The sequence below is a fragment of the Diceros bicornis genome, chromosome 18 (assembly GCF_020826845.1).
Source record: "Diceros bicornis minor isolate mBicDic1 chromosome 18, mDicBic1.mat.cur, whole genome shotgun sequence".
NCBI classification, from domain to species: Eukaryota; Metazoa; Chordata; class Mammalia; order Perissodactyla; family Rhinocerotidae; genus Diceros; species Diceros bicornis.
In genome coordinates this window covers 39,817,580-39,887,517 of record NC_080757.1, presented here as the reverse complement: position 1 = coordinate 39,887,517, position 69,938 = coordinate 39,817,580, and the positions used below count along the sequence as shown (strand labels likewise).

Sequence of the window (69,938 nt, the reverse complement as noted above, 5' to 3'; positions counted from 1 at the left end):
ATGGGATACTACTCAGCCATAAAGAAAGACAAAATCGTCCCATTTGCAACAACATGGATGGGCCTGGAGGGAATTATATTAAGTGAAGTAAGCCAGAAGGAGAAAGACAAACTGTATGATCTCACTCATAAGTGGACTATAAACCAACACATGGACAGAGAAAACTATATTGTGGTTACCAGGGGCTATGGGGGTAGGGGGTAGGCACAAGGGGTGAAGGGAGACATATATATGGTGATGGACAAACAAAAGTGTACAACCCAAAATTTCACAATGCTAAAAACTATTAAAACGTCAAAAAAAAAAGTCATGTTTTCCCAGAACACTTAATAGTACAGGAAAGTCCTCATGTTGGGTAGAGGAGAAAAAAGATAGAAAACTATCCCGTATAATTTGTCAAAACGTATTGAATTATAATGGTGCATTTTATTGTGTGTAAATTATACCACAATAAAGTAGGGAGGAAAAGCTGTCTTTTAGACAGTATGAGGTTCAAATATAAACCCGTGCTTCTCAAACTTGTGCTTACAAATCCCTTAGGGGTCTTGTTAAAATGCAGATTCTGATTCAGTAGGGCTGAGATGGGGCCTGAGACTGCATTACTAACCACTGCCCAAGTGATGTGAATGCTGCTGGTTGGAGAACTTGGAATAGCAAAGGTGTAAACTACACACCAGTTCATCTCAACGTGTGGTCTCTGGACAAGCAGCATTAGCGTGACCGGAGAGCTTGTTAGAAATTCAAATTATCAGGCCCATCCCAGAACTACTGACTTAAAAACACTTGTTTTAACAAGTGCTCCAGTTATTCTGATGCACGCCAAAATTTGAGAACCAATGCTACATGCATTGAAAGACATCGCAAGTTGCAGCAAAGTGCCAGCTGCTTTTCTCAGGATGATGAGATTTGGGTGATTTTTGTTTTCTTCTTTGCATTTTCCCATCGTTTACAAAAATAGTAAATGTTACATGTTTTTCAAAATGAAAATATAATTTTTTTCTGGTTATAAAAGTAATATATGGGTTCCAGGTCTAATATGATGCTGAACTGGCACCACTCCAGGACTCGATCTCAGATGTTTTTCTCTTTCACTCGTGCTACACGATTGCAAATCTGAACAGCATGTCTTCAGGCTGTGTTGAAAAACTCTGTGATGGTTAATCCTATGTGTCAACCTGACTGGGCTAAGGGATCGCTGGTAAAATATTATTTCTAAATGTGTCTATGAGCATTCGAATCAGTAGACTGAGTAAAGAAGATCACCCTCCCCAACGCAGTGGGCATCCTCCAATCCGTTGAGGACCTGAATAGAACACAATATGGAGGAAGGGCGAATTCACTTTCTCTAAGATGAGACATCTGTCTTCTGCCCTCTGACATGGGCACTCCTGGTTCTCAGGCCTTGGAACTCAGAGTTACATCATTGACTCCGCTGGTTCTCAGGCCTTCAGGTTCAGACTACATTACACCACCAGCTTTCCTGGTTCTCCAGCTTGCAGACAGCAGATGGTGCGACTTCTCGGCCTCCATAATTATGTGAGCCAATTCCTATAATAAATCTCTTTTTTTGTGTGTATGAGGAAGATTGGCCCTGAGCTAACATCTGCCAATCCTCCTCTTTTTGCCCAGGAAGAGTGGCCCTGGGCTAACATCCATGCCCATCTTCCTCCACTTTATATGGGACGCCGCCACAGCATGGCTTGACAAGCAGGGGGTCGGTGTGTGCCCGGGATCCGAACCGGCGGACCCTGGGCCACCGCAGCGGAGCACACACACTTAACCACTTGTGCCACCAGGCCGGCCCCAATAAATCTCTTCTTGTGTATATATATCTCATTGGTTCTGTTTTTCTGAAGAACTCTAATACAAACTCCATAGTCCATTTTGGTACCTAAAGAACTCAGGATGACCTAGGGTGGTGGGTATGCCAGCCTCAGTTCTGAGCTGCAGACGAGATCACATGGAGTTCCTCCTTTCTTTACTCGGGGATCATTCAGTTGATCCTGAGTCTTTCATTAGAAAGACTGATTTTTCCAATCTGTTCCTAAAGATATTCATAGAATACAGTCATGTCCATCACAAGAAGAGATCAATCTTAAATATGCTGTGTCTTTACTGGAGGGCATTATGTTAAGTGAATTTAAAACTCTTTAACATTTACCATTTAACATTTAAACATTTAACATTTAAAACTCTTTAACAAAGAGCAGTTCCTCACTGGCATGGTGTTTGCTGTTGAAGGCACTGAAGTCCCTTGTCATAAGGTGGTTCTTGCAGTGTGTAGTTCTTATTTCAGGCCACATTCGTGAGTGAAATAGTGACAGCAGACACACTCACACCTAGGGACTGTTGGTGTCACTACACTACCTAACAGGTAAGAGAAACTTAGGCACACACAGTAACTTGGCAATAAATGAGAGCACTGTAGAACAGTTTTATGAAACAATGTCCTTCCTACAAGTAGAAGATGTGTTGCAACAATGTCAAAAATACATAATTAAAAAATAATAAACGCAGAGAATTGTTGAGTTTTGCCAATCTCTTCAATTGTGAAGAATCAAAATGCCAAAAGATTGATGGGCACAATTCCACCAGAAAGCTTTCACGCCGCTGGCACTGGACCTACTGATAGGTGTTCTCAGGAGTGGAAAATGAGGGGACAGTTGGCAAAGCCGCTGAGCTGTGGCTAGAGTTCAACCCAGAATCACCTTCACAATATTTCTCAACCACATCAAAGTGGATGCTCTTGGGATGACTAAAGAGGAGACGATGATTTCCAGTAAAGCACCTTCTGAAGAGCCTTGTAGCCTTTACTTCTCTGTTTGTACAACCACAGATACAAAAAGTTCATAAGCTGTGCAGCCCACCAGCTGATTTGCATAAGGTTGGACAGTTGTAACTCCTGATAATGACATCTTTAGAACAGGAGGTCAAGTTTCTCTGAAAAACACAAAAAGGAATCAGTAAAAACAAGCCAACTTTGGGGGCCCCCCGGTGGCGCATAGTGGTTAAGTTCGGTGCACTCCGCTTCTGCGGTCTGGGGTTCGCAGTTTTGGGTCCCAGGCACAGACATACTCACCACTCGTCAGCCATGCTGTGGTGGCAACCCACAGACAATTAGAGGAAGATGGGCACAGATGCTAGCTCAGGGCCAATCTTGCTCACCGAAAAAAAAAGCCAAGCTAACTTCAAGCTGCCTTCAGATCTGGAATTACTTTTACTGGTCCAGTCACAGCAAGATTTCCAAAGACCCTGATGCTTTTCGTCCACATAAAGCCATCTTTGGTTTGACGTGAAGGCTACAACTATAATCTGGAGCAAAGAGTGTAGGCAGAGAATTTAATCAGAGGACTGCTGAAAGGCATGACACTGAGAAGGATGAGCAGACAAGGGTGAGCCTGTTGTCTTATGCTCAGCAGTCGTGGTCCACACTGCAGTTATGTGATAATACTGAACCTCTAGTAGAGTCACTTTCCAAGGTCTGGAACAGTGGCTGTGAGGCAGATTAGCAGGTGCTTTGTTTCAGTTGCAGCTTTTGGTAATAACATTTTGCATAAAACTCCCTTCTGACACAGTAGATGGGTCTCCAGTAATTGTGGAAAATCACAGTGTGAATAAAAGTGAGTGGGAAATGACCAATATTCCTGCTAAGTGATGCTCTGGCCCCTGTGTTAGAGCTGTTGTGATCTCAGATTCTGTGCTTTTCAGCAAGAAACCCACTTAAAAGAGAGAACTAAAGATATCACCTACCAGTATGATCTGGAATTGATCAGAACACGTACTGTGGTTACTGGGGAGAGATTTTCGATGCACCGTGGGGAAACTCTCTATCCTGCCTTGAAGAATCTCCATGGAAACCACTAATGTATCTTTTCTTGCTGGATGGAACAGAGGAGTTTGAACTGGATGGAGAAATGGTTGCATTACCAGCTGTACGGTGGTAGAATTCAAGGAGTGCATACTCAGCTTATGTGCTTTGTAACTGTCTTTGCTCAACAAGAGACATGAAGCAATAAGCATGAAAAGGCTGAAAATGAGAACGTAAACACATACCTTTAACAAATTCCAAAGCAAAAAGCATAGCATATTGCCTATATGATGGAGAGCTCTGGCAGACACTGCATTAACTAAGTGATCAATAATGAGACAGAATGACATACTATGCTCCTGATGTGACACAATGGGAAACGTATATCATCACCCATGTAGTAGTCTCACCAAAAAGACTTAACCCTGAACCTAATCGTGAGCAAACAATCAGACATATTGAATTATAAAACAAATTCCCACTGAAAGGGGTGAGCTCGGGGTCTCTGCTGACAAAGCAGACAGGGTCAACCACAGGAAAAGTGGTCCCAAACCTCAGTCTTGAATCTCCAACCCTGAATCTCAGTCTTGATGTTTTTGATTTAGAAATTCTCAGTCCACCTGACATGATTAAACAGTTTGGTAGATGACTCCACAATCCAGAAGGTAAAAAAAGAAATATAGAAATGGTGAAGTAATCGAACCCACAGTATTTACAATTTTGTGTTAAATTTAGAAATGTTTTATAATCATTCAGGATAATAATGTGTTTGTATTACATATTTTGAATGTCCCTAATGTTTAAGAGAATTTGACATTAGGGAATCTGACAGATTAGTCTTGTAATTTCAATTTAAAGGTATAATTTATTTTTAGATGTGATTTTAATTTAAAAGGTTTAAGAAATTCAATTAAATTTGTAAACACTACTATAAAATTGAAAAGAACTTGAATTACTACATTTGTATATTTGGTTTATTAGGTTTACCGGAGCTGTTTTAACACATATTAAGCTATTATTTGTTAGAGTTGTCAGTCAGTCCCAGCAGGCACTGGAAATGTTTGGAAATTTAATTAATCAGGTTTGTAATTAGTGTTCATCACTTAGGCAAATTTAACTTCTCAAAATTATGAGATAATTGAATATTAATTAAAGAACAAGTGAAAGTGATTATTCTTATTTTTATACTCAAATTATTAAATGTACAAATAGAATAACAAAATGTGTAAGTTGAACCTGAAGGTGTAAAAGGAAAAAGTTTTTTTCATTTAAAGTCTTAATAAAGTGGACATAAATTCAAACTCAAGGATATTGATTTTATGCACAAAAGCCTCCTTCAGACATCAAACTCAAATTGATAGGAGCAAGCCAAATTATTTCATAAAGAATGCGAAAGAGGCGAGTGATAAAGAGAGGCGACCAGTGTGGAGTGTGGGAGAACAAGAGGATGAAGGACGAGGAAGAGGAGAGAAACTTGCCCAGAGACTTGGAGACAGAGAGATGCGTAATGATGATTTCAAGAAAGTCTCTCTCTCTTTCATCCTCAAAAGAATTTCAGTACAAACCAACATTACTTTTTTCTTTTTAAATCAATTTTATTGAGGTACAATTTATATACATAAAATGCACCCACTCTGGGCTGGCCCCGTGGCTTAGCGGTTAAGTGCGTGCGCTCCGCTGCTGGCGGCCCGGGTTCAGATCCCAGGTGCGCACCGACGCACCGCTTCTCTGGCCATGCTGAGGCTGCGTCCCACATACAGCAACTAGAAGGATGTGCAGCTATGACATACGGCAATCTACTGGGGCTTTGGGGAAAAAATAAATAAATAAATAAAATCTTTAAAAAAAAAAAATGTACCCACTCTAAGTGTACAGATTGATGACTTTTGACAAATGTGTGCTCCTGCCATAAGCCACCAGCACAATCAAGATATAACACATTGCCATCACCCCAAAACGTTCTTCTGTGTCTCTTCCAACCCGACCTCAGACAGACACTGATCTGATTTCTACCATTACAGGTTAGTTCTCCCTATTCTAGAACTTCACATAAATGGAATCATACAGCATATATGCTTTTGTGTCTGGATTCTTCCATTTGGCATAATGTTTTTGAAATTCATCCATGTTGTGGCACATATCAATAGTTCCTTCTTTTTTTAATTGCTGAATATTATTCCATTGCATGGATTTGTTTATTCATCCATTCACCTGTTGATGGACATGTGGGTTGTTTCCAGTTGGGCCTACTATAAGTAAAGCTGTTATGAACATTAGAGTGCAAATCTTTTTTATAGACATATTTTTTCATTTCTCTTGGGTAAATACCTAGAAGTGGAATTGCTGGGTCACATGTTTACCTCTATAAGAAACTGTCAAACTTCTTCGAAGCAGTTGTAGCATTGTACACTCCTCCTCACGCTTTTTCTCAGTACTTGCTCGAGTCAGATTTGTTTCTTTTCAGTAAGAGTATTTTCACTGGTCTCAAGGTGGCCCCAATACATACTGGGAGTGCAAAAAAGATATTCCAGTAAATGCTATTTTAGCTGGAGGAAAAGAAGCCCAACCCACAGGTGACTTTGTCTTCTGCCTCTAGTAACTTTCCGTGACTTTCCAGGGCCTGGCCAAGGGCAGTCCTTTGGACCCAGGAGTATTGCTTTCAGGGAGGAAGTTACTTTGGTCCACCCATTAATTGATCTTGAGTTAACCTGATCCCACTTTGACCCCTGGGGTAATGGAGAGAAGGCAACCCCAGGCTACAGGCAGTGACTGTGATTGCTTATACATCTTGGCACTTACAAACAGAGGCTATTCAGAGCTGCATGGAGGAGGAAAGGGACTTTGGAAGATGACTCTTGATAACTCAAACCCTTCCCCTTCCCCACCCCCAATCCCAAAGCAGTTTCTCTCATCTGTTCCCTCTGGGCTTTCAAGGAAAGGAAGAGAGGGACTCCCAAGCTGCTTGGTTGCTCAGATGAGGCTGCCTACAGGGCGCAGCCACCTTCAGGCCCAGTTAGTGCCCTTACTGAGCAAGGATGCTAAGTGTACAACCTAGAAATAGGTGAGCTGGGGAAAAGAGACCAGGTGGAGGCCTCCAGTTGGCAGTAATGACTCCTCCACCCAAGGATGAGAAAGAGGGGATGGGACCTGGCAGAGGTGCATGAAAGAAAGCCCAGAGGTACAGTGGTTTGGAAGGGCCTGGAGACAACGTGACAGGACTGGCGAGACTTCTTCAGGGAGATGCTGTTGTCGGGGGAAGAGGGAGAATCCCCCTCTGCCCTTTTCCTTAAGGTTCTTATGGCTGGCCAAATAATTAACAAGACAAGTTAGCAGGAGAAAATAATACCAAGTTTAATAACATGTATACATGGGAGAAACTCAGAAATGAGCAACTCGTCCCTCTGTCTAAGCTGCTTGCTTAAGTATTGCAGCTAAAGGCGAGGAACGTGTTGGGGCTGGGTAGTGGTCTGGGACTTCAGAGGGCAGGATGACAATTCTTTACAGGGTCATCTATAGATAATGTGGTCAGGGAGAGACAGAGTTTTTGATAAAAGGGGCTTGGTGCCTTTCCTATTGTAACCTCTATCCTACATTATCTTTACAGCCATCATGATAGAAGATCTGTTCCAGGAAGGAGCCACCATGTCAAATTCTTTAGGCAGTTAGTGGGGAGGTCAAATGTCCCTCAGAGAAAACAATCAAGGTAAAGAGATATATTTCAGGGTGGCCAAATCTTGATCTCCCACAGTCCCGCCTTTGAAACTAAAAGTTTCACAGTCTTTTTGAAACTTAGAGAGGTTTCATATTCCAGAAGCTGAGTTGGTAGATTGTTTCATCTCACTGAACACATTTCTTAGTCCTGATAATAGATCAGTTCAATTAAGTTCCTTTTGGAAGGTGGTGATGCAGGTGGGCTCTCAAGGTTACGCCTATATTGTGGAAGTAAGCAATCAAGTATTTAATAGAAGCATTTCTGTGTAAACGAAAGAAAAACAAGGTTAATGGTTGGAGCAAGTTGTAAAGCAGTTTCTGAGTTTAGAGGACAGCCAGTTAAGGTTTTAGACGTCAGCGTCAAAGCATCTTTTGCAGTTTAAAATGTCTCTGATGGTGTCGTCAGGTCATCTATTAAGTTTATATCAAGTCCATCAGCTTCAGTTTGTAAGGCTTCAGGAAAAAGGGCAGGTTCCGTTTTCAGTGATTTCAAATGGAAAAAATCAAAAACGTTAGTTTGGACATCTGTAGCCAGATATTTCAGGAGACTAGAAGAAATCAGGATCCAGTCCAGTCAACAGATATAAAACAAAAACCTCAAAAGACAATTAACAAAACTAGGATCTAATATCCGCAAATGTATACTATAGTTTTTACTGAAATATAATTTTTCTTTCTAAAATCACCCTCATTTTTATTAAGATAGCCAAATTAAAACTAACTAGTTTGCAAAATATGTCTAGTTCCAATAGAGTTGGCCCAATTATTTACATAAGTACAGCAAGAATAGCAATTGATCACATAGGCTCTTTTAAATCTGCTTTGCTGGAACTTTTTATAAGGAATCTCAGATTGAACTTTAAAGGCCTCTCCAGGCCAGGAAAGCCAAGCCAAGGATTTTGTCATCAGACTTTGCCTGTAATACCTACAGATTTGGGTGAATTCCTCTCTTCTGAGGTTCCCTCACAATATTTCGAGGTTCCTTGTGCCTGCCAGATAAGTGACATTCTTTACTTATCCTGGTAAGTGCTGCTTGGAACATAAGGTACCAGGCCAATACTTCCACGTGGCTTTATTCCATAAAGTCCAATCTTCATTCCTCAAAAGCTGTATGGTTATATCGCAAATATGACGTTCCAGTCACAGCCTTGGTAATATAACCAGTGTTTCCAATTGTGTCCTGTTATAAGGAGAACAGATTCTTATTGAACTTATGCAAATAACTATATGGACATGAAAATAACAATACTCACTCACTAAGAGTTTTTAAATTCTGGAGGGATCAGGTAGAGAGAAAAAGAGAAATATTTCAATTTTGCCTACAAAAGTATCATTTACTAAATTGCCATAAATCATAGCTAGCTCAGGAGAAAAGAGAAAAAGTTTTCCTTAAATCTGAAAAAAACAAAACATTAAAAATTCAGCAATACTTCAAATGAAAAATCATAAAAATTATAATCATCCTTATCAGTTCATTCAGTCCTGTGTAATCCATTCTTGATCCCACTCGTTTTGTTAGCAGCTTCACGAAGTCATCAGTTTCTCCATCGGATTTCTGTAATTTTTTTACCAAGTTCAGTTTTATGATCAGAAAGTTTATCAGAAGCCTGTACTCCAGTGTAAATGTCAGAGTCCTTTCCATGATTTTTTTGAAGTTGAAACATTTTGCAAAAGCATTAGAGCAAAGAAATAATTCTGTAAACAACAAGACCTCAAAATGGCAATTGACAGAGAAATTTGGTTAATTTTGTGACATACACACTTTAAAATAATAATAACCAGAATTATGACTGATAACCAGAACAGATCAGAATTTCAGTAATGTTATACAGTTTTAAAACACCTATGTCAATAACATTTGCCCACATAATAGCACCTAAGCAGACTTATCATCACTTGTCTGACAATGCTTTCCATGTAATGTAACATACTGAATAAGCCTAATAAGTTAAGTATCTTTCTCCTTATAGGAAGAGAGCAAATTTCTTTGAGAAGTTCCAGGGCCCTTTGAAAATTCTCAAAGAAAAAAAGTAAAAAAAAAGACTTTATTTAAGATATGAATTTTGGGGAGCTTGTCAAAAATATAAAAAATCAAAGCAAACAGAGCATTAACAGTCCAAAAAGCCTTAATAGAGAGATCTCAGTCTTTTGAACACAGGAAATTATTTTAATAGTTTTTGTTTTTGTTTTTGTTTTTTTTTAGGTAGACTTACTCAAAGGTAAAGAAAAATCTTTTATAACCTCTTTATCAAGTTCAAGGAAATCATCCTTTTAAGAGAAATAAGACCAAATGATAATTTTGTGCCAGCTTACTTCTGATATTAAAACTCATTTACTTAATTAAATTCATTTTAATCTTAGCCAACTTGACCATGCAAAAATTCCTTTTCCAGAATTCCTCTTCCACAAACCTTCTATAACTTTCTTTTTACATTCAGAATTTGTCCCATGTCTTTCTTTTCCCTCCTAGTACTTGAGGACAAATTTATCTTTCTTAATCATTCAAACAAAATATTTTCATTCTTTGTATCTTTTTTATACATCTTACTTTCCTTGTACACAGACATATTTTTCTTAATATTTAGTAGCTTCAATCACATATACTAATTAGAAATTTTAACTCTTAGAAACCCCAATTTGTAAGTAAAAACTAAGTAAACAATTATAAACTTTCTTTTACATTAGTATCTTGTGGCTTGGAAAATTTATAAACACTTTATAACTTCTAGAAATATGTTACTTTATAATACAATCTTTTAATAAAACACATGTTTACCAATAGACCCAAAACACCTTTTAGTTCTCCTGTAATGAAAAGCCAAAAGTAGACAAACGTACATTTAGCAATCAATGTTTAATATCTTATGTTATTTGGAAATGATCTAGATACTCAATTGAATTTTTATCATAAAATTTAGCAAAATTCTAAAGTTTTAAGTTACCAAAAAGAGATTGGAAGCTGTAACCACCATAACACAAAATTATTGTTTAAAGTTCATCCAACATTCATCTTTTTCACAACTATTTACTTGTTCCCAGTAATTATTTAGATTGCCTATAAGACTTCATAAGACATCAGATAAAATTAGCCATCATTTAAGTTATTATTTTTGTTAACCAGTTCTGTAATAGAAATAACATCAGTTTTTTTTTCCTACAAAATTTCATGTAAATTTCATCACCTCTTATACCTTTAGACATAGTTTTCATTAAGATTTTTATCAATAGGTCTTGGTCTTCTAATTTTGGACAAGGGAAGCATTCCCAGTCAGACATTTTAAAACATACTCAGGCAAAGTTGATGTAACCTCTTTATATAAAATTAGCTCAAACATTCCAACCTTTATAATCTTTTTTTTTTTTTTTATAATTTTATTTATTTCTTTTTTTTACCCAAAGCCCCAGCAGATAGTTGTATGTCATAGTTGCACATCCCTCTAGTTGCTGTATGTGGGACGCGGCCTCAGCATGGCCGGAGAAGCCATGCGTCAGTGCGCACCTGGGATCCGAACCCGGGCCGCCAGCAGCAGAGCACGCGCACTCAACCGCTAAGCCACGGGGCCGGCCCCAACCTTTATAATCTTATCAACACTTACACTTTTACATGTTCTCAATTCAACTGTAACCTGAGTCAAGGTCTTAAAGCTAGTCAAATTTTTCCCTTCCTTTTTCTGGCCTTTTCTTAGGTACCAAATAAATAATTATGTGAGAGCTCTCAAAACATTTTTTTTCCCCCAATTTAGAAGTTTTTCCAATTCAAAGGATCCGTCGTCTGGCCATTGACGAGTAGGATCTTCATTTGTATATTTATTCCAATAGTGACTCGATCCAATAAGCCTTTTTAAGGAAAGACCCAGAGGTAATTTTCCACGCTTAGAATAAATCTTTACCATGGACGCAAGAGGCATCCCTGGTGAGGGCGCAGATGATGTAGCCCCCATGATCCACAGAATTCACTCCCAAAGATATTCAGAGAAAGTAAAGACCTTCATTGCACAGGCGGTAAGGATGGTGTCTCCAGTCTCCCACAATAGTGTGGGATGCCTCCAGTCACAGACCCGCTAATCTGTGACACCAGGCAGGTGATACTGGAATGGGATTTTTCCAGCACTAACAAGCAACGAAGGTTAAGACGACAAAAGCCCTTATGGACTGGGCCCTTTATGACAAACTCCCCTGAGAGCTTGGCACAGCTGGACAAAGAGACAGTTTGGAACCCCAGTCTACTCAACTGGCCACCAAGGTGCACCCTGGTAAATGCACCTTCCGTTTGGTGGAGACCAAGGAGAATGTTCTCACTGGTCACAAAGCCAAGTTCTCAGGACACAGAACAAGACAGAGACTACTCTGGGAGAAAAAGGGATCAAGATCAAAACCAAGAGTACTCTACCAAATTTAAACCAAGAGTCACTAAAAGCACAAGAAACTAGTTTCCCAAATATTTTCTCCTGCCAATCTAAATTTAGAAAGAGAAAAAAATTCTCACCACTTCCTTCTGCCGGAGCCCGCAGATAGAGATTCCGGGAGGCTGACGTGGTAAGAAGTCTTACCTTTTGCCGGCTTTCGTCAGGCGTTCCCATATCTCATCATCTGCAGTAGTCCAGGGAGAAGGCAGGTCTTCCAGCCAGAGAAGGCAACTTGCCAGCCAGTGTGGATCCTGCCGACTACGCCAAAACTGTCAGGGGGAAGAGGGAGAATCCCCCTCTGCCCTTTTCCTTAAGGTTCTTATGGCTGGCCAAATAATTAACAAGACAGGTTAGCAGGAGAAAATAATACCAAGTTTAATAACATGTATACATGGGAGAAACTCAGAAATGAGCAACTCGTCCCTCTGTCTAAGCTGCTTGCTTAAGTATTGCAGCTAAAGGCGAAGAACGTGTTGGGGCTGGGTAGTGGTCTGGGACTTCAGAGGGCAGGATGACAATTCTTTACAGGGTCATCTATAGATATTGTGGTCAGGGAGAGACAGAGTTTTTGATAAAAGGGGCTTGGTGCCTTTCCTATTGTAACCTCTATCCTACATTATCTTTACAGCCATCATGATAGAAGATCTGTTCCAGGAAGGAGCCACCATGTCAAATTCTTTAGGCAGTTAGTGGGGGAGGTCACATGTCCCTCAGAGAAAACAATCAAGGTAAAGAGATATATTTCAGGGTGGCCAAATCTTGATCTCCCACACTGTGCAGGAGTGGCTGGTGAGGGCAGACTTGGAGAACCCTGTCTGACTCCCCATCTCTGCATGGAGGACCAATACCAGAAGCAGATTTGTGACAGTGAGGGATGAATTCTCCCTTTTTGGGTGCAAGGCCACCTAGAATAAAGACTACATTTCCCAGCCTTCCTTGTGGAGGGTCATCCTGGCCAATGATATGTGAGCAGGTCAGTCATGCGGCAGCTTCCTGCGCTTTTGCTAAGAGAGAGCTATCCTTGTACCTATTTCTCGTACCACCTTCATCCCTTTCTCCATCCACTGCCTGGAGTCCGAATGACTCTGTGGATCATGGAGGAGGAGGGCCGCATCCAGGGGGGAATTTGGAAGGAACCTGCGCCCTTAAGGACTTTGGGGTGCAGTGCTGCCCCACCAGCGCTGAACAGCCCACCACCCTCCTCCGTTTATGTGAGAGAGAAATAAGCTTTTCTCTTATTTAAGCCACTGTTTAGTATTTTTGCTGTTACAGCCGAACCTACTCTTAAATAATTATAGAGCCAAAGGAGGAGGTAAGGCCTGACAGAGAAGCAGGTCCCAGTTGGTGATAAAACCTCAGAGGCTGAGGGCCAGGGGAGAGGAGAGAGGAGCTGGGCGGCCAGTGAACCAAAGGTTGTCGGGTCTGGAGGGTTTTCCAGCCTGGGGAAGAGTTTGAAGGGTCAGAAGTGTGCGGCTAAGGCGGGGGGAGGAGGACTGTGCAGGGGACTAGGAGGAGCAACAGGAAGAATCACCCAGGCCCACCACCCCCGACCCCTCACCTTCCCACTCAGGCCGAGCTGGGGGCAGGAAATTTCACCGCTAGGCCATTTTGGAGTTTTCATTTCTACCCAGGACTGGACATTCTCATTACAGATCTCAGTCCGGATTGGCCACTTAAGCGATCACAAGCCCTAGAAGAGATCAGAGAGAGCAGCTGAGGCATGGGACCCACCAGAGATCTCATCGCCTTGGGGCAGAGAAGATCTGCACCCTCCACAACCCTCCCCCAACTTCATTCATTCATCCACCCCACAAATGTTTACTGAGCATCTGCTACAGGCCAGGAACCGCTCTAGGTGTGGGGACAGGACAGTGAATAATACAGCACCCAAGTCCCTACCCTTGAGGAGCTTACAGGCTAATGGAGGAGACAGATGCTACACAGGATAGATAAGACAAATATGAAGTATGTTACGTAGCGGTCAGTGCAAAGGAAACAAAGCTGAGAGAGGGGATAGGAAGTAGGGGGTTAAATTCCACTTAGGGGGCCAGCCCCGTGGCTTAGCGGTTAAGTGCGCACGCTCTGCTACTGGCAGCCCAGGTTCGGATCCCGGGCGCACACCGACGAACGGCTTCTCCGGCCATGCTGAGGCCGCGTCCCACATACAGCAACTAGAAGGATGTGCAACTATGACATACAACTATCTACTGGGGCTTTGGGGAGAAAAGGGGGGAAAAAAGGAGGAGGATTGGCAATAGATGTTAGCTCAGAGCAGGTCTTCCTCAGTAAAAAGAGAAGGATTAGCATGGATCTTGGCTCAGGGCTGATCTTCCTCACAAAAAAATAAAATAAAATAAATAAATAAATTCCACTTAGGGCAGCTAGGGAAGGCCTCACTAAAAGGCCACATTTATGTCAAGACTTTTAGAAATGTTCAAGGGGCGCAGGGGAGAGAAAACAAAGCCGTGTGTTGACAATGTTGCTGCTATTAACTGACGGGTACAAACATGTATGTGCCTTATATGTGCATATGTGCATCTGTGCGACAGGCACGGAAAAGTGGCTCCACAGCCTGACGGGCCAGGCGAGGTGTCTGGGACAGAGATTGAATGTGGATCAGCGTGGGACAGGCCTCTGAGTCCAGCCCCAGATCTCAAGTATGGCCAAGGATAGGACCACGTGCCGCCAGCTCTGGGCAGCATCAGCGACACCTGCTCCCAGGCTGGACGGCACTATCTGGGAGGAAGGATGGGCCCCGGAGATTGCAGAGTCTCTTGTGTCTGGCCTTGTGGTATCAGGGGCTGGGGACAGTGCAGGGTGACCATGGCTCTCCACCTCCTGCCCCACCCTCGCCCACCACCTCTGCCACATTCCACTCCCCACAGGCAGATGGATCTGACTGGATTTTTCCATGCTAGGGAAAACCTGACCCAGCCTGACCCAGCAGGGGCCATGGGGGCAGGGCAGGGACCATTCCTGGACAGTCAGGGGAGACGAGGTGTGTCCCCGAGCCCCCATGGCTGGGAGCAGGGGTCGGGGTCGGAGAGCAGCTTTGCCAGGAGCAGGCGGAAGTTGGGGATGGGGAGGTTGGCAGCACCCCCACCCCACATCCTGTTTTTGGAATGTGAGGCACCAGCACGTGCTCTCCTTTGGACTTCGTCCAGAGCATGTCTCCCCACCCAGGCCCACTCCCAAGGGAACCCTGTGCGAGGGTGGGGAGGGCTCCCCGGCACACCCAAGCATTAACCCAGGGTTTTTGCAGGCTGGGCCGGGCCCCTGAGCCAGTGTGGGGGAAGGGCACATTTTCCGCCCCTTGCTGAAATCGGGGCAGGGGGTCCCCATCAGCACATGGAAAACCACACAGGCCCTCATGGCTGAAGGGGCAAGGAAATGCCACCAAGGAGGCGAGTCCTGGCGAGGCATAGCCCACCTCCAGTGCCTGCACCCACCAGCCCCACACAAAGCCCTGGGGACTGTCAGGCCCTGGGATACCACCTGGGAAGGCCAGCCAGGCTGAAGGGGGGACAGTTCCATGATGGGCTTAAGAGCACAGGCTCCGAACCGGTCAGGCCGGGCATGAGGCTGGCACCTGCTGTTTACCTGCTGCGTGACTGTGGGCAGGTGGCTTAGACCCTCTGAGTCTCAGCTTCCCTCCTGCCCGGGTTGTCAAGAGGATTTTTTTTTTTTTTCAGATTTTATTTATTTATTTTTTCCCCCCAAAGCCCCAGTAGACAGTTGTATGTCATAGCTGCACATCCTTCTAGTTGCTGTATGTGGGACACGGCCTTAGCATGGCTGGAGAAGTGGTGTGTCGGTGCGCGCCTGGGATCCGAACCCAGGCCGCCAGCAGCGGGGCGTGCGCACTTAACCGCTAAGCCACGGGGCCGACCCTGTCAAGAGGATTAAATGAGCTAATTCGTGTGATGGGCTCAGCACAGGGCCCAGCCCAGAGCAGATGCCCGTGAGAGAGGGAATGGTGTGCGGGCTGGGCAGACTCCTAGAAAGGCAGAGGGGACAAACAAACCACCTCAACCTGGGAACGTCCCCTCCCTGGCCACTCAGGTCACCATCCATCCTCCTAACCCTTCTCCCCTATGGGACAGCTTCTCCTGCCACCTAGAGCAGTAGGAGGTGACTCAATTTAGAGCCTTATGGGGGAAGAGAAGGCTTTCTCTCTATTGTTCACATTATAAAATAACATGCTCATTATAGTAAATCTGGACATCACAGAAAAGCAGGAAGGAAGCAAAAGCTGTTATTTAACTACCAAAGCCAACCACTCTGGATACCTTCATGTTTTTCTATATGGGGTTTTTTCCGGGCACGGGTTATTTGTTCTCTGTAACATGGTTGGGACCTTAGCATTAGGACGGAGAGCTGAAGGAGACATGGGGTCAGCTGGCCCAGCCTCCTCAGTTGACAATCCAGGAGACTCTGGCCCAGAAGAGCTCAGTGACTTATCCAAGGTCAGAGGTGGCAGAGCTGGCACCAGATCTATTAGGTGTCTGCTGCCTCTTAAAATACCAGTGCCCCCAACACCTGCACCAATCCTCCCTCCGGCCCTGAACACGGCCTTCAAAGGGGACGGTTGATAGTGGATCTAAGCCTTCCAGTTTGGAGGGACAGGCTTCCATGAGCCCCCTGGTTCCCTCAGTAAGGGGTGCAGCTCTGGACGACCCCCTCCTCCATTTCCAGATGGAGACAGCTGTGGGATGGGGGGGGTGGGGATAGCGGTGGGTGAGGGATGGAAAGGGAGGGCTAGCAGAGCCCAGAAAGGGGTGTGCCCTGTGTCTGTTCCCAAGGGTGGAGCCAGCCAACAGGGTCACCCTGTCCCTTTAAGAGAAGGGGGAGAGCTAGCCCCTCTCAGCCATCCTGTCCTGTCATCCATCCCAGCCAAATCCGAAAGGGAAAATGAAAGAGGGACCAGGAGGAACAGGTCCCAGCCATCTCCCAAGGTTCCTCGCTCAGCTCTAACACTCCAGCTCCAGCCACAAGGTAAGTGGGGTCGGGTGAGGGTCTGGGGGCCTCAGGGGCCCATGGGACCTATGTGAGTGTGTGTGTGTTGGGGGAAGCTCTGAGCAGATGCGGGAGGCTGGAAGCAGAGAGGCGCGCCAGAGGAGATGGGAGAGGGCTGGGCCCACATCCCACCACCTTGGGGTCAGAGTGGCAGGGGACACCTAGGACAAGGGATCCTGAAAGACTTATGGAAGTGGAGGCTCCCTTTGTGTCAGCCCCCCAATTCTGAGAGGAGTTCACTGCAGTAAAAAGGGTAAGAAAAATGGTAGGCAGAGAAAGAAGGAGGTGAGGTCCCTCTGGGTCTGCTGGCTCCCACCTCTCCCAGGGATACCAAATTGGGTCTGGAGTCCTGGGTTCGAGCCACCTTTCTTGCCTGTGGAGAGCATCCTTGAGCACATAAGGGCACCGCTGGCTTCTTGCTTGACAAATGCAGTCAGGGGTTGGCCCTGCTGATCTCCAAGGTCCCTTCCTACGAATCTGGACTCTGGAAGAGCATAGAGGCCAACCAAAGAGGCCCATGGGTGTCTGGCCACAGCACCAGGGTGGGGCTCCTCCCCAGCACCCACCGGCCCCAAGAAGAAGGGCACCCATAGTTGAGAATCACCTAACTCCTCCCGCCCCTGCCCCTTTGCTAATTCATTTGTTCCCACAAAATTCCTGCTAAACCCAGGCCTAGCTGACCCCCTGACTCACCCCGAAGTTAGAGAAGGTCTAATTGACCGCACCCCGATGAGCGTGGAGGAGTGGAGGGCCCTGATCCGGCCAGGCCTCTGACTGCCGCCTTGCGTCCCCAGCGCCATGGGGGAGTGGACGTTCCTCGGCTCGCTGCTGGACCCCGTGCAGCTGCAGTTGCCGCTCGTGGGCCGCCTGTGGCTGGTGGTCATGCTGATCTTCCGCATCCTGGTGCTGGCCACGGTGGGCGAAGCCGTGTTCGAGGACGAGCAGCAGGAGTTCGTGTGCAACACGCTGCAGCCGGGCTGTCGCCAGACCTGCTACGACCGCGCCTTTCCGGTCTCCCACTACCGCTTCTGGGTCTTCCACATCCTGCTGCTCTCGGCGCCCCCGGTGCTGTTCATCATCTACTCCATGCACCAGGCCAGCAAGGAGCAGGCCGGCGCGGACGCCGAGGCCGGGCTGCCGTGTGCCCGGGGCCGCCCCGAGGGCCCGTGCGCGCCCTGCGCCCTGCGCGCCCACCGCGCGCGCCGCTGCTACCTGCTCAACGTGGCGCTGCGCCTGCTGGCCGAGCTGGCCTTCCTGGGCGGCCAGACGCTGCTCTACGGCTTCCGCGTGGCCCCGCGCTTCGCGTGCGCCGGCCCGCCGTGCCCGCACACGGTGGACTGCTTCGTGAGCCGGCCCACCGAGAAGACCGTCTTCGTGGTCTTCTACTTCGCCGTGGGGCTGCTCTCGGCGCTGCTCAGCCTGGCGGAGCTGGGCTACCTGCTCTGCAAAGGCCGCCCGCGCGCCGGGCGCTCTCGCCAGGCGGCCCAGCGCGACAACCGCTGCAACCGCGCGCACGAGGAGGCGCAGAAGCTGCTCCCGCCGCCGGGGCCGCCGCCAGCCCTGCCCTCCCGGCGCCCGGGCCCCGACCCCTACGCCCCGCCCGCCTATGCCCACCGGGCCGGCGACAGCGAGGGCGGCAGCGGCCGCAGCAAGGCGTCACTGGCCACTGTCCGCCAGGACCTGGCCATCTAGAAGCGGCCACTGCCTCGGGCGGAGGGTGAGGTCAGAGGCCAGACGCTGCCACCCTGGGCCTCACCGCAGAAGCGAGAAGTGGCTTCCGCAAGAACTGCTCGCAGGACTCGGCGTGAGCAGGAGACACGCGGGGGACATGGCCCGCAGGGCGCATCCACCTCCCTGGTGCTCCCGGCTAAGCCGGGTCAGAGAATGAACTAAGGCAGCTCCTCGATGCTCTGATCCAGGTGGAACGGAAGGAGGCCGGGGGGCTGAGAGAAAGTGGATGAGCCGAGGGCAGAGCAGAGTGGAAGGTGGAGGAGGTTCAGATGGTGACCTGGTTGTTTCACTGGGGACAAAAACAACTGTGATGCTATCCTCTGTGTGGGCTCTCCGTGCCTGTGTGCACATGTACACACATATGTGGTGTGAGCTGTGTGTGCACGTGCACATGTAAGACCTGTGTGAGCCCTTTGAGTGTGTGCATGCGTGTATGAACATGTACATCACGTGTGGGCTCTCTGTGTGCGCACACCTGTACATCCTGTGTGGGCTCTGCGCATGCACATCTGTGCACATGTCCATCCTGTGTGGGCTCTGTGTGTGCATGTGTATACCCCCTGTGAGTTGTGAGTATGTGCATGCACATGTACGCCCTGTGTGAGCTGTGTCTATGTGTGATTTCTGATATGATGCTCTGTGTGGGTGGCCAGGACCCAGTGCCAGCAGTAGCCACAGTGGCTCCCTCCCTACCTGCAGGGGCATCACAGGAAAGTCTCCTGGGGGTGGGGTGGGGGGCAGGCCTAAGTCTGGTAGGCTTGTAGGCACCGTCCACACTCTGGACCTTGTGGCCTGGGCAGGGAGGTGGGCCCTCCCTTACATGGAGGTAGAGTAGGGGCCGGGGGTGGGGTCGGAGGGCAGGACTGCTTTCTAGCTTCACCCTCCTCACCCTGCTACTGTTCCCCCCAGTCTATAAACATGGTTAAGTCTCTTCCATCCTCAGAAGAAACCTCCCCCACAACGTGCTCCTGCAGCCACCACCCACTGCCCTCCTGGAGGGGCCGGGGGTTGGGGAGACAAGGAGCTGTCTACATGGCTGCCTCCTGGCTCCCTCGTCCTGTCTCTCCTCTGCCCCCATGTGGTTTCCTCCCTTACTGCCCCAGTGAGGCTGCTTACCATAAGATCACCAGGACCTAAGTGACAACACAGGGGCCACCATCTGACTGCACCCCTGGGGCTTTGTCTGACTCTGCTGAGCAGGCTGGCATGATTCACTCTGCCCAGTTTTCTGCTATGTCCCCAGCCCTTCCCTCTCTGTCCTCCTTTCCTGCCCTCCTCTTCCTCAGCTCTTCTGCCTATACTCCACAGGAGTACGGCCTGTACTCCTCCACGGCAGCCGGAGGGGTCTTTCTAAATAGCCCCCCTACTTACGCCCTTGGGGGTCCCGTCCTTAGGGTAAGTCCAGCACCTGAACGAGGCTTCTGAAGTCCTGCCCCATCCGGCCCGGCTTCGCAGGCCTCCAGCCCCATCACATCCGCTTCCCCCTGGCTTTTGTGCTCCAAACCATACCGAATGTTCTCTTCCTACCAAGCACAGTGGCCAATTTTGCTTCCAAGTGTTTAAATAAGCTGTTCCTTTGCCTGGAGCAGCCTCCCTCTCTGCAGCCCCACTCTCCCCTAGCTAACACCTACCTGCCTTTTGGTCTCACGTGGGAAGAAAATAGATGCTTTCCCTGACACCCTCCACCCCCAAGTCAGTGAATTCTGTGTCCACAGCCTGGACCCCTCCACGCAAACTCAGACGTAGATGTCCAGCTGTTGTCCAGACATATTCATTCAATAAATATTTGTTGTGCACGTGCTAGGGGCCAGGCAATGTTCGAGATCAGCACTAGTTCAGTAGAAATAGGATGTGAGCCACATGTAAGTTCAAGTTTTCCATCAGCCACATTAAAATGTAAAAGGAAACAGGTGAAATTCATTTTAATAACATTTTTTAACCCAATATATCCAAAGTACTATTTCAACATTATAAAAAAGTATTAAGGAGATATTTTACATTCTTTGTTTTGTACTGTCTTTGAAATCTGGTATGTATTTTACACTTGGAGCACATCTCAATTTGGACCAGCCACATTTCTAAGACTCACTTGCCACGTGTGGTTAGTGGCTGCTGTATTGAACAGAGCAGATCTAGATATTGGGCTACAGTAGTGAACAAAACCTGCCTTACATTCTAGTGGGGAAGGCAGAAAATAAATGTAGAATGAGTTGCCAGATAGCGGTAAGAGGAAGGGGAGAGAGAGTGACATCCCTGGGGAGGGACACTGGAACAGAATGTAGCCATGAAGCTGTCTCCAGGAAGAGCATTCCAGGTGGAGGGAATGGCAAGTGCAAAGGCCCTGAGGCAGGAATAAGCTGGAGGTGTTTGAGGCCAGCCAGGAGGCCAGTGTGGCCTGAGTGGCATGAGGGACGAGGTGGGAGTAGGGGGTCACCAGCACCTCAAACGCAACCCCAGCTTCCTTAGTTTTCCTCTCAGTTGCTGGTGTCTCCATCCACCCAGGTCACCTCCACCCGCTGTTGCCATAGCCCGTCCTCTGTCCACCTTCCACATCACCCAATCACCTAGTCCTCCTGTTTTACCACCTTAGCATTTCCTCCCCCACTCTTCTCCACCCTTCAGAGGCTGCCCAGGGTAGCCCCGTCCTCAATGGCCTGGAGTACTCCCATAGCCTCTGCTCCAGCGCCCCCCGCCCAGTTCCAATCTGAACACCTCACTTGCTGGCTTGAAGTCCTTCACTCCCATCACCCTCGGGATCAATTCCAGCTCCTGAACGGGCCTGACCTGAGCCCGTCCTGGCCTCTACAGCCTCCCCTCTTCCACCATTCCAACCAAAAACTGAAATGGTTGAAACACAGAGCTGGTGACAGTTTCTGGTCACAAGAAGCTATTTATCCCCTCTGCATCCCACCTGGCTGACTCTTCCCCTGAGAGATTTAGCTGAGAGGAGGTACCTCTTCCAGGACGGCCTCCAAGCCCTGCCCCAAGCCTGGTTAAATGCCTCTGCTCTGCGCTCCCATAGGCCTGAGCCAGACCCTGTCATTGCCCTCCCCAGGTCGTATGCATCACCATCCTTGGAGAAGGATGGGGCCTGGGGCCGTGCGAAGCACACGTCAGCCCTTGGTGACCAAACTCCACAGCAGTGGTTCCCAACTGGGGGCAGTTTCGTCCCCCAGGGGACATTTGGCAATGTCTGCAGACATATTTGGTTGTCACAGCTGGAGAGGAGGTGCAACTAACATCTAGTGGGCAGAGGCCAGGGAGGCTGCTAAACATCCTACAATGCACAGGACCGCCCCACAACAAAGAATTCCCGAGCCCAAAATGTCACCTGTGCCGTGGTTGCGAAACTCTGCTCTACAGCCATGAACTGTGAACCACTGAGGGCAGCCTCAAGGCCCAGAGGGTCCCAGCAACAAAGGTACTACTCCAGGGGGCACTTCATAAATGTAGGGGCCGCTGCTTTAGTTGTCACGACGAGGAGGACCAGCAGGGCCTAGGAATGCCAAGATGTCCTCCCACAATAAAGAATTGTCACGCGTGACTTTAGAATGTCCCACTGGACATTGACATAGTGAAAAACCTCTTTATAATTACCTGATCCCAAAACCTGACTGTTTTACATGTAAACATTCAGGACTTAGTTTGAGGATTTTATTTTTTGCATGTTTTTATTATACATTGTCAGTTTTTATTTCAACATCCACCCATACTCTTTAACTTTCCTGGGTTTCTTGTACAGAATAGCTTCTGACCTTCTTTCTTCTTTTAAATACAAATGTATTCGTTAAAAGTAAAAGCGAGCATAAGCCTATGTCACATCTGCCGTATGATTGTGCCCAAACATGAACATATTGAAATTCATAGTACTTTCCCTTCATTTCTCCCTTAGGATACAGCTGGGTTTTTTGTATGTTAAACTTGCTTTTCAGATTCATAAAGAAAGTGTTAGAATATAGTTACTAGAGGAAGAGAGCCTCTGTTCTCCAGCTCCCTCCAGCCCCGCCCGCAGATGGGGAGATAAGTGAGGAGCTGCCGCCACCTGGTGGCTGAAGTAGAAATGGCAGGTGGACCCTAGTGGAAGGAACTCTTCCTGCCCAGGCGCCCGGCTAACCCTCCCGAAACACAGCCTCCACTGCCACCTCCCTGGACTCCCCCCCCGCCAACTTCGGTGCTTGATGCTTCTTCAGGGGCTTCAGGGATCCAAGAGAGAGCCCTGTCTCAGAGGTAGGAGCCCTGAGTACTGGTCCCTGATCTGCCACTAACTTGCTGTGTGACCCTGGGCAAGGGCACTGCCCTCTCTGGGCCTTGATGTGTACTGTGAGGGGTGGCAGCACTGGTCTCTGAAGACCCTCGAGGCTTGCCATACTCGATCCTCTCAACCAGGAGCATCCAGGTTCTCCTGCAACCTGTCCTCTGTGCCTCCTCCCCTCAGAGTGACCTTAGTGGTGGGCAGGACAGCCCTTCTCTGGGGGCAGCAGGATAGGTGGCCTGGCTCCTAAGCTGCCATCCCAATCCTGAGTTCTTGTTAGGTTCTGATGAGCCCCTGACCCAGGTCTCCATGCCAACTGCCACTCCTGCCGTGAAGGTCGTGTCTGTGGTCACTCCAAAAACAGAACTCCTCTGCCACTAAGTGACCCCCTGCCAAACTCTGGCTCCCCAAGGGCTAGGGACTTCCTGAGGGCAGAGGCTGGCATCTTCCCTCAGAATGGGGGTCACCTGAAGGGGGGGCAGTCTCTCCCCTCCCCCCGTCTACACTGGGGCTCCCTGACACGGGCTGTGTCAGACCCCAGAGAGGGCTTCCCAAGGGCGGACCTGTCTCCTTCTACAGGGTCTCCAAAGACCCCAGCACAAGGCCCCAAAGGCAGCATGGCCCCCAGTGCTCACACCTGACCCTCCCAGCCCCAGCCCCCTGCCCAGACACCGAGAGAAGGCGGCGAGGCAGCGAGGCTCTGAGGCACGTGTAGAATAAATATAACTTTATTCTTTACCCAGTAGATCTCAGTGGAAAGTCCAACAGTAACAGGTGCACCAGCGGGCTCTGGGAGGTGAGACCCCAACCCCGGGGCAAGGGGACAGGGCAGAGCCAGCTCCCCCAGCCCGGGGGTGTGGGGGGGACGGGGGGCCCCCTGTGGCCCGTCCTGCGGGGCAAGGAGGGGGCACGGGTGTGGGGTGGGGAGCAGGGGGCAGGCCAGGGAGATGGAGAAACTCAGGCCAAGTGTGTCTGTCGGCTCATCTGTCCGCTGTGTGTGTGTGTGTGTGTGTGTGTGTGTGTGTGTGTGTGTGTGTCGGGGGAACCCATGGGTGGTGCTGGTGGCTGTGAGGCTGGGGGGCAGGGGCAGCTCGGACCCCTCTGCCGGTGCCTTTACAGTGGGGGCTGGAGGGCTCGATGACATGGGCCCTGTCAGGGAGGAAGCTCTGCCCAGGACACGGGGCTGAGAGACACACGCAGGTATGTTGTGAGGGCCCCCTTGCTTTGCCCCGGCCCTGCCTCTCGCGGTGAGCCCCCTCCTTCTGGAGGCTGCCTGAAACTGTCCACACCCAGTGGTTAGGCAGAAGGAGAGGGCAGGCCTCGGAAAGTCAACACTTCACAGTTTTAAAGAGAAAACTGAGGAGAAAAAGGCTGGGGAGGAGGGCTAGGGGGGCACAGGGACATGGAGAGAGAGTGGGAGCCCCTTCTGAGCCGCTCCCTCCCCCAGGACCCACCCATCTCCAGCTCTGGATCCAGCTCCCCCCAATACACAGCACAGATTCCTTCAGTATAAATGTGCTTAAAATGAAAATTCTTATTAAAAAATCAAAACCAAAAAAAAAATTAAAATAAAAACAAAACCAGCGAGAATTAATACCTGGGGGCTGGTATGGCAGGGTATGTACAGGGGGAACCCCCCACCCCTGGCCCACCCCCTCTGTCACCAACCAAGGCAGGGGGGTTCCCCAACCGGGGGGCAATGGCTTGTGAGTTCAGAGGATGGGGGAGCCAGGTCCTGGCATTTGCTGGTGATGAAGATGTGGCGAGGTGGGCAGAGGGGTGTCTTGATGAACACGAGGCCCCCAGGCCCCATCCAGAGGCCCAGGACCAGGGGTCCTCACTCAGTTCACGGCCTTGCCCCTGAGGTCAGCCCAGGCTGCAGGAGCGGGCAGTCCATCGCAACCCGGGCCTCTGTCCCAAGAGTCGCCGCCTCCTCCCTCCCATCCCCCAGGAAGGGAGGACAGGTAAGGGGCAGGGCTGGCGGGGGTCACACGGTTGGTAAAAAGGCAGAGAAAAGCCGGGGCGAGGGGCGAGGGCTGTGTCCACGGGGCGCGGGCATCACGGGGAGTGGGTGGCCGGGCTGCTTCTGTTTGAGCTGGGGCTGAGGCTGGGGCTACAGCTGCCGGGCGGGGGGGCCAGGCCGCCCCCATCCCGCCCCCCGCCCCCCGGCTGTCCGCTCAGAGTGTCCAGGCCCTCCGAGTTCTCCAGCATTTCCTGGATGAGAGGTGGCATGGAGCCCGGGATCTCCATCTTCAGCGTGATCACCCGCTCGGCCCCTGCAGGAAACGAGAGGCAGAGGTCACATGCCAGCCAACTCCCCCAGCCCCACAAGCAACCGTGGCCCCAGGATGGCAAGTCAAGGGGGGGCTGGATCAATACTGCCCTTAGCAGCATCCCCTGTGCACTGAACTCGGGGCTCAGTTCTTTGACATAAGCCAGGTCTCGTGAGCCTCCAAGTCTGAGGGGCAGCGGGGCGAAATGGTTCCGAACTCGGGCTCTGGGATCAGACCGCCTGGGTTTGACACTGGGCCCCTCCTATGTGCTGTGTGCTATGGATTCTCCTATCGACACCTCAAATCAACTCTGTAAACACCATCATCATCCCCACTCCTCAGAGGGAAACCGAGGCTCAGAGCTATTAAGTGAGCTGCTCAAGGGCACACACCCACAGTCTGGCTCTAGAGCCATTCTCTGAAGTAGCACGCACAGGCAAACTGCCACCTCAGAGCTCACAGGCGGAAGGTCACCTGGGCACGGTGGGGTCCAGATGACTGGGGCCTCGTCCTGGGCACAAAGATGTAGGCTGTTGGGTCAGATGTGGGGGGACTGACCCTGGGCATGGACAGTGGGTCCTGGGGTCCTTGGGGCCCACCCCTGGCAGACACGCGGGACTTCCGTGCAGGTGTGGGAGCCTCACCCTTAGCACTGATGCTTCGCAAGTCCGTGATCTTCATGAGCATCTTGGGGAACATGTGGGGGCGGCTCGGCCTCCGTTTCCGCACGTAGACCTTCAGCGCCTCAAGCAGCGGCTCCTGCAGCATGTCCACCCTGTCTGGCTGCTCCAGGTCCTGCCGGTCTGAGGAAGCAGAGACGCCCCCTGAGCAGCTGCCCTGGCGAAGCGAGGAACACAGCTGCGCTCCCAACCTTGGCCACTGGGGGGCACACCTGCTCAGGCAAGGGGCTGAGCATCTCTGCTCCACACAGGGCAGTGGAGAGAGTCCGTCTGCTGCAAGAAAGGCCCTAAGAGGCTCTTAAATGTAAGCAAAGGGGAGCTGGGGATGGGGGTTGCCCAAAGCCTGCTCTGACAGCCCAGTTCATGGTGGTGGGACCCCCGAACACAGGCAGGGCCGTCCTCAGGCAGAGGAAGGATGCCCAGGCAGGTCTCCCAATCCCACCCATTATTCTGGACACCAACACCATAGGGCAGGAAACATGACAATAACATAATAGCAGCAGCCAACATTTACTAGGTCTTACACTGGACACACTGTGCCCTATCTATTACCACCTTAATCCTCCCATCAACTTTATAAGGTGATGACCAGTATTGCCCCCATTTTACAGAAACAGGACTCAGAGATGTTCAGCAACCTGCCCAAGGCCACAAGCTGGCCAGGATTTGAACCTGGGTGGTCTGACCCTCAAGCCTTCACTCTTAAGACCCCTAGAAGGAGCAATGCCCGGAAATAGGGAACCAGACGTCAGGTCTCCACCACCTCTCCCTGGCTGTGTGGCAGCAGACCAGACTTTGCCCCTCTGGGACTCAGTTTCCCCCCTGAGAGTTTCTCCCCTTTCTGATCTGATGATCCCTGAGCTTCTCCCTGGGAGAGGCTCCAGGGACTGCACCACCAGACCCAGACCCCTGCCCACCTCCACAGATGAGGCAGATGGCGCTGAGCAGCCCAGTCTCAGCATCATCCATCTCCAGGGGCAGAAGCTGGTTGGCGAAGGCGAAGACCAGGTCCGTGAGGGGGCCGAAGCCAGCGTTGTGCATCTGGGTCCGGTTGAGAGTCAGCCCGTCCGAGAAGGTCATTGTGTCCTGCTCGGGCGTGTACCGCGTGCAGATCCGCAGGATCTGGGTGCAGAGGATGCTCGAGTTCAGGGACTGAGGGCATCCCTCCAGCACTGCCAGCACAGCATCCCCACAGGACCACCTGGTAGGCAGCCCGACCAGTGCCATCCCACAGAACCTTCCGCAGTGATGGAAACATTCTCCACCTGCACCATCCAATATAGCAGCCACCAGCCACACTGCAGCCATTGGGCACTTGAAACATGGCTGGTGCAACTGAGGAACTGAATTTAGTTTAATTTTAATTAACTAAAATTTAAATAGCCACACATGGCGAGTGGCTACTATATTGGACGGTGCAGATCCAGAGCATCCTGCCTCCATGCAGAGAATTTAGAGGGAGACTAGTAGTGCCAGGAGGGAAGGATCATAGTGGATTTATGCCTACAGTTCCCAGGACTGGGTACACAGAGCTTAATAAATGTCTATGGTCTCCAACTGGGTCAAACCCTGACACTGCTTCCTGCATCCAGGGCACGGGGGTGGGAAGCTGCCCGGAGACAGCACACTCTGCACCTCCCACCCCACCCACTACGAGAAAGCTGCAGCCTGGTCACACCCCAGGTTCCCCACCCTGGAGGTGGCAAAGGGGGAACAGATGGGCTGAACCCGTCAGGGATGACAGGGCTTTAGCAGTCCCACTGCCCCACATCGTACCTCCAGCCCAGCTCACCCCTGGCCTGCAGTTCCCTGAACCCAGCTGGTCCCACACCAGCAGGCCTTCCACGTCTTGCTCCTAAGTTAGGGACACCCTCTCACATGCTCCTTCTACACAATGGCCCCTAGGTGCCACCTCCCCTGGGACGTCTTCCCTGGGGCCCAGCAGTTGTGGCTCTCTTCTGCAGGGAGGGGACAGCCCTCCCCCATCTCTAGACAGCATTTATCACAGTTTTGCAACCTCTGTTTACATATCTGTTGCCTCCACCAACAGAAGGTTTTCGAGAAAGGGGACAGTATTGTTTACCTCTGTTCCTGACAGCCAGCTCAAGGCCTGGCCTTACAAGGTCCTGAGTGAATCTTTATTACAGACATACACGGGAAAATGGTTGGCTGGATGGAAAGCTCAATGCAAAGACAGGGTGAGGGTGGATGGATGTGTGTACAGGTGAATGGGTGAACCAGTGCACATCCAGGTGCTGAGTGGCTAAGTGGATAGGTAGACAGGTAGATGAGTAGACAGGTGGACAGAGAAGGGAGAAGGGTGGATATGTGGGTGGGTGGGCATCTGGGCAGGTCGATTCCAGATGGATGTTTAGGAAGGCAGTTGAGTGGCAGGACATCCTCCAAGGACATGGAGGCAGTGCCCAGGTGGGCAGGGTGCAGACCCTCACCAGGATGTCCAGGCAGGCAGCCTTGAGGAGGGTGATCTGGTCGGCAATGGTGAGGGTGGTGAAGCCAGGCAGTTGCTTGGCGAACTCCACAGTCTTAATGATGCACTTGGTGGAGAGTTCACTGAACTTGTCCCAGAGGTCAATGTCCAGAGAGACACGCTGTTCCGAGCTGTTGTTCTGGGAGGACGGGGGAGAGTGAGGGCCTTCTCCTCACGGCACCCTTCTCGGCCTGGCTCCACCGCCCCCACAGGCCCGCCTCACTTCCTGAGAGCTCCTTGAGAGCAGGCACAGAAGGAGGGAGAAGAGGGGGAGGAGGAGAACGGAGGCCCAGGCAGGGCTGAGGACGGGCAAGCCTGGCAGAAGGGGTGCCCACAAGAGGCCCGTCCTGGGCCCCGTGGCACTGGGTGCACCCACCCCGCCAGGCCGGGAGCAGCCGTACCGTAGTGTATTTGCCCAGCTGGCAGAGGGCAGGGAAGGTCTCCTGGTGCGCTTTGCGCACCTTCTCGATGAGCTCCCCCACCTCTGGCGTCAGCGTGTAGCTCTCAGAGCACTCGGGCTTGGGCGCCTCCTTCTTCTTCTTGTTCCGGTCGTTCCTCACAGCTGTGGAGGGCACAGGCCTGGCCATTAGAGGGCAGGTGCGGGCATCAGCCCATCTCCACCCAAGCTCCTCCCATCAGACAGAGAGCTGCTGGCCACAGAGGTCACCCGGCAGAGGCACACACACGCAACTGTGCACACACACAAACGCACACATATGAGTGCACAGGCAGGCAAGGTGTCAACACACGGTCCATCCCTCCATGCCCACCTGACCCACAGGCCAAGTCCTGCCCAGGGCCCCCCAAGCACAGCACACGCGCCCCTCGGCCAGCCCGCTGTGCCCCACACTCCCACGCATCGACTCCGGCCCACACTCCGGGTGGGAAAGTGTCCTGGGCTGGAAGCAAGTGTGCAGTGTTCCATCTGCGTGCTCTGCCTCCCTTGCCCCCCACTCCCTCTGCTTCCAGGAAGGACCCGCTCCTGCCTCCACTGGCCTCCAGCCCTCCTGGCAGCCATGTCCCTGGGGGTCCCTGCGACTGGCTCCAAGCAGCTCCTCCAGCAGGCAAGAAGTAGGGTTCCCCAGCCGGATAGTGGGGGGCCGGGCAGGAGAATCTCTTGGCCCATTAGCCGGGGAGCTGACAAATCACCGGGGGCGCTGAGCCGCACACACCACTCGGCTTTAAAGAAGCGATGGGGTCGTTACCAGCCGATTATCCCAGACACACAATCACTCACAGGGCCAGTGGTGGTGGCTGCTGACGCTGGAGGAAGAGAGGGTGGGGGTGGGGGGCCCGGGGAGGGGGCAGCGGGTGGGGGGGCGCTGGCATAATTTGGAGATCACTCATGTCGATTCTGCAAATTCAATAAAGTGCAAGGGAGAGAAGGGAGAGGGAAAGTGGGGGGATAATTTGGGAAGAGAAAATTGCAGCTGTGACAAGACGTTTATCATTCGGAAGCTTTAATTCTATTGAAATGGCAGCTGCTCAGCTCGGGGGCACAGAGCAGCCAGAGAGGAGGAGGGAGGGAAAGGGGGAGTTGGTGGTGGGAGGGAGAGGGGGTCTCCACCCTGGTCCTTCTGCACTGGAAAGCTCTGGGAGCGGAAGGTGGCAGAAGCAGAGGGAGGAGGAAGTGCTGGGCCCCATGGGAAGGGTCCCAGGCCTGCGGGTCCCAAGCTGTCACCCACTCAGCAGCGTGGAGCCACCACTTCCTGGGCTCCAGACACGGCAGCCCGTGTCTCCTGTGGCAGAAGGTGGCAGGGTGCTGCAGGGCCCCTCCTCTCCTGTCTGGGGCTCCTCACATCCCCCCTACATCCCCTCTCCACTTCCCTCTTCTACTGCCCTACCCACAAAGGGCTAGGGGGTCCTGCAGCCCCCTCCCCCACCCCATCCCCCAAGGCTCAGGCTCCATGGCAACGGCCACGCAGACAAGGAGGCGTCTGTCAGCGTCATTTATCTCTGACATCATCAATCACCAGTCACCACGGCAACACCCATGATTCAACACAAGAGGGTCTCCCCGTCCATCCCTCCCTCCCTCCCTCTCTCCCTCCACTGGGCCTCAGCTGAGCCCAAACTGGAAACCCTGTTCCTCTGGGATCTGAGAAGTCCCAATTCTCTCTTCCAACTCCAGGTCCCAGGCTTCACCAGACAATGGCTTTTAGATCCCTGTGCCAGCCGCAACCCCACACAGACAGAAACACCAACCAGCACCCCTCAGCACGGGCCCTTACCCAAGATGCACAATCTGGGGGGACTCAGGTATGCCTCTGAGCCCCGCCCCAAAGCCAAGCAGGGCCTGGAAGCCAGCTGGCCAGGAGCGGACAGACACGCACACACGTGGGAGCACACAGCCAGCCACGCACAAATGGGAACAGCTGTCCACACACGGACATACAGCTGGCTAGATGCACAGACAGGTCGTGAGCCCGCTCACCACCCCGCGGGCATGCAAGTGCACATCCACACACACCCACGCCCCTGCTCCACGGCCTTCCCACCCCGCAAGGCCAGCCCTCGGCCCCGTGGCACTCACACTCCCTGGACATGCCCACTTCCAGGCACTTCTGCAGCCGGCAGTACTGGCAGCGGTTCCGGGTCACCTTGTTGATGATGCAGCTCTTGTCCCGGTGACATGTGTACACCATGTTCTTCTGGATGCTGCGGCGGAAGAAGCCCTGGGTGTGGAGGGAAGGGGTCAGGTCAGCCGCACACACAGCAGGAGCAGTGCAGCCTGTGGCCCCAGCCCAGGGCAGACGGCCAGGCCAGCTGCTGCCCCCAAGCCTGTGGCCATCACCTACCTGAGCAGGCCAGATAAGGCGGGGAGAATGGTTCACCCACAAGGATACCCCCAAGAGAATCCCAGCACCTGCAACACTGCGGGTGGCAGGGGTCTTCCCTCAACCCCCACCCACACACCAGGCTTCCTCCCTCCTGGGGAAAAGGACCTCAGGGCTGCTGGCGAGTCAGGAAAAGGGGGACAAGGGGCCAAATGGGAGATGACATAGCTCTGGAACCCACAGCCTTGGGCTCAGAGCACAGGAAGAGAAGGCAAGCAGGAAGAGGCCACAGAGGGACAGAGGCAGGCCGGCCAGAGAGATGGAAACGCGCACACGCTCAGGAGCAAGGCAGCAGGTTCACGTTCACCAACCAGGCAGACGTGCACAGACTAATCACAGGGAGACCCGGGCTGGTCAAGGGCTGCACACACGGGCTAACCAGCGAGACAGACAGACAGACCAGGGACAAACGGGAACAACCAGACAGGGCAGGCAGACACACACAGTCCGAGGCCTTGTGCTATGCCCTTGATCTCTGCCTCACACCTGGGGACAGCCACTCCACGCTATCCCAAGCATGTGCCCCAAGCCCCAAAGCTGTGCAGCTTCTGAGCCCCAATCTCTGAGGAAGAAACAGGTACAGAGGCTTGGGCTCCAGGGAGAGGAGGAGGAGAGGCCGTGCCCACAGCTGCGGGGAGGGTGGCAGCCACATCTGCACCCTGGAGCCTAACGTGCACACAGGTAAATCTAGCCAGCCACTGAGCAGCCCACAGCCTGGGGACCTGAAGGAGAGGCCAAGGCAGGGCGCCTGCTCCTGACTGCCTCCTGCCAGGCTGCCATGGCGAGGTTCAGGCAGGGCCGCAGTGGGCAGGCCTCGTGGGTCCCCAGCCAAGAGCCAGTTGGCAGCCAGCTCACCATGGCAACCTGGGCAGCGGCAGCAGAGTGGGTGTACGCCCTGCCAGCTGGAGGATGGAGACAGGGAAAGGAGCTTGGGCAGGAGAGGGACCTCTGGTTTGGGGGACCCCTGCTCATCTATGGGGGGTTTCTGCACGCCTCCTCTCCTCCAAGGCTGTTGCCACCTTCTGCATAGAAGAGCAGCAGCTTCAGGGACATCCCTCCACCAATGGCATACTCCCAGGGCATGGCAGTGGGGACATCTCATTTATCTAATCAGGACTGTCCTTCCCAATGACCCTCTCAACTCACCTTGCAGCCCTCACAGGCGCTGACCCCATAGTGGTAGCCTGAGGATTTGTCTTGACAGACAAAGCAAGGCTTATAGATGCGGGGCAGTGGGGGCGGCGAGGGAGGGCTGGGCACTATCTCTTCGGAACTGCTGCTCTGGGTCTCGATGGCTAGAGAGAAAAGAGGGAGGGGCGGTTAGAGACCCAGGTCGCCATCCTTAATACCGTGCCCACCCTGCCTCAGAGTCTCTCCCAGGAGCCTGGTCCAGCCTCACCACGGCTGCCAGGATTCAAACTCTGGGGCAGGGACACAGTCTCAGGACAGAAGGGGAATGAGGCTGCCAATGAAGCCGCCAGCACTCCATCACTCCTGGCTACTTCCCCAGGACCCCATCTTCAAAACCAGAAAGATCAGATGAATAAACTATCAGATTTGTCTATGGACATGGCTACACTGGGCAGTGGGGGCGGGAGTCAACCCGGTTCTAAAGCCCTGGCCCCTGGGCAGCCCAGCTCAATCTCCCCAAGTTAGGAAGGAGTTAAGGCCTGATGAGGAGGGAGGGAAGAGGACACAAGCTGGGGGCAGAGGAAACTGGGGTCAACAGGATATTCAAAGCCAGCCACTCCCCTACCCCCTCTGCTTCCGCTCCCCTCTCTACCCCCCCCCACCCGCCTCTGCCAGCAGCCACAGCCCCTCCTCCACCCACCCAAACAATCCCCTGGCCAGGGACCCAAGGCAGGGTGCTCAACGACTCCCAAATGTTGGGGCTAAGAGGCGGGGACTCCCTGAGATAAGCACGGGGACTCCCTAGAGACAGGGAAAGAGTCCCTGTGGGCCCCGGAAGCCCACTGCTCTGGGTGCCCCATCTGGGGGAAAGCAGCATGACAAAGGGGGTCTGTTCCCATCAATGCTCTGTCTGTCTGGCCTCAATACTACGTCCGGGTTACTACCCCCTCCCCTCCCGTTATTCAGCTCCAAGAGGGCAGCCAGGAGGGGTGACCCAGCCGGTAGGGGCAGCCCCCACTAGCCAAATCCTCCCCAGTGCCTGGCCCCATGCCGACCACCCCAGGCAGAACACAGCTGGGCTGGGTGGGGGCTGTCTGTGCCTAAAGCCGGGGCAGCTGGGGGTGTACCATGCTGGATGAGAACAATGACCAAGGCAACCCGTTTCCCAAGGGGCCACCCGACATCCTCCTAAGACCCCTGCCAAGTCCACCTGTCCAGGACCAAGGAGGGACAAGGATGCCTCCCTAAGTAGGTAGATCCCTACCTCCTCCCACACCCCAGGATCCTACCTAGTCTTACCCCAAACCCCAGCACACGAGGTAGTGTAATGCAAAGAGGCCCAAAGCTCCTGGCCCAAGCACCTTATAGCCATGAGTCACGTGGCCCCAAAATCCAGGCATGGAGAAAAGAAGTGCCTGGACACTGGGGGCTGGCCGCATGTTACCACCCTCCCCCCCTTACATGCAGACAAACCAGGGACTGCCAGGCGGTTGACGACGGGGAACCAGGCCAACGACCTTGGCAGGGCCTTCTTGGCTCTTAGTAGGGTCTGGGCACCACTTCCTTGGTCAGCCTGGCTGACCAGCACTGCTGTGGCCCCATGTCCCCGTCCCTGCCCAGAGACCAGCCTGAAGCAAAGGAACAGTGGATGCCCACACCCCCACCAGGCCCACAGACCCTTCACTGACCTCCCCCAGCCCTCTGCTCCTCACCCGACACCGAACTGCCCTGGCCTGGTTTTCCCCCACCTCACTCTCCCCAGGCCAGACAAGCAAATCAGACAGGCAGAGGCCTGAGAACAGCTGCTGGGGGGTGGGGTGGGGGGCCTGGGTGAGGCCAGGAGGCAGAGGGGTGAGCCACAAAGGAGTCCTTTGTTGTGCTAACTTTTTCCAAGACGTAAAAGGAGTAACAATAGACAATCCAGACTGGGGGTGGGGAGGGGGCGTCAAGGACAAGGGGGTGTAGGGGGACCGTGGCCTAGAATCCCAGTCAGCGTCCCAACAGGCAGAGGATGAAGGCCCTGACCTCCCCTGCCCTTCCCTCCCCACTCAGCCTTTGCCCAGGGCCCGCCTGCCCCAAGGCCCCACCTCCAAAATGGACCAGACAGGAGAGGAGAAAGCGCGGAGGGAGCTCTGAGGTAGAGAGTCTGGTGGAGGGCGGGGAGGCCGCACGGTGAGATACACCGGATACCGGGATGAGGGACAGGCAGCTTTAAGGTCAGGAACTGACTGGAGGGGCAAAGGCCCATAGAAATTTGGAGCTAAGGCAAAGTCCAGAGAGCGTTTATGGAACTGAGAGAACGTGCTTTTTAAAATCATTTTTTGGCAGGATGGGGAGATGACTCGAAGTGGGGGCTACAGTTTGGGCTGGGTGAGGCTTCCTTTTGGCCCACTCCAAGCAGCTGCTGCCTTTGAGACTGTAACACCCTCTGCACTCCCACCCCCACCCCATCCTCACCTGTCACCCAGGTAACAGCTTTGAGGTTTCCCAATGTGCCCTTTGAACCCAGAGCCCTGGCCCAGTCCTCACCTTCCCAGGCCTCCAGCCAGCAACCAGGGAAGCATGGGGCACTCTGGGACCCTCACAGCCTCGCCAAGAGTTAGGACACAGCTTTAACTCTGCACACCCCACCTAAGGGGGAAGGACTGCCATGTCCAGGCCCCTCCCCGCTCACCTCCCTCCCCAGAGGCCTCAGCCCACAAATCTCTCCTCTTCCTGCAGAAGGACGAGGCTGGAGAAGCACCACACCTTCTCAGCTCAAAGGTCCAGCGCCCAGCGGAGGGCTGGAACCGGCTCAGGAAGCCAGGAGTCCCCTCTGCCAAGGTGCCCCTCCCCCGCTCCCCCTCGGGGCGGGCAGGAGGCGCAGAGCGCTCCGGATTCCCCACGCCCCAGAGCCGTTCGCAGGCTCGCACAAGGGGCCGGTTTCCTGGAGGAGATCAGCAGGAAATCACCCGGGCCCCCGGCCAGCGGCTCCCCTCCCAATCCAGCTGGCGCCCGCTCCTCCGCAGCTCCCCTCGCAGCCCCTGGGGAGGGCTGGGGAGGGGGCGCAGGGCCCTCGGTGCCGCCCTTCCTCCTCCCCGGGTGAGGGTGGGGGTGGCGCTGGGGGTAGAACGGCGGAAGAAGGCCCCTAGCCCAGCAGCCGCCGATAAGCATCTCTCCCCATCCCCCCACTCCGGGCATCCACGTGCTTCACATTCTTGGACGTCTGGGAGCGGGCGGAGGCGTGAGCGGCAAGACTGGTGGGGGACAGACGGGGAGCCACATCCTGTGTACCCCTTGTCCTCTAGTGCCCCGAAGCAGGGCTCGGGGAGGGAGAGGCAAGGTCCCCAGGGCCCTGCAGGATCGAGGTCTCTTCCCCCAGCCAATCTGCTGTCTCTTCTCACCTTTCGTGGAGGTGGCAGGAGGGAGTGAGAACTGGGTGGCTGAGGGGGCTGGAGGGCTCCTGTCACCAGAGGACCTCCACACACACCAAGGGGTTCTTCCAATGCAGTGGTAGTGACCCCGGGTACTCTAGACAGGGTCATCACCACCCCCAGCCTCCAGGTCCTCCTGTGCCTCAGAACAATCCCCACACCCACCCGTCCCAGCCCACAGCCTTGGGGCTGTGCCCACTTCTACCCTACCATCATATACCCACCTACACGCGGACTACAGGCACTGGGGAGCCCAGGCCTCTCACTCTCCCCTACCCCAGACAGGGTGTAGGGAACAGGCCTCCACTTCCCCACCGCCTGTGGGCTCCACTCTCCTCCTCCCCCTCCAGTTTGGGGCCAGGAAGAGCTGAGCTGCCCCCACCAGCGAAGGAAGAGTCGGGCTGGAGTCCAGGGTCTCAGATCCCAGCTTCCCCCCAACCCTCTGGCAAAGGCAGCGAAGGCAGTGGAGGGGGTGACTCTGGCAGCTGTGCCCCAATTATCCCACATGGGGGGACATGTTCCTCCAGCCCTGGGAGGATGGGAAGGAGGGTCCTGGTGTCACACCTCTCACCTCTCCCTTTTTGCCCAAGTCAACCGACACTCACACCCCTTCTCCCACCGTCTGCAGCCGGCAGCCTCCCACCTCCCAGGCGATCTGCCCCAGAGGCAAAGGTCGGGGACAGGACAATAGGAAAGGCTGGGAGTGAGGTGGCTCTAAGAGGGGCAGAGGTGGGTCTCTCCACCTCAGGTCTCTTCCTAGAGCAAAGGGGGTGGGGGGTGCCCTTCACCCTTCTCCAATCTGCCAGGCCCCAGAGACCCACTCCACCCCTGCTCCCTGGCAGGCAGGAGGCAGGCAGCTAGTCAGGGAGGGTGGGAGAAGCTCCAGGGAGGAGCTGAGCAGGTAGAGGAAGAAACCTGAGCCCTGTAACAATAACTCCCTAGGGCAGCTCTCTCCCACCCAGGTACACCACTGCACAGCTGGAATGAACACACCCAGGTGTGCAGCCCAGGTGCTCACAGTTCCAGCCGATGCAGAGCCCCTCTTCCTGAGGAGCCCGAACCCAGACAGGAGACAGCAAGCGAGGAGAGGTGAGCAGGCTGCCAGGACTCCAGGGTTCTCATCAGCGCCCCTCTTAGGAAGGGACAGCCCAGGGCCTGCCCCTATCTCCCAGTGAAAACAAGGTAACAAAAGGACACGGCTGGGCTGGGAAGGGATGTGTGCCTCATTTCCAGAGTAGCCCCAGACCCACAAAAAACAAACTCATCCCCCAGAGAACAAACTGGATTAGAACTAGGGGGAGGGGGATTCTTCCCACCAGAGCAGCTTCTCCCCTCCATTCCTGGGGCAGAAGCCTCAAAAACGCCAGCCAATGTCTAGGGCCAGGACAACCCTCAGATGGACAAGTGCCTCTCCCCAACATGTAAGGGTCGGTTAGGATGGCAGACGGGTGTCTGGTGAACTTGCCCCTTCCTGCCACACCCCACTGCCAACACCAAAGACACTGAGCCCTCCCCTGACACTCACTCTAATGACACAAGGGCAAGGGCTGGGGGCAGCAGCTGTAGCACAGGAGGGGGTTCTCCCCCAGGGTTTGGCAGGGGTGGGGTCAGGGGAGGAGGCCCCTCCTCCTCGGAGCAGACAAGCCCACATATAGGACCTTTACCCCACCCTCCAGGGTGGGAGAAAGGACTTCTCTGCTATGAAGCTACTGGATTCCAAGCATGAAGATAAAAACTAGAGGCAAAGGGCTTCCTTCCCCTTGCAAGACGTGGAAGGAGAGGAGAACAAATGTTTCCTGTAGGGAGGAACCCCCAAAAGTTCCTCAGCCCTAATATAACACAAACAGCGCCCAGGGTTACTCGAGAGAGTCCAGTTGTCCAGCAAGGGCACCCGAGTTTCAGCCAGAGAGACGAGGGAAAGTGGAGGGTAGAGACCAGACCCCCGCCACACCCCGAGGACCGCATCTCGCGGTAGGAATGGAAGCCCTACCGCCCACTCCCCCCCCCACCCCCACAACAGGAGAGGGGAGGCCGGTACCTACAGTGGTTTGAGCCATTCCAAAGCGGAGTCCGGAGCGGGGTGGAGTAGGGACCGGGAGCGGGGAGCCCCTTCTCCGGGAGCAAACAGGCCCGGTTCTGGTTATAAAAATCCACCACCAGGAAGGGATTGGGGGTGGGGGTGAGCCCCCCCACTTCCACACTCTCGTACATCGTCCCCGCGGAGACAAGAGGTCCGGGCGGGGACGTCCTGCGCGCCGCCTCCCTCACTCAGCCGGCGGCGCCATCCGAGGAGAGCAGCTGGGGGCGAGGGGCACGTCCCCTCGCCCCGACTGGCGACCCGGGCAGGATGCCGCCCTCTGCCCGAAGTCCCGCGTCTAAGTCGGCCGGCCGCTCCGCCAGTCCCAGGTGAAACGCGGGCAAGTTGTGCGTGCCGCGAGCGGGGTCCTTCGGCTCCCCCGGGAACGCCCGGCCGAGGCCCGGGAGCTCAGCCGCTTCACCTCGAGGGGGCTCCCGTCTCGAGTCTCATGGTGTCCGAGGCAGAGTTCGCGGCTCCCCAAGTGCGCCGGCCCCGGGCGGGATCGGCGCGGGGCAGGGGGGGTCACCGAGCACTTCCTCCTCCCCGCCGGGGCTCCCGGGCTTCTCCGGGCGAGGATTCCGGTGGGGGTGGGGACCGTGCGGCTGCGGCTCCGCCTCCGCCAGGCCCGGGGCGGCCGGCCGTCGCTGGGTCTCCGGCGCGCCCCGCCGCGGCGCCCCCAGCCCGCGCGCCCCCCTCCCCTGTAGTCCCACCCCCTTTCCTCCGCCCCGTCCCGTCCAGGCGCCGCCCCTGGTTTAACCCCTCCCCGGCGGGTCTGGCTGCAGCGGACGAAATGCAGGGAACTGAGAGCGAGAGGCGGGATGAGGATAGGCAAGTGGGGGGAGCCTGGGAAGGGGGAGGAGAGAAGAAGGGACGGAAGCGCAGAGAGGCTCAAGAGGTGGAGTACGCTGAGTACAGAGGGAGGCCCGGTGCGGGGAGAGGAGGGGGCTGCGCGCGGAGGCGAGGACGGAAGAGGGGCGGGCGTGTCCCCCACCCCAGTTCCGGCGGTCGGCCTCCCCCGTGATTTGGTCAGTCCCCGGCCGGGCGATGCCACGGCGGGGGAGGTGGTGAGGCGGGGAGGAGGGGGGTGGTCCCGGTGTCCTCCCCCTAACACCCCCCCCAACCCAGCCCCGGCCTCATTTGCCTAATGCAATGCGGCTGAACTCTCGCTGAACTCGCCTGGCGGCGCCTCACCTCCGGCTGACCCACCCACCGCTGCCCGTGACATCACCCGCTCGCCAGCCCGCCAGCGGGGCTCGCCCGCAGGCCCCCTGCCCGACTGGGCCGGGCCAGCTCCCCCAGGGACGCGGCGAGTGGCCGCAGGACGCGAAGGGCCACGGTGCGTGTGGCCAAGGGTTGGCGCCACGAACGTGGCGTGCCGGGTGTCCCGGGTGTGACATTGTGCAGCTCGGGTGCTGTGTCGGAATGAGACACCCGGCTTGTGTCATTGTCTGTGACATCATGTGTGACTCCGGCCGCCCGCCCACCCGCCGCCAGAACCCAACGCGGCAGCGCGGGTGCTTTGGCACCGATGCGGCGCGTGCAGAGGGGGCTCTCCCCCCACGCTCTGCGTGCTTCCGGCGAGCAAAGCCCCGCCCAGGGTGTCTCCCGGCCGCGGAACCTGGATCGGCCCCCCGCCGCAAAGCCCAGCCCCGGAGAGATAAGAGGAGGGGCTGGCGCCTTCCAGCTGACCACTTACTCCCTGAAGCCCTCTTTCATTGGAAGAAAGGCCCAGGCTGGGTAGGTCCGTTAAAGAGGGGATGCCGGAGGACAGGGTATCCTGTTACTCCCTCTGACCCTGCTGCGGAGCTCCCTCCCTCTAAAAAGGGATGGCAATTTACATGCCTCCCAAGGATATTCTAGAAGCCAGGCTCTTTACAAACGTTGTCATTTAATCCTCACAGCGACTCCAAGAGCTAAGTGGGCATTATTGCTATTTTGCAAATAAAGAAACGGAGGTTTCAGCAAGGCTAGATGGGTTGTCCAAGATCACACTGCTAATTAAGGGTGAAGTAAGTATTTGAATTTTCTGTGGCCAAAGCCCGTATTCCCACCATGCCGGGCAGATTCAAGAAAAACTATTCTGAGCACCTACTACAGAGAGACCCTGGTGAGCCTGCCCTTGCAGACCTTATGCAGCAACAGCCATTAAGCAAATAATCACAAATATATATAATTGCAAACTGAGATAATTGGTATTATGACACAAGTGTAGTGTGCTTTGAAGGAGAATTAATGTAGGTACCTAATTCAGGTTGAAGGGTCTGGGAAGACCTCAAAGCAGAGACCTAAAGAAAGAGCAGAAGTTTAGAAGTTAGGCAAAGAGTAGGAAGGAGTGCAGTCTCAGTAACAGAAAGAGCCTGTGCAAAGGTCCTAGGGTTACAGAAGTGGGTGAGTTCATCGAAGGAACTGACAGGGCTAGCGTGGATGGAGCATAAAACTCAAGAGGAAAAGGGGCACAAGCCCAGGCTGGAGAGGGGCTGAGGCCAGACCAGGTGGGCTTGTTAGCCTCAATCAAACTTTGGATTTTATCCTAAATGCAAGAAGCCACAGAAAGGTTCTAAGCAGAGGACAGGCAAGATCTGATTTACAGTGTTATAAGATCTTTCTGTCAGCTGTGTGAAGAATGGATGGTGAGAAGGCAAGGGAGACCACTTAGAAGTTACTGCACCAGTCCAGCCAGCACACAGTGGGAGTGCAGCCTAGGAAATGCAGTGCTGACGACAGAGGAAGGTGGATTCACAGAGACATTTTGAAAGCAGAATCAATGGAGGAGGGGGTGGGGGGGGGAGCAAAGAGGACTCTGGTATGTGGCTTGTGCAACAGCAAAGTTCCCGAGACTTTGAAGTAGAGAAGTCTCCTGGGCTGGTGGAAGGTGAGTGTGGGGCTCCTCAGTGAGGTCTCGCCTGAGTGAGGTCTGGGCTGCAGGTGGAATGCTGGGGTCTGGGGCACATACGCAGGCCTTGGCAGTGCGTAAGATTGCTGGGGAAGAGGGCAGACAGCTTCTACGGCCCTTGGTATCTGTCCTCCCAAATGACATTAGCTCCTGGGCACCAGTTATGTGGTAGGCTCTGTGTTCACAGCTTCGAGGTACTAAAGATCTGAGACTGTCCCTGCCATCAAAGACCTGGTGATTGGGAAATGATCTTCCAAATTATTACAGCTCGCGGCAGGAACTAGGTGGGGAGAAATCACTGCGTGGTAAAGAGATGAGTGTTGTAAGAGAAAAAATAAGGACCCACAGACATTCAAAGGAGGGAGCAAGAGTATGGCAAGGAAAGGGGAACATCTGTGAAGGTTTCTGGGAAGAGATGGCATTCAAGATTTTCCTTAAAGGATGGATGGGATTTCCGGAGCTGGGGAAGGGGAGAAGTTGGGGTGAGATGTCTGTTCTGGACAACAGGAAGGTTGTCGGGCAGGTCAGAGCAGAACAGTGTCCCGGGGCAGCGGGAGAAGATGAGAAAAAGGAAGGCGCTGGGGGTGGGGGGACTCTGGTGGCCACTGTCTGCAGGCCTGGGGCCCCGTCCTCCTCTGCCGCATACCCCACAGGTCCACCAGGGCTGTGTGCTTAGCAGGCCCTCAGCAGGTGTGGGCTGAACCGAACTGGCCTCCACTTGTGCCAGACAAGGCTCCCTCCTGTCCCCAACCCCATCTGGAGGGGACAACAAACAGGAAATCATGAGGCCCGGAGCCAGATGGACTTCAGGTCCCAGTACAGTGGCCATCCCCCAAGACAGTGCTCACTCCACCCGCCCCTCATCCTCACTGCTCTCACAGGGTACTTGAAGCTCACCCAGGGCCTCACCAGCAAGCAGGTCACCATGGCCTCATAGCAACTCGCCCAGCTGGGGACGGATGAGGAGTCTTGCTTTAAAGAAGAGGAAACAGATTCGGAGATAGGCTGGATGACCTGCCCAAGGCCGCACAGGAAGAGCTCTCCTTTAAGACTTCTGCCCACAGAGGGCCTTAGTCTGTGGGCTGGCTGAGGTTCCCAGCAACCCAGACATCAAAACAGGGAGGGGAAGGGCCTGGGCCTCTATTTCTTATCTAGCCAGGGCTGGGGTCCTCCAGTCTACCCTGGAGACCCAGCTCCACAGGCTATACCCCAACTCCATGGAGGAAGGGAGGAGGAAGGTGGCGTGGACACCACCCCCAAGAGATTTGGAAAAGGGAAACACTTCCTCTTTCCACAGAAGCTACCCCCAAAGGGTAGTCAGGGCCTGCACTGGCACATCCCCATGGGCACATGGCCCTTGGCATGGGGTGGACACAATGTCTCAGGTTCTGGCCAGCCTAGGGGGACAGGCTTCCTTCCCTGAGTCCCCTCCCCCACATGCTGGGATCTTGCCCTGGGGGGAGCTGTGCATTATCAGTGCTGTGAGATGAAAGGTGAGTGGGCCCCATTTTCATTCAAAACCCCATCCCAAAGTCTTTTGGCTGACTCTGCATTTTGGACCCCAGGAAAGGCACTGCTAGCAGTACCCCCTCCCCCTGGGCTGTCCCTCCTATTATCCAGGGAAAGAGTGGGCAGAAGAGAAGGGGGCACACACAGCAAATATGTGGAAGGAAAGGAAAAGTCTAGAGCCTGTCTTGGGGCTCCCATGCCCAGGCAGATACAGACCCCAAAGGGGAGGGAATGGCAGAGGAGAAGAGGAGAAAGGCACACCCTCTCCTCTGTCTCCCCAGGCTCCCCCAGGCCCTAGAGCCATCCCCTAGTCTCTAGGCACACACAGCGAGCGAATATGTGGACAGAAAGGAAAAGTCTAGAGCCTGTCTTTTGGGGCTCCCATGCCCGGCTCCTCTACTGATTGCTTCCAACTTTCCTGCCCCCACTGCACACATTGAAACAAAGTAAGAATAAGAACTGTGGTTTTTACACTCTGTTCCTACAGTGTCTGTCTGGAGCTGGCGGGGAGGGTGCCCGCTGAGCTCTGCAAACTCCCCGGCTGCAGTGGGCAGGTTCAGGGGTGGGGATGGGTGTGAACAGATTGTTTCCGCAGCTTCCAGGACAGGATGGAGATGTGGCCCAGGCCTCTGAACACTCTTTCCCTCCAGCCTTCAGGATCCAAAACAGAGAGGAGGGGGCGTGGCGGGGGGGGGGGGGGGCGCTTCCCTACGCCCCCTACTGGGCAAAGGCTGAAGGTCCTAAAGCAGAAGCAGGGCCTCAGCCATGGAGAAAGGGGTTTCACCATCGGCTCTGACCCACCCCCAAGGCTCCCTCAACCAGGAGTGCCCCCCACAATACCCTCCCGCAGCTGCCTATCTGGATGGTGGAAAACAGCCCAGCTTTACAGTTACTCAGCCCAGTCACTTAACCTCCACCAGTGCTGTTTCCTCATGAGTAAATGGGGATAATGTCCCTCTCCCAGCATTGCAGGGATTAAGAACTGTAACACAGAGTTAAAGTCCAGGCACACAGTAGGCACTCCACAAATGTCATCACCCCTTTCTCTCCACCTCCAACCTAGAAAGGGCCTGGGTCCCTCTTCCCTGTCGTAATAGCCGGGTGACACAGCAGTGATCACATGCGAGTCGCAGAGCTGAGCGCATTACGTTGATATCTTGCCTAATCTCAGCACTTTGAGCGAGGTTCTGGTAATACGCCTGCTTTCCCAACAAGGAAACATGCTCAGAAAGGGTATCGCACGTAACAAATGGCAAAGCCAGAACCCAAGCTACACGGCCTACTCCACAGCTCCACAGCCCCCCACCCCCCCACCCCCCGTGCAGCTCCCAACGTGAGCAACCAGAAAGGCAGGTTAGTTTCCCCTCCAGCCTAGACCAGCGATAAGAAATAGAGACCCTCCCCTCCCCAAACACACAACACAATCCACATACCCCTCCCCCTGAAACACTCTATGCCCTAAGTCACCACGCTCACCAGCATACAAACTAACCGACACCCCCTCCCTGACTCCGGATTTGATTCTCCCAAAACACACTCAACTCTCTGACCCTCTCACCAAATACACACAAACCATTAACCCCCTTCCCAACACACACCCAACCTTGACCCCGCCACCCCTAAAGCACACACAACCCTGACCCCCCCACTCCCAAAACACACACAACCCTGACCCTCCCCACAAGGCACACAGAATCTCAACCCTCCACAGTAAACACCAGTCCTCAGAGACCAAGCCCCTGGGGCCTGTTTGGGGGTGGGGGATCCTGTACCATCTCTGGGGCCTCAGACTCTGGCTCCCTGAGAGACTATAGCAGGACAAATACCACCCCCCCACAGTGACCTGGAGAATATTTCTGTCATTCCAGGGTCTCTGAAAGGTACACTCAAGATATCCAAGGTCCAGCCTCCTTCCGACTTGGAGAGAGGGATGGGAGGGGGAGGGGGGCCATCCAAACACGTTTGTTGGTGGGAAGTGGAAAGTGGGAGGAGGCAGACTTATCAGCGACATTTTCTACAAAAAAGGTGGCAGAGGACCAGAGCATATCATTGCTCCTTGCAAGAATGGGGGCCACCGATGTCCACCTCTCCCAGGAACTACCTGACCCGCAGCACCAGCCCAAGGTGGGGGGAGCAGGGAAGGTGAGGCTGCCTCCATCTCTGAGTGTGAATTTTGATCTGTCATGCTCCGCTACCCAGAGCTAAGAGTTGGGTCGCCAGGCCCCCCCAGCCCTGCACAAAAAGGAGGGAGATGCCTGGCTCCCTCAGGCCAAGGCCACACCTCTGGTCCCAGAGAAGGGGAAGGTCAGGGAGCAGCTCATAAGCTGGGGGTCTGGGTAGGAAGAGAAGTTGTTATTGTTTACTAGGAAAGGGGAGGGGTAGGGAAACCCACAGGCTCACAGAGGGAGGAGGCAGGAAGGGGCCATTGCCTAACCTGGGTGGGGAAAGCCAGAGAAGGCTCCACTTGCCTGAAATGTGGGCACCCCACCCTGGGGGGAGAAGGTTACCAGGGTGGGAAGTGAGGGACCCGGAAGCCCTCCCCACCCACCTCCAAGAAAGAGGAAGAAGCTTGCAACATTCAAAGGAGGGCAAAGTATTCGCTCATCTGGCACAGGACAGGGCAAGGACAGGGGCCAGGCCCCAGCCCCCTCCAACCTTCGTGAGTCCAGGCCCAGGTGGGCAGAGTGTCTAGGGCTCTGTTCCCATCACCTGGGGAAGGGTAAGTTGTCCACAAGCACCCGGTTGCGGGCCTCCGACTTCTCCCTCCCTAAAAATCCCACCGCGGCAGGAAGCAGACGTTCCAATTACCTGAGCCGAGAATATAAATCCCAGTCCCCGCAGACGCAGCAACTATTCCACACAGATATGAGGAACCACAGACACACCCACCTATTCCCCAGCAACCTTGAACCCAGAGACTGGCTCCCCCGTCACCTAGCACAGACTGCAAGACCAGACCAGAATCAGGGTTCCCCAACTCCCAGGTCACTATGCTGTCCACCTCACGCTCCTATGAGAGGATGACAGAAGACAGCGTGGGAACAGAAGATAGAGGTGTGAGAAGGGGTGTCAGTGGAAACTGAGGCAGTATCTGTCTACCCCTCGGCCTCAGGGCATAAAGGGTGGGGTCCTAAAGGAGCACAGACATAGAGCCCCTGCTCCCAGTGGCTGGTGGGGCCTGGGAAGGAGAGGGCCACAGCAGAGCCAGAGGAGGCGCTCCAGGAAGCAGTGGTGGCAGTGGGCAGACAGCCAGCGCGGGCAGTGAGGCGCCCAGCCAGGGCCTGCCCCAGGGACAAAGAGACTCCCCGGCTCTGGGGAGAGTGTGCTGCCCCAACACTGAGAAGGGGGCACTGACCCAACCCAGCAAGGCACACAGGGCAGTGGTGCCAGGCAGCTTGCCAGTGGCCATGGGAGGGGCGGTGGGTACCTGGGGCAGGGTGTTCAGTCCCTGCCCGCCAGGAGAGGTGGGACACATTTCCCAGGTCAGCAGCTGACCGGCCAGCCAGCCAGCCGTCCATGGCCCATTCTGCTGCTTCCACCCCCTCCCGCCCCAGGCCAGGCCCCGGCTCCCTCCTCCCCCCAAGCCCTGGCCTGGCGCCCAGCTGGGCCCTGGGGGCCAGAGTTACTGTAAGCGGCCTGGCAGGCCCAAGGCCTGGACTCTGCCAGCTGGCCATAGCCGCCACCACCTCCCACTACCTGGCTCAGCCAGCCAGGGAAGGGTACTGAGACCCCCGCCCAGCCACAGGCAACCCCCATGTCAGAGGGTGGAGGCAGAGAGAAAACACAGGCTCTGCCAAGAGCATGCATGTGTCCACAGCCAGAGTCCAGGCCAAGCGCCCCCTCCTGGAACACTTGCCCTATCCACTAGGCTGGGCATGGGTTCCTACTTCCCACCCTCCCCACAAAGGGAAGCACAACCTAGCATGGCCAGGGGTGGAGCTGGCAGGGGGAGAGTAGGGGGTCCCAGCCGGGCTGACCCTGTCTACTCCTTCAAGCCCTTTCCCTCAGATGCACTGGATGGGGTGGGGCAGAGGTGGGGTGCCACTCTCAGTAGAGCAGCCATTTCCACCCAATGTCGAGAGGTTTGTTTACCCACCTCCGACCTCTGTGTCCAGTCCCTAGAGCTATTTATAAGGCCCTCAACAGCAAAGCACAGGAGAGGGCGAGAGGGGCACCACGGGGCAGCGTTGTTTCATCTCTCCCTCTGCTACCCCCAACATCAAACACAACCACTGTGATCAGGCCATCAGCCATGGCCTCTCATCCTTGAGCCCCCCAAACGATGGTCCCCCTCGTCTGGAGAAGACCTCACCGCTGCGGCGGAACAGAGGTGCCCAGAGGCCAAGGCCTGAGGCCTGCAGCCCTCCACAGCCCCCTCCCACCAAGCCTCCCACCACCCCACTTACTGGCTGGGGATGGTGTGCTGTAGCCACTAACTGGAAGCTGGTGCTGGAGAGTGGTCAGAGCGCCTGGCGGGGAGAGTCCACCCAGCATAGGGGGGAAGAAAAAGGCGTAGGGGGGCACCGGGTACCCATTGAGGTGCCCTCCCCCAGGTGTTGGGCAGGAGCTGCTGTTGCTGGCCATGCCAAGCAGCCACAGTCAGAAGGACAGGCAGACAGTCTGGCAGAGGGCTCTGGCGGGCTTCAGGCCGCCCCTCCTCGGGGCATGGGGCCTGGGCCCAGAGGGGGTTTGGGTGGTCAGCCCACCCCCCCCTTCTGTCCTGGAGCTGCTGTCCAAGGCCAGCAGGCTAATCTCAGCCTTCTGGAGCCCCCACTCTAGCTGGGGGCCGGGCGGGTTGGGGGATGTCCCAAGAGCCGATCCTTTGGTCAAGCAGTTCCGTGAGCTGGCACTTTCCCGGGAAGGTCCAGAGCTGGCCTTCAGGATGCCGAAAAGGATGCCTCTCCTAGGTGGGCCCCGGCTAGGCGGCAGGGGGGGCCATGTCCTGTGATGCTGCAGAAAGAGGAAAGACAGGTGAGTGGGCACTGAGGAGCAGGCACGCGGGCATTCCCCGTGGAGCTCCCCAACCTGGGCGGCCGGAGATTTTCCTGTGGCACCCGACTGAGCAGACAGCTGGCACCATGCCTGGCTGGCAGAGACAGCCTGGGAGCAGGGCCCAGACACTGCTGGGGGTGGCAGGATAGCACAGCCAGGCTGGGGAGACAGGGACAGAGCCCAGAGCCGCGGAGGGTCTCTCACCCACAAGCCTGAGGGGCAAGGGTCCAGGGTGCCACCCCAGAGGCTCCCCGCAGCAGAAGCAGGCAGCTGGCCCTCCTTCCCTCAGTGCGGGTTACCTGAGGTCAAGAGCAGAGAACGTGTGCTTGAGGGGAGGGGGCGGGGAGGAAAAGCCGCTTCCCTAAAGCATTGGCACTTCTCAGAAAAATGACTCCTAAGCCAGGGGGCCCCTCTCACACCACTTCCCCCCCAAATCAAGCCCCAGCACCCCAGATGGGTTTGTCCCACAGGCCCGAGGAGGAGGCCCGTTTACATACACACAAATAGGGAAATGGGACCAAGGACTCCTAGGTGTCACCTCCATGGCACAACAGCACGATGCGCTGGGGGCAGGCAGGGTGTCAGGAGGGCAGGAACTGCCCGGGGTGGAAGCCCCTACCCCCAGGCAATGGAGGGGCGAGAAGACTGATCTCAGAGTTCACCCACGTACTCTGTCTGCAGAAGCCACATCCCTGGAGGGGGTGGGAGGTGGGCTGAAGACGAAAGGCCAGATGCAACCCCACCGGTGGGTACACAGATCCACACCCTGTTTGAACAGCTGCGACCAGAGGACACAGGGAGATAACACCATGGGATAGAGAGAGACAGAGATGAACCCAGAGATTCCACGACACAGCGAGACAGACAGGCAGCAACGAGAGCAAAGAGACAGAAAAAGAGAAGCAGATCCACAAGAGGATGCTTCAGATCCACTTGGGCTATAAGAGGTTACACACACATAAATACACATGCATGTATTAATATATGGATATACTTGTACACATATATGACACACATATATAAGAAAGACAAAAGAAAAGAGACAAAAAGAAACACGGCCAATCAAAACCACAATGAGATATCACTTCACATCCACTAAGATGGCTGTAATCAAAAAGTCTGATAATAACAAGTTTTGGTGAGGATGTGGAGAAATTGGAACCCTCATACATTGCTGGTGGGAATGTAAAATAGTACAGCTGCTTTGGAAAACAGTTGGGTGGTTCCTCAAAAGGTTAAACACAAAGTAATCATATGACCCAGTATTTCCACTCCTAGGTATCTACCCAAGAGATGTGAAAACACACGTCCCCACAAAAACTTGTACATCGTTGTTCATACCGGCATTATTCATAAGCCAAAAAGTGGACCCAAATGTCCATCAACTGATGAATGGATAAATAAAATGCTGTCTAGCCATATAATGGAATATTATTTTGCCATAAAAAAGAATGAAGTACTGATATACACTACAACATGGATAAACCTTGAAAACATTATGCTAGTTCTAAAAAATTTTATTTATTTATTTTTTCCCCCAAAGCCCCAGTAGATAGTTGTATGTCGTAGTTGCACAGCCTTCTAGTTGCTGTATGTGGGATGCGGCCTCAGCATGGCCGGAGAAGCGGTGCGTCGGTGCGCGCCCGGGATCCGAACCCGGGCCGCCAGCAGCGGAGCGTGCGCACCCAACCGCCAAGCCACGGGGCCTGCCCCATTATGCTAGTTCTAAAAGACCATATATTGTATGATTCCATTTATATGAAACATCCAGAACAGGCAAATCTATAAAGACAGAAAGTAGACTGTGGTTACCAGGGGCTGGACCGTGGGTTTGAGGGAAATGAGAAGTGACTGCTGATGGGTATGGCGGCTCTTTTTGGAGTGATGAAAATTTTCTAAAATTGATTGTGGTGATAGTTGCACAACTCTGTGAATATACTAAAACCATTGAATTGTACACTTTCATGGGTGAATTTTATGGTATATGAATTACATCTCAATAAAACTGTAAAAAAGAAGGAAGAAAGAAAGGAAGAGAGGAAGGAAAGAGAGAAGAAAAGAAACAGAGACTCAAAATAAGAACTGCGTCCATTTCCAACACCTTCTTCCCAAGCTCAGGCCATACCAGGTTCCAAGCTCCAGGCTCCAGGCTCCAGGCTCAGACTTGGAGTGCAGGGGACACGCACATGGCCAGCATTTGGTCGAGGACAATGCCTGGGATGGGGGAGTTCCTGCCAAGGCCAATCTGAAGAGGCCAGGACTTCTGGGCCCAGTTGGGCCAGGCTGAGGGAGGGGGAGGTGGGGACAGGTACTTGCTAGGGAGGGGGCAGCTCTGCCAGGAGGGAAATCTGGACCTTGTTAATGACCGTGATTTTTACTGTTACTAATTACGACAGCCACAGGGCCTCGATCCTTACTTCTGAATGAGGTGCCCCCTTCTCTCCCCAGGCCCCTCCTGATTCGCTCCCAGGCTGAGAGGGCTGACGTCAGAGGAACAGGGGCCCCACCCATCAGGCCAGCTGCCGCCCTGGTCCCCCCACACCCCTGTGGGGCCCCACACAACGGGAACTTGAGCTGGGGAGCCAGGCAAGGGAAGGAGGGGTTAGCTGAGCCTCATCAGCATTGACAATCATACCCTCACACAGACACACACTCCCCAGACACTTGCAGAAACTCCCGCACGCAGGTCTATGGCAAGCGTACGGGGGCAAGAGCACGCTTGCGTGCGCCAGCCTGTGTGTGTGCGGGCACGCATGTGAGGAGAGGGAACCTGGAGATACCATCTCTCCACACCTGGGCTCCACCACACAACGCGTGGTTCAGGGCTTGCATGCACGGCCTCTGGACACAGCTCCCCACAGATACAACCACAACCCCACAGTTTCCCAAACTGCACACTCCCTGGCCCTCGCATAGCCAGACTGGCCTCCGAACCTGCTTCCCTGCAGGACCCCCAACACACACCAGGATCCACACACACACAAGAGGTGCACCCTCTGAGAAACACTCAGGTGGATTCACATCCATACAGGGGCCTGCCTCCCTGAGGTAAGGCCCAGGAGGCTGAGGCCCAGAAAGTCATTCACTCCAGACCCCAGGCATCCTGACCCAGCTTTTGGTGGTGTGGAGGGCAGATTCAGTCAGTCCAGTCTGGATGCTCTGGAGCCTACCTTGCCCCCCGAGGAGAGAGAACTGCAGCCACCTTAATGCCTCAACTCTGCCCCTGAGGAGTTTGAAATCAGACCATACTTCAACCCCCTCACAGATACACACCAGAGAGAGAGGCTGGAAGGCCTCCTCCACCCCCATCAGAGCCGCACTAACTCAGCCTGCAAACTTTGGTGCGAAGTTACTCAGCTCCCTAGGGAGGGCCTTGAGCCGCGGGAGGGGGTAAAGGTCACAAAAATGGGCTAAGAGCCAGGCTGGCCAGGGAACAGGGATGGGCAAGGGCAGGGATGAAGGACGCAGGGCCAAAGAGTGTAGGCCCTGCCTCACACGGTCCCTCTGGAGCCATGAACCTCGGGGAGACGCCTGGGCCCTGGCCCCCTGCACCCAGGGGTGGAGAAGACGCCGTCAGAGAATCGAAACCAGCACCAAAGAAAGGGAAAACAAACCACCCACCTCCAACCTCCACCCTAGGCCCGCCACCTCCACTGCCCACGGGTTCCCTCCCTCGAGGGAGAGAAAACCACAGCCCCACACCTCCAAGACACTGAACCCAGCCTCGGCACAGCAGAAAGAGGGGTGGCAGCTGGAGTGCCTGCCAGCAGCTGTGCACCCCTGCCCGCTGGGGCCTCCCTCACCCCAAAAAGGTGCCAGGATCCCTTCCCCAGCGTCAGACGTCCGCAGATGCCCATTCGTTATATCCCCAAGAGTCACACACCTAGAGACAAAGGCAAGATCTGGCTGAGCAGAAAGAACCAGAGGTTTGAAGGGTCAAATCTCAGCTCTGCCACTCTGGGTGACCTTAGGCAAGTCACTTAACCTCTCTAAGCATCTGTTTACTCGCCTGTGAACAGCTACCTCAACAACTGTCTGTGTGATTTAAGAGATAAAAGTCCTGGAAAGCACCTAGCATAGCGCCTGGCACACAGGAGGTGCTGGGCGACTGGGTCCCCTCCTGCCCCCACGCCTCTCAGCACCACCCCACTGCCTCCTTGGGCACTGTGTCTGCTCTCCCTTCTCTCTCCCCAACCAGGGCTAGCAGCTGTTGAAGGGCTGGGCCGGAGAATTACCCATTTTCTAGAGTCTGCTTCCCCCCAGACTGAGGAGAGGGATGTGGGGAGAGGGATATTCGGGGAGTGGGTGGAGGCCCCAGCCACAGTCCTTTCTTAAATTCCCTTCTTTCATGTCACAAACCAAAAATTTGGATTTGGGGAGGGGAAGAGAAATAGACCTTTTCCTCCCCTATCCTCAGAGGAGAGGAACCAGGGGTCCCCAAACCCAGCTGGCCCAGCCCCCTTCTTCATCTACTCTCTCCTCTCTACTCCCCAGGCTCCCCCAAAACAATGGCTCCCAAGGTACAGAAGTCAGGCAGGGGCCGGCCCCGTGGCTTAGCGGTTAAGTGCGTGCGCTCCGCTGCTGGCGGCCCGGGTTTGGATCCCGGGCGCGCACCGACGCACCGCTTCTCTGGCCATGCTGAGGCCGCGTCCCACATACAGCAACTAGAAGGACGTGCAACTATGACGTACAACTGTCTACTGGGGCTTTGCGGGGGGAAAAAAAAAAAGGAGGAGGATTGGCAATAGATGTTAGCTCAGAGCCGGTCTTCCTCAGCAAAAAGAGGAGGGTTAGCATGGATGTTAGCTCAGGGCTGATCTTCCTCACAAAAAAAAAAAAGAAGTCAGGCAGTCCCAGAGGGGCTGAAAGGAGGGGAGAGAGATTGGGGAGCTTAAAAGAAGGGGAGACAGGGGGTTTCCTAAGCATTCTAGACAGTCAATGAATCATATGCAAATGACACCCAAAGCTCAAGCTCAACTTGGGGGTTGGAGGTGGGGATGGGGACTCCAGCCCTGGCAGAAACAAAGACCTGGCCCCTTCGGACCCCCTACCCTGCTAGGAGCTGGCAGAGCAGGGAAGGGCAGGACAGGGCAGATTTCAAACCAGAACAGAGGCCTGGAACTATTTATAAACTTTCCAGGAAAACACATACACACACACACACACACACACACAAAGCCACAACCTCTCTCCTCCCCTATGCTCCTCAGATCTGTGGGAAGGGGCTGGGGAGCAGTGATGGCCACTACTCCCTTTTTCCCCTTTATCCAGGGGCCTCTCTGGCCAAGGCTCTCGCCCCTCTCCTCCCCAGCAAGCCCACAATCCAGCCACTCTGGTCCTCAGTTTACCTTTTGCTCACCAGGGTCCGGGCTGCAGGCAGCCTGGCCAGGCTGGCCTCACTTTGGAAGAGACCACCCCAGGAGGGTCTGAGAAGGATGACATGGGCGAAGCCAGGACAGAGGGAGGTACCTCTTCCCCACCAACCCAGAGGACCCCAGGCCTGCCTCATTGGAGCTAGGACTTGTTTGAAAAACCTGTCCCAAGCATGTGTGGGCCCTGAGCACATCCTCAGGGCTGGTAGGGGAGGACTGAAGACCAGCATCTTCCTCTGGATGCTGCCACTGCCAGTGCCCACTGCCCACTGCCTCAAGACACAGCACCTAGTCCTAGAAGAATGGGTCCAACGTCTCCCCACCTTGTGCCCTGCCTGGCCTAAGGTTCTGCTCCAGCTACACAGGGTTGCCTGACCTTCACAGGCCACAACCTCAGCAGTGACTGAATACCAGGCAGAAAGGGCAACTGGACAAGCCCAAGCCCAGGACAGGCCAGGTTCCGGGAGGAGGAAATGGGGGTCTCTGCCAAGCAGGGCTGCACTCCTGCACCCCCAAGGACCACACCCCGGAGGCCCTTAGGAAACGTGCTCAGGACCTCTGAAGCCCCGGGTGGCTAAGGGGTCCACCCAGAACCAGAGCTGAAGCCTCCCACCCAGTCTTCTTGTGAGCAGAGAGTAGGTGAAAGGGCAGGGGGCAGCCCAGGCCTCAATAAGAGGGAGCAACCCATGGGGAAGGAAGAAAACAGGAAGAGGAAGAGAGGAGCCTGCCCAGGCCACAGCCAGACCACAGGAGTGTATGGACCATACAAAGGCAGCTCTGTCTTTGTGGGGGACCAAAGGGGCACAGACAGAAGGGGACCCCCCCCCCAGCTTGGAAACCACCGTCCTCATACCCAGCCTGGCACGGGGCTTTCCCCACCCTCACCTTGGCAGCTGCCCCCTCACCACTGTCTCCCCTCCACCGTGCAGGAAGCACAACTCTCACAATGGGGAGGTCAGAGTACACAGCAAGCGAGCATGTGTGTCTGTGTATGTGTGTCTACAGCAATCCCCCCATCCCCTCAGCTCTGCCCCAACCCTGAGACTGCCAGACTCTGAATCCTAGGGTCACAGTGCTACTAGCCCCCTTCCAGTATTCCTCCCTGGGGACCCAGGCTGCAGGGAAGCTGGGAACGCCCCCCCCTCCTGCCTCAGGATATCCTTTTGGCTCTGACCCCAGACCAGGCCTGAGTCAGACCGTGCCCTGCCCCATACTCCCCCATCCCTCGACCCCCCACGAACTTCCTACTGCATACCCGCCTACTCAGTTGGGGCTAGAACTAGGGGGAATCTCTTTCCCTCTCCATCCTCAGCTGAACAGGGAAGCCCACAAGGGAGTGGGGAAAATGGGTCACGAAGTCCTATGGCCTGCTCCTTAAAGCACAGGGCCTGTGGGATCAGGGAGAGGCTGGTGAAGGCTGTGTGTGTAGGGGAAAGGATGCTCTGCAGACCACCACCTCCCCACCCCCAAAAACACACGCAACCAAGGATCCTGTCCAGAGCCCCTCCCCACTCCAGCCTGGACCCCAAGAAGCCACAGAAACGCCCTGGGGAAGGTAGTTTCCATGAGAACACAGGATGGGAGAAGGCTCCAAAAGTAAAAGAAGATAGGGAGCAGAGGTTCCACGCACTGGCATCTTTATGAGGCAGCAGGACCCAGGCCGGAGGGGACAGGGTCTGTACAATCAATCAGACTCACACAGTTGGCCACAGTCAAGCACAGCCAGACGTGGTCACAGTCTCCCCACCGGGTCTGAGTAGGTGGCTGTGACTCCTTCCCACAGACAGAAGTCTGGGGGCCCTGGGGGATCTGGGGCATCAGAGACCACACACACTCAGCCTGAAACGGCCCCTAGGCAGGTCCCCCAAATCTCCCCCAACTGGGGGCCTGGGGGGAGGGGCAGCTCCCTCCCCACAAGAACCAGGGTAGTGCCCACGGTGCCATCTCCATGGCAACCAACAACAAACATCCCAGGAACCAGAGTGGGACAGGAAGTGACAGCCACGTGACAGGAAGACATTTTTTTTCAGTGTTGGGGGGTGATGAAGATTGTTAGCAGCCCCTGGGGAATCAGCTGTCCCCCTAAGTTTCCCCCACTTTGAGCTGGAGGGACGGGGGGCAGCTTGGAGGGCAGCCACTCCCCACTGCAGTGTGCACAGTTGGTTGCAGGGCTGATGGCCCTCCCTCCCTGCCTGCCACTCACGGTCCCCCCCTCGGTCACCCTCCCCTCCACTTCCTGCCGTGACTGGAGATCAGAGAACTCCCCACCGCAGCTTCCCCTTCTCAAGTCTCGATTCCTGGGCTGAAGGTTTCACTGGGGGTGAGGGACAGAAGGAAGGAGGGCTGGGGACCTGCAGTAGGACCCAGAGGACAGAAGCTCTGGGGTAAGGGCCAGCAGGGAGGGAGCCACTCCAAGGTAGGTGTGTACACACAGGCACACAGCGAGTGGGTCACGGTGACACCGCCGGGGGCGCAGTGACACATGGAGACTGCCTGAGCTCAGGCAGCTCTTGGGGGAGGGGAGCAGAGCCAGTGGATCCAGCCCCGGCACGTCCCACTCCGGCCCTGTCCTGAGCCTCTGGGTTCATCACAGGCGCCTACCGGCCTCCAGGCAGGCGAGGTCCCAACTGTGCACAGCCTCCACCGCCCCTCCCCTGCCTTTCATGCAGAGGAATCCCCCTCCCTGCTCCAAGGTGCCTGCCTAGAAGAGGGCACCTTGGCTGAAGGTGGGGGGAATGGAACCTCCCTCCATCCCCCTCCCCTTCTCTGCAGATGTCCCAGACTATATTTAGCCCAAACCGGGCGGCCAGCCAGACCTAGACTCCCCACTGGCCCGGAGCTGAGCTCCCAGTTTTTATGCAATTAAAACATTAACAGAGAACCACCCCCATCCACACGCCCCCAGGTCCCCCAGCCCTGCTAGAGCAGCAGAGCTCAGTAAACTTGAACAAGGGCAGCCCAGCTCTGCAGCCAGTGATGGGGGTGGGGGCGTCATTGGGCAAACAGCAATAAGCTCATCCCGTTGCCCATCATCTCCCAGGCCCTGCCCCCACAGGCAGGACAGGGGCATCATCCATGAGATCAGTTTGACAGTTGGAGGGGGGCAGACTTTCCTTGTTCCGCTGCCACTGGAAGAGAAAGGCATATCCAGTGGGTGGGGGGGTTGCCTGGCTGCAGAAATTCCACCTGTCATTTTGCAGCCCCCTCCCAAGCCAGCTCCAGTTACAGGGCTGGGGGCTGGCAACAGGTGCTGGCCAGGCTGGCAGCAGTCTAATCCCCCACCCGCTCCCCAGGCTGACACTGGTGCCTGGAGGTCCCAGCAGGAGCCCTGGCGGGCAGGACGCTGGGTAGAAGGAGGAGACATCGCTGCCAGGTGGGTGGGAGACAGCCCGAAGCCCTTCTGTAAGACCTGGCCCCTTGGACACTGCAAAGTGTGTTGGAGGGTCTGGCGAAGGCAGGAAAACCTTAGTTCCACTGCACCTATTTCATTTCCCTAAGATGCCAGGCGGCGGGCTAGAGTGTGGGAGGTCTGTCTGCCTGCCTCTTCCTCCTCCTCCTCTCCAAATTCCAGGAACAGGCAAGGGAGGCTCCAGTTGCGGAGAGAGAGGGAGAGCAAGCGGGCGGTCCCAGCTGGTGGGGGGCGGGGACTGGAGCGGGAGGCAAAATCCAGACGAAGCAAGAGACACCCACACCCGAGCCAGACTGGGGACAGACAAACTGACGCTGACACATTCTCACACTCTGGGCCTGGTCCCCGCACGCCCGCCCAGACACCCTCAGCCAATCCTGCCAATCCCCAGAACACTCCCTGGACACACACAGAGATCCTGGGCCTCGCCCCCACCCTGCATCCCCCCACAAACCGTGTGGGCTCCAGACAGCAGCCAGAGGGTGGAGAGGGGAACAGAGGGAGGAAAGACAGCAGGCGTCAGAGAGGATGTGCAGCCAAAGCCCTGGGAGCTGGGGTATCAGTTGCCACACTCCTTTCCCAAAACCCAGTAAGTCAAGACAACCCTGGTCATCTTGCCAAAGGCCCTACCAGCTTCCCACACTCCCAAAACCACCACCACCAGAAAGGGACGTGGGGTGCTGGGCAAGTGGAGAGTACCCTCTTTATTCGTCACAGGGACAAGATTACCTTCCCCAGATGCCCATCACCCCAGACACCAGACAGTGCTCCTACATAAACCCCAGAGAGGCCCAGACACACTCACTCCTCCAGCCTAGCCTAGGTCCTGCCCTGCCCTGCCCTGCCCATGCCGCCCAGAGGCCAGGGAACTGGGCATTGAGGTTTATATTTTGGGGCAGGCCTCACCCTTGTGTCACACAGTTCTGAGGACGACCCCACCTAAGACCCTAGAGTCTGAGCAAGGGGGAAAGGTCCCAAAGGGCAGAGCCAGATTCCAAGACCAAATGACTTAGGGGAAGGGGAGTTAATTAACTGGAGTCTGGGTCAATACCCCCAAAACAGACCTGAAGGGCCGCTCAGACAATGTCCTCTCCACCACACTAGACAGGCTGGCAGGAACCACGTCATGGCACATGTGGGTGACTGTGCCCAGCGGGGGAGGCACGGGGGTGATCAGGATGGGGCTGCCCACAGCTAGCTTCCTGCCAGGCTGCCACATGGTTGGGAGTAGGAGGGGGACCAAAGAGGTGTCCCAGAGTGGAAGCAGGGTCGTTTAAGGTCAGACTGAAGGGACAGAGATTTAGAGGCTGTTGGAGGAGGTGGCCAGGATGAAGCCATTCCAAGCCTGGGGTCTTCTCAGAACTGCCACTGCGTCTGCACTGCCCTCCTCAGCCTGGCGGGGAAACCCCTGCAGTGACCACCTCACGCACACTCACTCGAACCCTCAAAGTCCCTCCAAATCCCAGATCCTCCGCTCCCAAGGGCCTACTCGAATCTGACCCTAGTGACCACTCTGTTTCAGGAGCAACATGGTCCAGACTCCCAGGCAGAACTGATGTCCTAGCCCCTCCCAATACACCAACATCCTTCACAGCCACAAACTCCCTGACTCTGCAACCACCCCCTCCTTCCTCCAACTCCAAATACTCTTTCTCTTGTTCCCTCCCCCAGACTCATCTCCACCCCCCCAGAGGGGAAGCCCCAAGCCTCTAAGCCACCCGACTCCAACCTGGGGCTTCCCTGGCCCAGCCTCCCCATCAAGCACAAGGCCCTGGAGAAGAGTTTGGGGCTTGAGCCCCAGTTTCCTAGCAAGACCTGGTGTCTTTACTAAACTATTTCTCCAGAACAACCCTGCCCTATGATGACTGCAGCCAAGGAAGGGGACAAGAGACATCTCTGAATCTCCTAACCAGGAAACTGGAGGAGAGACAGAGGTCAGGAGCAGCAGGGGCTTGGGGATAAGCAGCAGGGGGGTAAGAAGGCATCCCTGAGAGAACATATACATACACACATGTGCACACAGCCAGCAGGCAGAAGGCAATCTGGTTACAGAAGAGGGAGCCCGCACCAGGTGGGGGCCGAGGGTACCCCTCTATGCCAGCACACTGGGCATCCTATCCCAGACAGGATGGACAGTAGAGAAATGTCTCCAAGGCTGGGGGGCTTTTCTTGTCTGATCTCCATAGGAGTTGGTCCTCATCCCCACCCAAGCATACTGGGGGCCTGTCCCCCTTCCCATAGAGCAGCCTGACAATAGGGCAGTGCCCAGAAAGGGGACACAGCCAAGTCAATTTTCCAGCGCCCCTCTCCATATACACATCTGGCTAGCAGCTTTCCGCCTGGTGGGTGGCACCAGGTCCTAGATACCCTCATCAGAGCAAAGGCGACCAGTCTATTCCGTCCTCCCCTCACCCCAAAAAGCTTCCACAAGCCCATGGTAGCATCAGATCCAGAGACATCCCTCCCTCAACTGCACTGGCTCCCGCATCCAATTCTGACGGCTCGCCTCACTTCAAGGGGGACACCAGCTGAGCGGGCCCCGCCTCCCAGCAGACTGCCTCAGGTGGGGGTGGGCCCCCGGGCTGATTCTCCCCAAACCACAGAGCGGCTCAGATAACAGGAGAGAAAGAAGGAGGGGGCTAGTCCGTTGGGCATCCGATCTATCCCCAAACAGGTTTGAAAGTCTTTTTGTTTTGCTTGTTTTTGAAGAGAAAAGAGAGAGAGCAGGAGTTCCCAGGGGCGGTTCTGCCACAGCTCGGGCACCGGAGACTCGCGCAGCAGACGGCCCCAGACGCCTCACGGTTGCGCGCGAAGACACGGGCGCAGACAGACGCATAGACGGGGCTCCCCCACCCTGGGCACGGCGGCGGCGGGTTGGGAAGCCCAGGAAACCCCAGGTTCTCGTCGGAACCCGCCCGGCACCCAGGCCCCGCCCGCAGCTCCCATTAGGAGCAGGCCACGGGGCCCCGTTGCCTCCGGGAGCCAGGGGCTCTCCAAAATCCCCGGGAGAGAGGTTACCTCGCAGCGGGGGCACGCAATCCGTCCGAGGCGCCCGCGGGCACGGCGTCTGTCCTGACCCTGCGCCTTGGTGCTGCTCCGCGTCAGGGGTACGGGGTCCCGGGAGAGGAGCAGTTCGGGGGGCCGCGGCTCAGGGGCGCGGGGCGAAGGCAGCGGCCATAGCGAGTCACGTGCGGAGGCTGAAACTTTACCCGGAGCCCCAGACTGGGGGGGGCGGAGGGTACCGAGCAGGGGGAGGCCCTCTCCCTCAGGCCCACCCCGTCCACCCAACGACCAATCAACAGCCAGGGGCGGGCCCACAGGATCACGCCCCCCCTCAATAGATCCAGGGACGGGCGAGTCTTAAAGGAGCCGCGCCTAACAGAAGGCAGGACCGTGGGAATCTGGGAGAATCCCTCCCTCTGACCCAAAAGGAGAGATTCAGAGCTAAGAGGGGGTGAAGATCTGCGGAAAGAATGGAAAGAGGGCTTGGTGAAGAAAGGACTGCACTGTGTGGTATCACACTCCCTTCCCCCCAATCACACACACCCACACTCACAGGGGCACGGATCACACACACATCCCTCACACCTAAACCGGGGAAGAGAGGCGGCGGCGTAATATGGAAGTGACCACAGTGACTACGGCCCTAGCTGTCAAGCCCCTGATTCCCATAATTATAATCTTCCTCCAGGGACCATTTGGAGCTGAGAGCTGTGTGACCTTGAACAAGTTGCTTCATTTCTCTGAATCTTAATTTTCTTGTCTGCAAAAAAAGGAGAGCAAGGGTAGACCTCCCACAACTACACCTCCTCTCCTCTTCCCCCAAACACTTCTCCATCTCGAGCGGGTTGGAAGAACTCTGGCCCAACCCAACCCTTCAGCGCCCCCACAAGTACCCTTCCACCAAAAGGGTAGAGGCTCTTGGATCCAAGAGCCAAGTAGGGGGCGCCCAGGAACACACCTCCACGCTAGAGGACTCAGACTCAAGCTTGTCTCTCCTGGCCCAGGCTGGAGGAGCCAGGAAAGCTTGCATTCTTGTTCCAGTGGATCTGAATCACTCTCCATCTGCAGAGACCCCATTCCCCAACACAGCCATGAGCGGTCCCCGCCCCCTCCCAGCCTGCTGCTCCGTTTGGGAGGATCCTGTCCCCAACTCTAGCAGTCTAAGGGGAGGAAGGGGGGGGCGCGGGGCGCGAAAGCGGAATCACTAGGGAACAACCTCCCCTCCCCGTTCCCGGTCAGAGAAGTGGCCACAAGTGCCCCCACAGGACTTCCCACTGGAAGGGGAAATGCCACACTCCCAGGCCTCCATCCCAGTGAGGAGACTCAGCCTGAGCCGGCTGGCAGAGCTCTCAAACCCACTGGTCCGACGGCCCCCGCTTTACAGACGAGGAACCGGAGACCGGGAGCGGACACGGAGACCGGAGCGGACACGGGGTTTTGTCCACGGTCGCACTGGTTGCAAAGCTGGGTCTAGAACTGAGGTATCTGTCTCTCTCCAGCTTTAGCCCCCTAGCCTCGGTAAGGTAGGACAGGCCGGGTCCGCAGGACGCTCTGCCCTAAGGTCCAGCGCAGGGGAAAGGTGCCCAGGCAGCGCCAAGCAGCGCTTCCCCAGGCCCCTTCCCGCCTGCTGGGCTGGGCTGTCTCCCGCTCCCGTCTGGATTTCCGTCCGCCGGTGCGAACAGCCCGCCCAGCCCCTCCCGCCCTGTCCCGTCCAGATCCATCCGCAAACATGCGCTCAGCGGGCAGGAATGCGCCAATGGCTCCCAGATGTGGACGCGACGCTTAACCCCTTCCCCCCCACACCCCCCAACCCCAAAGGCCTTCCAGCCTGAGCCTAGGCAGCAGCTGGGGGCGGCCCCCCGGGTAAGGGACCAGCCTGGGAGGGGACCCAGCGCCAGCCACCCCTAGCCGGCACAGGCTTTTCTTGGCCTAGATTCTACCAGTCTTCCTTCCAGCTGAGGCCAGAAGGGAAGGATCATGCACACAAAAATGCAAGTGTGCATAAACATAGGTACACTGCCTCCCACCAAGGGTGGCCTTCACATACACCTGCCAGCACACGGGGTCAGATACACACATGCACACTGAGAGTCAGGTGTACAAACGCACTGCCAGAACACCTATATATGCATACCCATGTGCACATTCAGAGCACACATGTGTACACCCCCACATGCACACTCAGGATGTATGCACATCCATGAGCACACAGAACAAGCACATACAAGACAGGCATCTGTGCACGCACAGGGGCATGAAGCAGAGTGGGGGCACACTCCTGAACAGACACAGCAGTAGGCCCATGTGCAGATGAGGGAAGAAACTCATGCACCCACAAACCTGCTCCCCACAGGGGGTCGGACACTCATGCACACAAGACTGGCACCATGTGTACAAGCACACAGCCTGCACACCTTTGGGGTACTCCCTCCCTACCCAGGGCACCCAGTAGTGCCTGTCCAATGTCTAGCCCTACCCAGGCTTGACTCCAGGAGGCAGGAGAGGTCTCCAGGTGGGAGGCCAGGAGTCTTCAGTCTGGGGCAGCAGCTGAACTCCAGCTGTGCTGGGCCTAAGCCAGGGCTCCCATCCCCCATCCTCCAAGGACCCTCCGTGCAGGAGGGGAGAAGAGTGCAGGAAGCAGCAGGGGACTAGCAGAGGGGGAAAAGCCACAGGCCCAGGGGTGCCTCACTCTTTAGGAAAGACACTTCTTGGGGCTTACCCTTCCTCTCCTGCACACAGAAGTAGATGGGCTTGGGGAGGAGCCTGAGCTGCTGGTTTTCCAAGATGGGGATCCCTCTCCAAACCAGACAAAACCCAAGAGAGCCTTGATAGGTGCATTGCCAGTGACAGCCCCCAGCAGTCAAAGGAGATACAAAATAGCTCTGAGACACCCCAGGAGGGCCCACACTTCCAGCAAAACAAAGCCTCCCTCTCACAGCTTGTGGGGAACTCCTATAGAATAGCATGGTTGGTAGAGAGGATGGGAAGCATTGCCCTTCCAAGACCACCTGGATGTGGGTGGGGTGAGAGATGTCTCCTGGAACCGGAACCTACCCCAACTGACTCCTCTTCTCCCCAGCCTCCCAGCTCATCCCCAAAGGAGCTCCTCCCACATGCACCTTCATGGCCCCACCCCCATTTGATTCTCACCGTCCTGAAGGGTAATCTGGGGCAGGGCTCCTGTTTCCATTGCATAGATGAGGAAACTGAGGCTCAAAAAGGCAATTGCCTTGCCCAAGGTCATACAGCTTGTCAATGGCAGAGCTAAGATTCAAACCCACAGTCCCCCCCTCAACTTCTCCCCCATTTACTCGGAATCAAACATATTTGTACACTGTACCCTGCTGCCTCTTCCTTTTCCCCCTAACAGAGCGCTTGAGCGAAACACCATCCTTGCCTGGCTCTGCAGGTTTATGGATGGGGCCAGCACACGCCAGAGAAAGATCAGAGAAGGCACTGCAGGCTACACACATAGCCCCCACCCTACCCCAAGCATGGTGCCCACCTGCCCAGCAGGCACGGCCGGGTGACTCAGCTGCATCCGGGGGAGATGCCAGGGCAGTGACTCACCTACCGAGAAGAGCTGAGCCTGGCACCTTGCCAGCCCCAGGACAGAAGTGACTTAGTCACTGAGATTGTGATGCCCAGCAAGCACAGCCCAGGCATTGGGGACAGAGGCAGGCTGTGCCCTCCATGGTTATATACATCTCCTAGTGAAGAACAGGCATCCTGGGGTGAGCCATGGTTGTATCCGCCCCTGCCCCCTTACCACTGCCCACCCCCACCACGCCAGGCCCTGCTCCAGTGCAGACAAGTTTTGTGAGCCCCCTGGGCTGCTCTGCCCCCTTGCAGCCTTCCCCCTGCCTGTCACTCACCACCCACTCTCCCACCAGCCCCACCTCCTCCTGCCACCCAAGTTGTACCCAGGCTGTGAGTCTCCTTTAACATGTCCTGGCAGCACCTCCAGCCCCCATAGCCCCTCTCACCACCCCCCACATACACACACACACTCATACACACTTCTGCCAGCAGCTGCTGAAGTTGTTGAGCAGGAGGGGAATCAGGAGGGTGGGGTGCAGGGATTGAGTTACCAGTGGCCGATGGGGTGGGCTGTCACCCAATCCCTTCCTCGGCTAGTCCTCCTCCTTGGGCACACTCTCCCTCACCCACCTGCTTCTCTCCCACCTCTGACTGGCAGCCTACTGCCCTTTAAGCCCCTCCACCCCCACTCCACCCCAGCTAGAAATAAATGTTCAAGAGTATTTGTCATGCTAAGACCAGCCCGCTATATGAGAAAAAGAGAGAATGAGCGAGATGGAGACAGAGACGGACAGAAAGAATAATTCCCGTGCTCAGCGCTCTGGCTACAACCACTAGGTGTGTATATCTCTGTGTATGTTGAGCTGGAAGGGGACTGAGTAACTCCCCAAGTCCCAGGAGAGTTGATGGGGCCCAAGGGGAGTCGACAGGCTGAACAACCTCAATCCATTTGCACTATCGATTTCTCACACACTGCAGCAGGTCTGATGGAGGGGGGGACATGATAAATCAGCCCCCCAGAGACAGAGAAACTGAGTGGAGAGAGGAGGAGGGGCTCCTGCACTACAATTTGTGGCCCACTGAGACCAGCTTGGTGGGGAGGGGGTGGGCGGCAGAGGAATAGATATTGAGTGGCAGGAGGTGGGGTGGGGAGTAGATGTTAGATTGAGGCTCCTCTGGAACCTCCTTCCAGCTGGATCTGAAGCTTATTTGAAGAAAGAAGGCAGGGGACAGAAGCATCACATTTAGCTACACAGGCAGGGCCCTGAACAACTCCAGGGGGCACCATTCACCTCAGAGTCTATGCAATGACTCCTCCTGCAGCTGTACAACAGCGTGGCCCTGGGGATGAGGCTGAGACAGGAGACTGAATTCAGAGGGAACACAATTCTCCACTGAACTTTCTCCACCCGCACCTCAACCAACTGCCCTGCCTCCAGGCCTCAGAGGAGAGCTCACTTCTGACTTGTGACTAGAAGCCCATGGTGGGGCTGGCCGGGTAGCGTAGCAGTTGAGTTCGCACCTTCCGCTTCGGTCGCCCAGGGTTCACCAGTTCAGAAGAGTTACAACACTACAACTATGATACACAACTACGTACTGGAGCTTTGGAGAGACAGAAGGAAAAAAAAGAGGAAGATTGGCAACAGATGTTAGCGCAGGGCCAATCTTCCTCAAATAAAAAGAAGCCTATGGTAATCTCCCCACTTTTCAGCCCTGCACCCTTCCTTTGTTGGGGCTATTGGCAAACAACCACCAGGACCTAGGCGTGGCAGGATGGCGGCTCACAAAGGGCTCTAGAGAGTCTGCAAACCTACATCTTATTCCTTGGTCTGTCCCTAACTCATTCTGGGACTGTGGGCAAATCTGTGGGTCTTGAAAATGGAGTTAGACCGGATGCCCCTTCTCTAAGTTGTCTCCATGCCTCACTGCTCGCCAGCCTGTAAGCCTGTTGGAAGCTGCCCAGCACCTCGATTCACACCAGTGGCCACAGGCCACCTAAACAAACCCCAACCCTGACCTCCTTCCAGCCTGGACACAGACTCTCTCCACACAGTGGACACTTATAAACACACCAAGCTGGGGTTTACCAGAGACTCTACACAAACAAGCAGAGAGGGAAACAGACCAGACGCGCCTGGCCTAGGTCCTCCCTGCTGCAGTAGGGGAGGGAGGCACAATCAGGTGTGGTGAGGGACCTTCACGAGAGAGAAAATACTGCAAAGGGCCTAGGCGGGGGTCCCAATGCAACTAATGATTAGTTGAGTGTCCTCGGGCCAGTCACGTCCCCTCTCTAGGCCTTCGTTTCCCTCTCTGTAGGGGAGAGGGATTATCTACATGGCCTCTCAAGCCCCTTCTGGTTTTAAGTCTGCTTGGACAGAGAGAGCCCTGAGGGGTCCCCAGGACTCCCTGCCTGCTTGCTTACCCTCACCTTGGCCAGCCCCTCTGCCTGCCCGTGCTTTTCTGCACGTCCCTCCTGCCAGGGGACAGACTAACTAAAAATAGTCCCTGCAGACTTTCTCGCCCACAGCTGCCCAAAGAGCAGGAAATGAGGGGGCAGGGAGCCCATGTCCTGCTCTCCCCCACAAATTCCCAGCTCAGAACCATGTCTAGCACTCTAGCCTGGAGCTAGTGCCAACTTGGCCATCTCAGGGGCATCCCACACCCCTTCCCTAGGGGGAGGCCTGCCCATAAGTGCCTACAATCACAGAGCTGTCCCTACCCCGCAAGAGGAGGAGAGAGGAGGCAAGCGGTCTAGAGGGAAACCTTTCCAATTTCTGACAAATCAGTGCCAACCACATTGTGGGCACCGAGAGGGCAGGGCCTGGCTCCACGGGCTGGTCTTTTGAGGGCAGAGAGAATTGGCACGGGGAAGTTTGTGCTGGTTTCCTTCACCCTGGCCCAGCTGGAGGGAAGACAAAATAGTGCCCCAGCTTTAATTATGCTAATCCCCTGCTCCCCAAAATGTGTGGGTGCAGACATAGGGATTTTGAGAGCCACCCCCAGATACCATGGGGAAAAAGCTAAAAAGGATAGCAGAAAATCTTGGCTTCCACATGTAAAGATGGAAGCCTGAAGGTGAGAACAGGCCATGCCTGCCAGGCTGGGCATGTGCTGCCTCCAAGCTGAGTCAGAGGCTAGGAGGGAAGGATCAGGGTGCTATGGTGCCAGGGGCTACAGTGCACCCACCCTTATCCCACCTGGGATTCCTGACACCTCCCAGCCCTGGGAGAAGGCCCTCCTCATACAGGAGGAAGGAAACCAGCTTAGCGACTCTCTGGAGGCCTGCAGGGCAGCCCTGCACCATGAGGCAGGCAGGAAACCCAGGAGTCCTGGCACCCAGCCCAGAGAGTGAGTGAGAGAAATACCTTGGAGGGGAGGAAACAGCCCAAGTGAGGTAGACACATGGTGCCCCTAGCAGCTCCCAGACGAGCCCCATAAGGAGAACTGGCCAAAGGGGCTGGATGGGGAAAGGGAACACATTTCTGAATAAGAAGAGAGAAGAAAGTGGTGCCATGGGGATGGCGGGGGGGGGGGGGGGGGGCAGGGGGGGTAGCCTGGCTCTCACCTGCTGTCCTCTCCTCCCTGTCAGAGTCAGAGATACTGACATTAAGGCCACCAAATATCCAAGAGGTCCTGGGGTCCTGGGTGTGTTTCCCACTCCCCTAATCTTCAGACCCCAGCCCCTTCATTCCTGAGCTTCTTCTGGCACCCCTTCCCCAGGGCCAAGCCAAACCGGGAGTCAGCAGGCCCAAGGTGGTGCCTGGGAGGCCTGGGCAGTGCCAGGGGCAGCCCTCATACCATCCTCCCACTGGCTTCCCTCCCGCCTGCTCTCAGCCGCCACACACATCTCAGCTGTCGAATCCGATTAGGGCTCCTGCCCAGTGAGCCGGACAAGGAGGCCACTGGGCAGGGGAGAGACAGGGACAAGGACGTGGAGCAGGAATGGCAGAAGGAAGGTGGAGACAGGGCTTGGGGGAGAAGGTGTGGAGCCCCAGAGGAAGAAAAGCCTGGTAGAGAGATCTGTCCTCTCTGACCACAGGCGCTCTGGCATCAGCTACAACTGGCATTAGGGGAATTCTGCAGAACCCTGGGGCAACAGCCCTGCCTGGTTCCTCCATTCCCCAGATGGGCAAGGATGGGGGAAGGAAACTGAAGGCAGAGAGACTGACCTAGATTTAGGAAGAGAATCCCATCCTAGAACCCTCCCCACCCTCTGCACTCCAGCCATAACTACCATTTGCACTGGGCTTTACAATATACTGTCTTAAGGCATCTTGATAGCATTATCTCTACCAGGCAAGCGGGGCTTGTTACTGATCATCATTTTTACAAGTAAAGAAACAGAGGCTTAGAGACCTGTATAAATGCACATAGTTAAATGACAGGGCTGAGTCTCAAATTCAGGCCTCTGATTCTCAGTCCACTGCTTGCACTCAGAATCTCTACTTTTCTCCCTGGGTCAAGAGCAGAACTAAGTCTGAAATTACTCCAATCTCCACCCTTTCCTCCAAACCAACCCCACACCTAGACAGAGTTACCAGATAGGGACATGGCACCCACCTCCAACACACAGAGAGCTAAAGGGGTTCCCCCAAAGTGTTTCCAGTCTCTTCTATCACTCCCCTCCCCAGTCCGCTACACCCAGAGGCAATATACACACTCACACACAGAGTTACTCATACACTAATCCTGCAAACCCACCAAACCATAATGAGGTGCCCTAGATCTTCAGAGAGCAGGGCTTGTCAGTCCCCCGCTGGAGAGAGAAACAAGCCACTGTAAACAGTAGGTGCCATCCAGCCCTCTCCCCGAGAGCCTGCAGGAGGGCAGAAGCTTCAGGGTAACACCATGAGCCTGAGGCTCTGAAAGCCGAGGAGCCCAGGTTGCTGGCATGGCTGGGTGGCCTTCTGGATGTGGTCCACACCCCCATTCCCAGCCATCTGGGCTGAGCCTGTTCTGGCCTTGGCCAGACTCTGGGATCTCTCCCCTTCAATGCACGCAGCCACCTCTATCCAAAGCTTATAGATCTTACAAGTATATGGTACACACACACACACACACACACAAACACACACACACACACAAACACACAGGGGGTGGGGGGGCAGGTGGAGGACTTTCCTACAGGCGTTGAGGTGTTGGCAGGGATGGGGGCTCTAAGCTGAAAGAACTTTCCCCAGAGGAAAAGGTCACCAAAAACCGCTCACAACCTCCACCATTCTCCAGCAAAGGCTTTGGCCACCCAAGTGTGAGATGAGCCTGGAAAGGGACGTTAGTTCCCCTACAAGGTGAGTAGGGAGGAGGGGGTGAAGTCCTGAGTTCTTGGGCTTGGGAGGCAGAGAGGAAGCAAGAGAGAAATCCCCCAGGGGGGCTCAGGTCCCTCTCCTGCTCCCTCTGTTCTCTATTACCCCAGCACTGCCAATTCTCCTGTCGAGGTGAGGTGGGGGAAGGGGTATTAGGCAATACTGCAAAGGAGGGTGCAAGGGCGTGAGGCCTGAGCAGACCTTCCCCTCACTTTCTATTCTTAGCCAGAGAACAGGGAATGCCTCGGGGGAAGTGCAGGAAAGGCGCTGGAGGGTGCAGGGGCTCTGAGTTTCAGACACCCCACTGTTCCCAGGCTCCCACCTCCCAGGACTACAGTGAGCGGTGGGGGAGGAGGGACGGGGAAAGCCTCAACTGGCGAGAGGGAAACGACCAGATCGGAAGCGAAGAGGCCCGGCGGCAAGCAGCCGAGGGAGAATTGGGAAGGGGTGTGTGTGGTCCTACCTGTGGTCCTGCCAGGTGCGTGCTGGCATGAGGGCAATGGGGTTCCCAGGAGAACCGGGGAAGCCCTCTCAGCTCGATTCAGGATTCCCCTCTGCTTCTGGGTTAGGCTGCTGCAAGAGGCTCAGGTTCCCGTTGGGTCCTAAAGCCCAGTCACCACACAGTAAGCTCTCCCCGCCCTCTTCCACCAGCCCCGACTGGGTCATCGGGTGCAGAGCTGAGGACTGATGGGAGAGAAAGAATTCACTGGGAGAAAGACTGAGAGAAAATCTGAGTCATGGGCTGGAGACAGGAACAGTCCCCAATCTCAAATACACAGCACATGGATGACTTTAGCTGAGGATAGGATAATACAGTACAGGAGAAAAAAGACATTTCTTCCTGCCTGCCCCAAGCAGATGGATTTGGGCTTTGGTGCTGAAGATGGGGTTAAGATCTCTTTCCCTATCACTCCAGCTAAGCCACTTAGCTATGGAGAATTTGGGGAAGGGGGCATTCATTTTGGAAGGGTGCTCATTTCTACCCTATCCCTCGTAGATGTAGCAGTCTCCTCATCCCTCCCCACTATTCCTAAATGCCAAGAAGGCCACCCCTTGATTTCCAGTAAGTAAAAAGGGCAGTATAATTTGGATGGCAGTTGGAAACTGCTGTTTTATACCCTTAGGCTGAGGTGTATCTGGGAGTGTTGAGGTATGCAGATTATGCATATACAGTGAGAGTGTGAGCAGGTGGGGCTGGGTGACTGAGCTCCATCCATTACCAGAAATGGCAATTGTCAGTGGAAGAACGAGGTGCAGAATCTAGGGGTCAACTAGTGGCCCTACTCAGCCCATCCTGAAACTTTACCAGGATGAACAATCTAAAGAGAATGTTTTCCCAGGTACCATTTGGGATAAATATAGGGGGCAGAGGGGCCTCTTAACACACTTAGATCAACTTCAAGGTTACAGAGCCAGTTTAGGATAGCCGATCTTCTCAGTAGCTCCAAAGGGAGAACTCAGGTTTGGTGGGCCAGGTGGGCCAGGGAAAGGTGGATAGGAAGGCTGCAGGGGGCTGGATTGAGAACATTTTGCAAGGAGAGTTGCACATATCTCCCGCAGCAGCAGAGCAGGGAAAACGTCATGGGGTAAAGGGCCAGGGGAAGTCAGGGACAGACTTGAGGGAAGGGAGAAAGCATGGCCTCTTCCTAGAAGGGGAGAGGGCAGTAGCATTGCCTCCACCTTCTTCTCTGTCTTGCAAGAAAAATGGGGAAAGAAGCTAGATAGTACAGAAGGACAAGGGCCTCAGGGTGGAGTCCATGGGATGAGCTCAGGTCAAGCCTTTCACCCTAATGTGCCTCAGTTCCCTCCCAGCTGTTACACCGGGCTCTTGGTTCTTCCCAGGCAGTTAATGAGTGTTTACAAGAGCTTGGAGATCCTCAGATCTCAGCTGAGCCACCACTACAGTTATAAAGCTCAATAAGGGCTGAGTGTTATTTGGGGAAGGGAGGAGCAAGGAAAGAGGGAAACAGACTACTCTCTTACAAACTAAGGATACAACCAAGCTCAGAGCAGCACAATCCTCAGCTGCCACAGGATATCCTTGTGCCCAGGGATGGAGGTCACGTACCCTCGTACCTCCAACAACCAACGGCT

The 69,938-nt window shown here is 54.9% G+C and overlaps 2 protein-coding genes and 1 pseudogene across 5 annotated transcripts; 2 read left to right on the top strand and 1 right to left on the bottom strand.

The window, feature by feature from the left end:
- The first annotated feature begins 2,186 nt into the window (after positions 1 to 2,186).
- On the top strand, positions 2,187 to 3,958 carry LOC131417936 (kelch repeat and BTB domain-containing protein 2-like; annotated as a pseudogene).
- Positions 3,959 to 17,684: 13,726 nt separating this feature from the next.
- GJD3 (gap junction protein delta 3) lies at positions 17,685 to 18,633 on the top strand. The gene has a single exon (XM_058559374.1). The coding sequence runs from the start codon at positions 17,740 to 17,742 to the stop codon at positions 18,631 to 18,633; it is 894 nt and encodes a 297-aa protein (XP_058415357.1). The 5' UTR covers positions 17,685 to 17,739.
- Positions 18,634 to 24,434: 5,801 nt separating this feature from the next.
- On the bottom strand, positions 24,435 to 68,411 carry RARA (retinoic acid receptor alpha). Of its 4 annotated transcripts, none has more exons than XM_058560914.1 (9): positions 68,308 to 68,411; positions 46,632 to 47,175; positions 32,349 to 32,497; positions 30,899 to 31,040; positions 28,767 to 28,927; positions 28,328 to 28,504; positions 26,795 to 26,999; positions 25,842 to 26,000; positions 24,435 to 25,200 (listed from the first exon to the last, which is right to left on the bottom strand). In XM_058560914.1, the coding sequence occupies exons 2-9, from the start codon at positions 46,807 to 46,809 to the stop codon at positions 24,983 to 24,985; spliced, it is 1,389 nt and encodes a 462-aa protein (XP_058416897.1). In that variant the 5' UTR covers positions 46,810 to 47,175; positions 68,308 to 68,411; the 3' UTR covers positions 24,435 to 24,982. The 4 variants fall into 4 exon arrangements, with proteins under 4 accessions (XP_058416897.1, XP_058416895.1, XP_058416896.1 ...); XM_058560912.1 differs by lacking the exon at positions 68,308 to 68,411 and adding an exon at positions 59,017 to 59,550; XM_058560913.1 differs by lacking the exon at positions 68,308 to 68,411 and adding an exon at positions 47,422 to 47,510.
- Between the last annotated feature and the right edge of the window lie 1,527 nt (positions 68,412 to 69,938).

Bases quoted from the DNA above. Each gene is read 5' to 3' on its own strand.
- RARA (XM_058560914.1), bottom strand. From the start codon at position 46,809: ATGGCCAGCAACAGCAGCTCCTGCCCAACACCTGGGGGAGGGCACCTC. The intron at 28,928-30,898 runs GTGAGTGCCACG...TGCCCTCCACAG, and splicing joins AGTGGGCATGTCCAGGGAGT to CTGTGAGGAACGACCGGAAC. The intron at 27,000-28,327 runs GTGAGGGTCTGC...CTCTGCACCCAG, and splicing joins CTGCCTGCCTGGACATCCTG to ATCCTGCGGATCTGCACGCG.
- GJD3 (XM_058559374.1), top strand. From the start codon at position 17,740: ATGGGGGAGTGGACGTTCCTCGGCTCGCTGCTGGACCCCGTGCAGCTG.